General features: G+C 38.3%; 6 protein-coding genes, 1 long non-coding RNA gene and 2 pseudogenes across 8 annotated transcripts; 2 read left to right on the top strand and 7 right to left on the bottom strand.

Annotated features, from left to right (window-relative positions):
- Window positions 1-15,777: 15,777 nt before the first annotated feature.
- On the bottom strand, window positions 15,778-17,405 carry LOC115787122 (uncharacterized; annotated as a pseudogene).
- A 3,964-nt stretch (window positions 17,406-21,369) lies between these two features.
- On the bottom strand, window positions 21,370-23,239 carry LOC115787121 (uncharacterized). Its single transcript, XM_030739696.1, has 6 exons — window positions 23,233-23,239; window positions 22,743-23,075; window positions 22,282-22,638; window positions 22,036-22,167; window positions 21,877-21,917; window positions 21,370-21,780 (listed from the first exon to the last, which is right to left on the bottom strand). The coding sequence occupies exons 1-6, from the start codon at window positions 23,237-23,239 to the stop codon at window positions 21,649-21,651; spliced, it is 1,002 nt and encodes a 333-aa protein (XP_030595556.1). The 3' UTR covers window positions 21,370-21,648.
- An 8,946-nt stretch (window positions 23,240-32,185) lies between these two features.
- Window positions 32,186-33,753, bottom strand: LOC115787120 (signal-regulatory protein beta-2-like; annotated as a pseudogene).
- A 4,018-nt stretch (window positions 33,754-37,771) lies between these two features.
- On the bottom strand, window positions 37,772-40,181 carry LOC115786503 (uncharacterized). The gene is made up of 4 exons (XM_030738672.1): window positions 39,985-40,181; window positions 39,626-39,730; window positions 39,009-39,216; window positions 37,772-38,866 (listed from the first exon to the last, which is right to left on the bottom strand). Exons 1-4 carry the CDS (start codon window positions 40,155-40,157, stop codon window positions 38,402-38,404), a joined length of 951 nt encoding a protein of 316 aa, XP_030594532.1. The 5' UTR covers window positions 40,158-40,181; the 3' UTR covers window positions 37,772-38,401.
- Window positions 40,182-40,506: 325 nt separating this feature from the next.
- Window positions 40,507-41,912, top strand: LOC115786505 (uncharacterized). Its single transcript, XR_004020437.1, has 3 exons — window positions 40,507-40,666; window positions 41,114-41,235; window positions 41,774-41,912. It is a non-coding gene; the product is annotated as an uncharacterized LOC115786505 (long non-coding RNA).
- A 464-nt stretch (window positions 41,913-42,376) lies between these two features.
- Window positions 42,377-43,540, top strand: LOC115787118 (protein FAM133-like). The gene is made up of 3 exons (XM_030739693.1): window positions 42,377-42,407; window positions 42,595-42,741; window positions 42,980-43,540. The coding sequence occupies exons 1-3, from the start codon at window positions 42,377-42,379 to the stop codon at window positions 43,312-43,314; spliced, it is 513 nt and encodes a 170-aa protein (XP_030595553.1). The 3' UTR covers window positions 43,315-43,540.
- A 10,881-nt stretch (window positions 43,541-54,421) lies between these two features.
- Window positions 54,422-56,117, bottom strand: LOC115786502 (signal-regulatory protein beta-2-like). Its single transcript, XM_030738671.1, has 6 exons — window positions 56,075-56,117; window positions 55,603-55,932; window positions 55,167-55,526; window positions 54,847-54,975; window positions 54,711-54,753; window positions 54,422-54,610 (listed from the first exon to the last, which is right to left on the bottom strand). Exons 1-6 carry the CDS (start codon window positions 56,115-56,117, stop codon window positions 54,478-54,480), a joined length of 1,038 nt encoding a protein of 345 aa, XP_030594531.1. The 3' UTR covers window positions 54,422-54,477.
- Window positions 56,118-63,405: 7,288 nt separating this feature from the next.
- LOC115786406 (signal-regulatory protein beta-2-like) lies at window positions 63,406-65,026 on the bottom strand. The gene is made up of 6 exons (XM_030738531.1): window positions 64,966-65,026; window positions 64,510-64,833; window positions 64,077-64,430; window positions 63,776-63,904; window positions 63,643-63,686; window positions 63,406-63,537 (listed from the first exon to the last, which is right to left on the bottom strand). The coding sequence occupies exons 1-6, from the start codon at window positions 65,006-65,008 to the stop codon at window positions 63,406-63,408; spliced, it is 1,026 nt and encodes a 341-aa protein (XP_030594391.1). The 5' UTR covers window positions 65,009-65,026.
- A 3,357-nt stretch (window positions 65,027-68,383) lies between these two features.
- Window positions 68,384-70,505, bottom strand: LOC115786407 (uncharacterized). 2 transcript variants are annotated; one of them, XM_030738532.1, is made up of 7 exons: window positions 70,428-70,505; window positions 69,983-70,312; window positions 69,850-69,873; window positions 69,632-69,709; window positions 69,311-69,445; window positions 69,171-69,217; window positions 68,384-69,093 (listed from the first exon to the last, which is right to left on the bottom strand). In XM_030738532.1, exons 1-7 carry the CDS (start codon window positions 70,468-70,470, stop codon window positions 68,950-68,952), a joined length of 801 nt encoding a protein of 266 aa, XP_030594392.1. In that variant the 5' UTR covers window positions 70,471-70,505; the 3' UTR covers window positions 68,384-68,949. The 2 variants fall into 2 exon arrangements, with proteins under 2 accessions (XP_030594392.1, XP_030594394.1); XM_030738534.1 differs by lacking the exon at window positions 69,632-69,709.
- Between the last annotated feature and the right edge of the window lie 466 nt (window positions 70,506-70,971).

The following is a 70,971-nucleotide window of genomic DNA, read 5'->3' as shown; positions in this document are numbered from 1 at the left end:
GTGCAGTACCTTTAATACCTATAGCAAGCTTTAATCTCTGTAATAAAATGTTATGGTCAACAGTATCAAAAGCTGCACTGAGGTCCAACAGGACAAGAACAGAAATGAGTCCACTGTCAGAGGCTCTAAGAAGATCATTTGTAACCTTCACTAATGCTGTTTCTGTACTGTGATGAACTCTGAAACCTGACTGAAACTCTTCAAATAAACCGTTCCTCTGCAGATGATCAGTTAGCTGTTTTACAACTACTCTTTCAAGAATCTTTGAGAGAAAAGGAAGGTTGGAGATTGGCCTATAATTAGCTAAGACAGCTGGGTCAAGTGATGACTTTTTAAGTAGAGGTTTAATTACAGCCACCTTGAAGGTCTGTGGTACATAGCCAACTAATAAAGACTGATTGATCATTTTTAAGATTGAAGCATCAATAATTGGAAAGACTTCTTTGAACAGTCTAGTAGGAATGGGATCTAACAAACATGTTGCTGGTTTGGAGGAAGTAACTATTGAAGTTAACTCTGAAAGATCAACTGGAGCAAAAGAGTCTAAACAAATACCAGCAGTGCTGAAAGCAGCCGAACATGAAGAATAATCTTTGAGATGGTTATGAATAATTTTTTCTCTAATGTCTAAAATTTTATTTGTAAAGAAATCCATGAAGTCACTACTAGTTAAAGTGAAAGGAATACTCGGCTCTACAGAGCTCTGACTCTTTGTCAGCCTGGCTACAGTGCTGAAAAGAAACCTGGGGTTGTTCTTATTTTCTTCAATTATTGATGAATAGTAAGATGTCCTAGCTTTACGGAGGGCTTTTTTTATAGAGCAACAAACTCTTTTTCCAGGCTAAATGAGCATCTTCTAATTTAGTGAGACGCCATTCCCTCTCCAGCTTTCGGGTTATCTGCTTTAAGCTGTGCGTTTGTGAATTATACCACGGAGTCAGGCACTTCTGATTTGAAGCTTTCCTTTTCAGAGGAGCCACAGTATCCAAAGTTATACGCAGTGAGGATGTAAAACTATTGACGAGATAATCAACCTCACTGGGAGCAGAGTTTAGGTAGCTGCTCTGCACTGTGTTGGCACATGGCACTGAAGAGCATAACAATGAAGGAGATCTCAAATATTTGTGTCAAAAAGTTGTGAAGTACAACTGAAGACTCAGTATTCCAACAAGTGACATTTATTAATTGATATGAATCCAGAATTAAACAAAGTCCAAAAAGCAACAGAGAAAACCAAAAATCAAGGAAAACAAACACAGCTAAAAGTAACAAACAAATCAGACAAACGAGCTGTGAAGCCTTCAACAAGCTTTCACCCCTCAACAAAAAAGGAATGAAATTCAATTATTCAATCACTCAATAAAGTATTTAAGATTTACAGCATGGTAGGATATCACCAAAATGTGCACAGCTTTATATAAAAATGATGGTCTATCACTGATAATATCATAAAGAAAAAAATATAAAACCTCAAAAACAACATGGAAACTGGACTTTTACAGAATATACATGAATGTAAGATTAATATTAAAGAATTGCATAGTAATCAGCATAAAAAAGATTACTACACTCAGAAGGGAAATCAAGCCCAGTGCTGTTCAGTGTCACAGTTTCCTGTTTACCAGATTAGCTAACGAGTATGTATTATTCAGTATGGGAACAGTTAATTTGTTGTTAAGACACTGACATCACTGTAGACTGTTTCTCCCCCTGCTGCTTTTTCACGCCTACGCTCTACTTTGCCATCTTTCCTCCTGAAGGTTGGTACAGTATAAACCATCGAGCAACCAACGGCTGCAGTGAATCATTTCTACATATACTTACTCCCCATTCTGACTATAAGCAGTAAATAAAATCTGATCATCATTTTCTTATTATTCCACATTAACATTAGAGCTCATCATGACATGCCCAACTTTAATGTAGCCCTGCAAAGCGGGAGGGAACAATTTCAGTCAATCTGATTGGCCTTTGCGTTCTCATCTCACTGTCCTACCACAGCGGAAATATCTACTATCTTTCCTACATAAACACATGAAACAACAACTGTCATGTTTAGTGTGAAGTTATTCTTTAGTATTGTGCAATTCACACACATTAAACACAAAACACTCTTTCAATTATATTTTTAGAAGGTCTGAAGTTTTCAGCTGATACCGAAAAGGACAGTCGCACCGGGCCGAAGTCAAACCTACAACGATGTGAAAAGGAAAGCACGCCCTCTTTCAAGTCTAAGGTTTTATATATCAATAAAAAAATCATCTAGTTCTCACCAACATTTGACAACTCATCATATATTATACAATGTCACTACAAAAACTGAGGCAAAATACAGAAACAGAATGGAATTCAACAGCTTAATTCAGTAACTTGTAAAACCACATTTAGCAGCAATCATTTGAAGCAGTGGTTTTCTGTACAACTTTATACATGCCTCACATTATTGTGGACAACATGTTTAAAGTCTAGAACTCTTCTTTACAATGCTACTTCAGTTCATTGAGCTTTACTGTTATTTGACTATGCACAGCTCGCCTAAGTTTCTGCCACTGCACTCGGGTTGTGGTCTGGACTTTGGCTATTGTAACATCTCAGTTCTTTTCTTTTTCAATCATTCTAATGTAGATTCTCTATTGTGCTTGGGATCATTGTCCTGTTGCATGACCAAATTTTGGCCAAGCTTTAGCTGTTGGACAGATGAACTTCAATTTACTCGAGAATACTTTGGTATATAGTTGACTCTTAGTTGACTCAATGACTGCAAGGTCCCAAGGTGCCGTGGCTGCAAAACAAGCCCAAACCATCACCTCTCCATCACTGTGCTTGATAATTGCTAAGTGTTTATGCTGATATGCTGTCATTGGTTTTCACCAAGCATGGCGCTGTGCATTATGGCCAAACATCTTTACCACTGATGGCATAGCGATCTTGAAAAAGTAACCCGATTAAACTGGCAGCCCCACTAAGGGCCCGATTATCTTTTTATTATGTCCTGATCAGACACAGTGCTAGAATTATGATTTTGGGCAGGCCAGAGTAATTTGGGCTGGGCCTTGTAATTAAAAAATATAATGTCTTTAAAACTACTGCTTCTATTTATTACAAGTGGGTAAACGCATATGTATTACTTGATGAAATGATACCCAATCTATCATTATTTTTGGGGTAGATTGTGAGCTATCAGCTAGATTAAAATTCCTCGCAGCATGGGTTTGATCAAGACTGTTGTCTAAGGTACAGGTGTGGCAGTTGATAGGAATAAGCAAGATAAAGATATCAAGGGAGAGCTTTGAAGAATCAGATGTGGAACTATGGAAGTAAACAAAGACCTTTCCTATTAAACTGTTTTGCCATAAACAACAATTAAGATGCATTCACATATGCTGTATGGGCAGTGATGAACTCTCAAAAAAAAAAAATGAATGGATAAATCAGATTTCTGCAAACTGCTTGATGGGATTTTTCATACAAAAACAGAAGCACTCTAGGAGGACACTTCAAAAGAGAACATTATAATGATTATGATGATGATCAGTATAATCAAAACTCCAAATTCAAATTGTGTAAGGTATTATGCCATTGTTACATGATGTAGTGTCCACAGTAATATACGATGCAAATAAAGTGAAGGGAAATATTGTCATCCTCCACTGAGCAACTTCTGAACCATGTTGTGCTTGCTTGGAGTTTAAAGGTATTTTGCAATGTGGAAGAAGGTAGCAGCTAGACGTTATGTTTTTTGTTTGTTTTTTTTATTCCTTTAGACAGAAATACATTTGTGATGCATGGAAACTTTACCATTGCTGTGTGGGCTTTCAAACAAAGGTGTGAATGCTTTTCTTCCTCCCTCTCTCGTATTAGTATCAGGTGACTGTTACCACTTGTATCACAGTTTTATCTATGGAATATCACAATATCATGTTTATCATTGTGTGAGCAGTTAAATGGTATAAAGGTTTGGGGTTAGGGATCAGACTTGTTCCTCCATTATGCACTGACCATTTCCAATCACACTTTCATGTGGTGTTTTTAAGAGACAAGGGAAAGAGACAGACACCTGACACCTAAAATATTCTAAGTGATAGACACCTGTCCTTTAAATAAGCAAATTTTCACTTACCCTAACATAGACTGTTAGAAAGCCCACACTGTTAGTTTGGTTGATATGTAGCATTGTGTTTGGTTTATCGTGAGTTTGGAATTTCCTATGTTATTGAACTCATTGTAGCTTTACATGAGTCCTTTGAATGCACCACAGGTGCGAGGAGCAGACATTTCTGCCATTGTTCTTCTCCCTCAGTGCAGTAACGTGGAGAATGGGTTCACTTGTATTCCTTAGTTTTATCATGTGTAAATGCCAGAAGGTGAGTTTGATAACTTTATTAAGTAGTTTTAGTCCTTCTGAACTTATTTACTTGTATGCATTGATGTTTTCCTTTACTAGAGCGATGTATGATTCAGTGTGCTCATTAGCGCTGATTGAGAGCTGCACATACAAGGTTATGTGACTTTTGGGGATATTCTGTTAACTGAAGACAGTTCTTTATTTGTAGTTGCTGTTGTCATTCAGTTATGGGTTATAATGATTATTGTACTGATGATTATTTGTTTATTATATTTTCAGACCACAATCCACAATCCAAATTCACAATTGACAGTTTATAACAATGCATATGTATTCGAACTGGATGGAAAGGAACTGTGAACCTCAATAAACAATTCAAACTGGAATCTGCATCCGCCGTTCTTTAACTTGAATGCACCCCCCCATATCTTGCCGCTCTAAACCAGAAACATTAGGAGACAACGCAAACCTCTCCTTTTTATGGTCCTTCGAGCCGGATTAGAGCACCATCAGATATGGAACCGACAGATGTCCAGACTGAATCTGCACCCCAGCGTGTTTCGCAGAGAGAGAGACGGCCTCCAGCCTACTTAACCGACTATGTGGTTGCAACTCTCCCTCCAGAGGGACAAACCCGACCCATACCAGAAGCCTCCTCCTCTCGACATTCACGTAGCAGTGGAACACACTCATCCCGGAGAAGCTCCAAATCCAGATCGACATGGATATCACGCTATTCCACCAGCATATTTCCTTCTAAGGTTTTATCAGAACTGGAAACAGCCCAGTTAGAAGAACAGGTAAGGCAGATGGAGCTTGAGGAGCTGCAGCAAAGCATGGAAGAGGAACGACAAGTCGAATTGGAATATCAGCGACTACAAGCTCAAGCCAGAGAGGCCCAACAGCTACAAGATGAAGCCATCAGAACCCAAGAGTTGTTGACAAAACAATTGGAAAGACAGCGGAAGTTGAAAAGGACGACTAATGAGCTGAAAATAGCCAAAATGGTCACTTCTCTTCTCAAAGAGAAAACACCAAAACCTGATAGGTCTAGAACCTCTCTGGGCTCATCAGAGGACAGCAACGTGAGCAACCACACGATATTGCCTCCTGTGATTCCACCTCCAAGACCTCCTTCAGTCCCTCCTTCAGCTATCCCAGCAGTGCCTAGTGCAGGATTCTCTGCAGTTCCACCCCCACCGCCGGCGCTGCTCACAGCTTCACCTCATGTACCTCCTACGGCTTTATCGCTAGAGACAGGGACCCAACAACCAGGTTCTTCTGTGGTTTTACCTTCAGCTCTACATGCAGCTCTGCCTCAAGTGAATCAGGCTCTGCACAAGATGCCACCACGACCTCCATCTCAAGACCCACAATCGGTTCTTACTCCAGCATCTCAGTGTGCTGGTCCAACACACTTTAATGATCCTCCCGCTCCTATAATACATCCCCTTCCATCACAGTCCTATTCATCCAGTGTGGCTTGGACTCAATCAGATCCACCTCAACCGCAGCCAACTGAAGTGTATCCATCCTTTGCAGCATCTTACAGCATTCCTAAACCCCTAATTCCATTCTTCGAGTCAGGCAAAGAAAGTGACTTTGCTTTATTGAAGATGGCCCTGGACAATACGCTGAACAGCCATCCACACCTGAATGAGCAGTATAAATATCAAGTGCTTCTCGGACATCTGAAATTATTCAGTGCGGTCCAGTTAGCTAAAGCCTACATGCACGACCAGAAGCCATACACCATGGCCATGCACGCCCTACAGGACAAATATGGTCAACCCCGACAGCTGGTTCAGAGTGAATTGGGTGCCATACTAAATGCTCCAGCCATCAAGTTTGGAGACGCTGAAGCATTTGATGCATTTGCCTTGTCCATTCAATCCCTAGTAGGCATGCTTCGGACACTGGAAGGACAGAATGGGTTCGAACTACGATGCGGATCGCACGTCGACCGACTACTGAGTAAGATGCCGCCAAGTTACCGCGATGGATTCGTGGAACATTGTTTGAACCAAGGGATTCTTCGTACAGGTACAGACCAGACCTATACCTTACCAGATCTGAGTTCTTGGTTACAGATGAAATCTCAAGCAAAGCGTATAGCTGGTCGAGCTGCCTCACTTTATGGTCAAGAAGCTTCTAAGCCAACAATGAAAGAGCCACGTGCTTCCAACAGACCAAAGGAGAAATCGACAGCGTTTTTCTTTACTGCCAGCAATGATCAGCGTTCCAGAGAGAGCTCAGCCAGACCGAAGTCCTCATTAAAGCCTAGACCATATTGCCCTCATTGCAATAATACAGAGCATTTCCTGAATGCCTGCACAGATCTCAAGAAACTAAGCACGGGACAGATTGTGCAGTGGTTATCTGATGGATAACGGTGCTGGAAATGTGGCAGATCTCACAAGCCAGAGGTTTGTACCCTCAAACGACCCTGTAATACCTGTAAAGAGCAGCATCTGACAGTATTGCATGATGCAGTCCAGCAAATCCAGAAGAGTGTACTTATGGTGGCTGCTCCGAGCACAAAGGTGTATTTGGACAGACCTAACAGATCTCCTAAAGTGATGCTGAAGGTTGTAAAGGTCTTACTTCACAACAAAGACAGAGTACTGGAGACTTATGCAGTGCTAGATGACGGCTCAGAGCGAAGCATCATTTTACCACAAGCCGTGCAACGCCTTCAACTTGCCCTGGAGGATGAGGTGCTCACCCTTCGAACTGTTCACCATGAGGTAGTACAGCTTCACGGTGCTTCAGTTGCCTTGCACGTGTCTTCCCCACACAAGCCTCAGAAGAAGCATTTCATTCAGCAGGCCTTCACTTCAGACAATCTGAGTCTCTCAGAGCATTCATACCCAGTGAAGACTCTTCAACGGAGACACAGACACCTCAGCAACGTACCGTTGACTCCTGTAGACCGCATTCAACCCCTGCTGCTTATAGGATCAGACATGCCTCATCTCTTGGCACCCATAGAGCCAGTTCGTATGGGCCCACCAGGAGGACCCATTGCAGTCCACACTGAGCTTGGCTGGTCGCTTCAAGGTCCTATCAGCACCGACCAAATCCCTCACTCAGAGCAGCAGTGTCTATTCACAGCAACAGTCGCACCGGACTATGAGCTCTTCAGGAATGTGGAGCGACTTTGGCAGATGGATACATTGCCTTATGTGAGTAAGCAGGTAACCAGATCAAAACAAGATCAGCAGGCTTTCAACCTCCTTCAGGCCTCAACCATCAGAGTTACAGTAGACGAGATAAAGCGATATGATACACCGCTGCTTCGCAGAGTCAACTCCACCACTCTTCAGGCTCCGATGGAAGCAGTATTACCTAGCCTTCGCAGCACTGAGAGGAGGCTAGCGAAAGATCCACAACGTGCTGAGGTATACTGTCAGGAAATTAAGAAGCTGGAGGAGATGGGCTATGTATCCGTAGTGGCACCTGAGGAGGCTAAATCAACATCCGAATCCTGGTTCATACCCCATCATATGGTACGGCACAACAACAAAGATAGGATTGTCTTCAACTGTTCTTTCCAGTATGAAGGGAAGTCTCTCAATGATCTTCTCCTCCCTGGACCTGCCCTAGGTCCCTCTTTACTAGGGGTTCTCATTCGGTTCCGGCAGTACCCGGTTGCAGTGAGCGGGGACATCAAGAGTATGTTTCACCAGATACGTCTCTTGCCTGCCGACAAACCAATCCTGCGCTTCATCTGGCGGGACATGAAGAGGAATGAAGAGCCAAAGATCTACGAGTGGCAAGTTCTTCCATTCGGCACTACATGCAGCCCCTGCTGTGCCATCTACGCTTTACAGCGACACATTCAAGACAACAGTGAGTCTAACCAAGACCTTGTAGATTGTGTAGAGCAGTCCTTCTACGTGGATAACTGTCTCCGCAGCACACATTCGAAGGAAGGAGCTAAAGAACTAGTTGATGGTCTACGCCAGCTGCTCCACACTAGAGGTTTCGAGATACGCCAGTGGGCCAGCAACGTTCCAGATGTGAATGAACATCTCCCATCCGATATCTGGTCTGAGAGCAGTGATTTATGGCTTTCTCAACACAGCGCAAGTCTTCAAGAATCAACCCTTGGACTGTCTTGGGATTGTCTACGTGACTCCCTGAAGTACAAACATCGGCCTGTAGAGGAAATTGAACCCACATTGAGGAACGTCTACAAAGTGCTTGCCTGCCAATACGATCCACTCGGATATATTGTGCCCTTCACCACGAGGGCCAAGATTTTGGTACAGGATCTCTGGAAGGAACAGCTCGGGTGGGATGAGCCGATCCAGCCACAGAGCCTTCATGACCGATGGATTGCTTGGAGGCAGGAAATTCCTGATCTTCTTCAGATGGAGATTCCAAGATGTTACGCACCAGAATCAGCTGATTCATCTACCTCAAGTAGAGACATTCACATTTTCTGCGATGCCTCAGAGAGAGCATATGGATCTGTTGCCTATTTGCGAACAGAAGATGCTCAGGGGGAAGTTTATACATCCTTTGTCCTGGCCAGATCACGGGTAGCTCCCAAGAAGCAATTGTCCATGCCACGGCTAGAGTTAAGTGCTGCTCTTACTGGTGCACAATTAGCTAATGTCCTTCAAAGTGAGCTTACCTTACCCATCAGAAGTGTTGTTCTCTGGTCAGACTCCACTACAGTTCTCCATTGGATCAAGTCAGAATCTTGCCACTACAAGGTTTTCGTGGGGACATGAGTGGCAGAGATTCAGAGCCTCACTGATGTGAGCAACTGGAGATATGTGGATAGTGGCAATAACCCCGCTGACGACATAACGAGGGGTAAGACATTGAAAGAGCTGTCTCGACCACATCGTTGGCATCAAGGTCCTGATTTCCTACGACTTAAAGAGGAACATTGGCCTACCAGCCCAACTTCCTGTCCAGAACTTGAGGACGGTGAGTTGAGGAAATCTGCCTTCTGTGGACATGTGACATTAGACTCCCACTCTCAGCTACCAGATGTCAGCATGTTCTTCACGTGGAAGGACCTCATACAGGCAACAACCAGGACCCTTCATGGGGCGGCTGAGCAGGACTCCAGCTCATCCTATGAAGCACCCGACTACATTCAAGCTGAGAACCTCCTCCTAAAGCAGGCACAGTTGGAGTCATTCCCAGAGGTCCGGACCCTCATGTCTGACAGACCTTTACCCACCAGCAGCTGTTTGAGTTCTTTATCCCCTGAATATGATAAAGGAACAGGACTTCTCAGAGTTGGAGGGAGATTAAGGAGAGCAGAGCAGCTAGAGTGGGACACCATTCATCCTATCGTATTGGATCCTAAACACCCCCTGACGAAGCTCCTCATCCAAGACTTTGATGAGACCCTTCTCCATCCTGGACCTGAACGGGTGTTGGCTGAACTGCGACGCCGCTTCTGGATTCTGCGGGGGAGAGAAGCAGTCAAAAGATATCAGAGCCACTGTATGAAGTGTCAAGCATGGCGCGCCAACCCTTCTGTCCTCAAGATGGCGGATTTGCCACCAGCTCGACTGCGCCTGTATAAGCCGCCATTTTATTCAACTGGTGTTGATTGTTTCGGTCCCTTTACCGTGAAGATAGGACGGAGAATGGAGAAACGTTGGGGCATAATCTTCAAATGTATGACCACCCGCTGTATACATTTAGACCTCCTGGAGAATCTTAATGCAGATGCATTCCTGATGGTCCTAAGGCGCTTTGTCGCCAGAAGAGGTAAACCTAAGGAGCTTCTGTGCGACAATGGCACCAACTTTGTTGGAGGAGCTCGAGAGCTGCATGAGGCCTTCGAGACCTTAGCTCCTCAGTTAAAGGAACAGTTGGCAGAACAGCAGATTGCATTCTGTTTCAATCCCCCCAGTGCTCCACATTTCGGCGGAGCATGGGAGAGAGAAGTGAGGTCAGTTAAGACTGCTCTTAAAGTTGTGCTTAAGGAGCAGACTCTCCCAGAAACTGTGTTTCGCACAGTTCTAATAGAAGTGGAGGGCATTTTGAATGCCAAGCCTCTAGGCTATGTATCCACGGACGTAGCAGATCCAGATCCTATTACACCCAGTATCCTGCTGATGGGACGTTATGATGCATCTCTCCCTCAAGTCATGTATGATCAAAGTGACCTGCTCGGCAAGCGACGATGGAGGCATAGCCAAGTTCTTGTCGACCATTTTTGGTCCCGATTCATCAGTCACTATTTGCCCAGCCTGCAGGAGAGACAGAAGTGGCTGAGAGATGGGAAATGCCTCACTCCAAACCAAGTAGTTCTCATTGTCGATCCCCAGCTTCCGAGAGTTTCGTGGCCTGTTGGGAAGGTGATGACTACTTATCCTGGAGCCGATGGACGCATCCGGACTGCTGCCGTTAAGGTCAAGGATCGGACTTATATTAGGCCGGTTGCTCGACTAGTGGCGCTCCCTAAGTTCGAAGATGAAGAGGATGACTTAACGGGCTGAGTGACCTTCCTAACTGGATTCGACTGTCTGTGTCGACAGTCGGGGGCGGCTGTGTTAGAAAGCCCACACTGTTAGTTTGGTTGATATGTAGCATTGTGTTTGGTTTATCGTGAGTTTGGAATTTCCTGTTATTGAACTCATTGTAGCTTTACATGAGTCCTTTGAATGCACCACAGGTGCGAGGAGCAGACATTTCTGCCGTTGTTCTTCTCCCTCGGTGCAGTAACGTGGAGAATGGGTTCACTTGTATTCCTTAGTTTTATCGTGTGTAAATGCCAGAAGGTGAGTTTGATAACTTTATTAAGTAGTTTTAGTCCTTCTGAACTTATTTACTTGTATGCATTGATGTTTTCCTTTACTAGAGCGATGTATGATTCAGTGTGCTCATTAGCGCTGATTGAGAGCTGCACATACAAGGTTATGTGACTTTTGGGGATATTCTGTTAACTGAAGACAGTTCTTTATTTGTAGTTGCTGTTGTCATTCAGTTATGGGTTATAATGATTATTGTACTGATGATTATTTGTTTATTATATTTTCAGACCACAATCCACAATCCAAATTCACAATTGACAGTTTATAACAATGCATATGTATTCGAACTGGATGGAAAGGAACTGTGAACCTCAATAAACAATTCAAACTGGAATCTGCATCCGCCGTTCTTTAACTTGAACGCACCCCCCCATATCTTGCGGCTCTAAACCAGAAACATTAGGAGACAACGCAAACCTCTCCTTTTTATAGACAGTCAGGATAAGCTGCCACACAACGCTGGTTAGCAACTCACCAAGTTAACCCAAGGTTTTCCTGTGCGTTCACATGAACGTGGTGGTGATGACACCCTCTGGCCCAGGGGTGGCAAACTCCAGGCCTCGAGAGCCGGTGTCCTGCAGGTTTTAGATGTGTCCCTGATCCAACACACCTGAATCAAGTGGCTGAATGACCTCCTCAGTATGCAGTCAAGTTCTCCAGAGTCCTGCTAATGACTTCTATATTTGACTCAGGTGTGTTGCATCAGGGACACTTCTAAAAACCTGCAGGACAGGGGCTCTCGAGGCCTGGAGGTTGCCACCCCTGCTCTGACCAATCACAAGCTGATTCTACAGAAAAAGATAAAACTATACTATGGGAAAAATATGAAATGATTAACTACGTAATACAGGCTGAAAGCAACACAGCTGCTCCAGACAGATCAGTGGCATGACTGTGTGTGAGAGGAAAAGCACTGTATTGTAGTTCAGCATTAAAAGCACTTCATGGATGTGTGTATGCTTTGAATGTTTTGTTTGCAGCCAAAAAAATCCCAAAAAACAATCAAGGAATAAAACTGTATCTAAGACTCTATAGGCCTGTAAATTACTGATGCTCATTGGGGAAACACAAAGATTTTAGACGCTATTGAAAAACTTTAGAACCTCCAATCAGGAAACTGATGTCAGAGGCAGCTTAAAGGAATAATGACACTTTTCTGGAGAACTGATTGGTCAATAGGATTGCATTTCTGTTGATCTCAAATCTGGAACATATACTGCTCCAGAACAGGTTCGATTTGCAGCATTTGTTTCCATGGTCAGCCGCAGTAGTATGTAGTATGGAAAACCCAGGGCTAATAAGACGAAATCCTGCATCATAGTATAGACCTCGGGTTAACTTTTAGTACACCTGGTTTGAAATCATGCCTTATGTAGATTTCAGGTCACTCACCATTTTAAATGTTTGTTTATTAAGCACTGTTCATCAGCCAGAAAACAGCTGACTTTTCTTTTTGTTTATTTGAGTCTGCCTTTCTGCAACTTTGCATTTGGTCTGTCTCACATCTACACACTCCATTATGATTACCAAGTCTGGGTTTCGGAGACAGACATCCTCTATAATTTTAAAATATGGCTTAAAACTTTTCTAAAATAATTTTGCATGTAGCACCCTGCCACCCCATACTGTATCTAAAACCTGATGCCCCAGTGTTGACCAAACTAGGTGAGGTGTGAGGTGTGAGGTTCGAGGTAAAGTGGATACCAGGTCCGTGTACTTTTCCATTTTGAAAACCGATACGAGAAACAAAAAAAGGATTGGTTCGTTTTTCGTTTTCAAAATGGAAATTAAAAAACAAAAAACAGGTCATTTTTTAATTTTCATTTTATACTCCTAATCCATACAATGTAAAACAAATTCTATTTCATTTGAAATCAAAACATGAATTTGCAAAGAATAGGAAACGGATAAATGGCCTGTCTTTTTATCTTTCTCAAACTGGAAATTTAACACCGTCATCAAGGAAACGCGTATTTGATGCTTGCTCTTGTTAGTTTATGGTTTTCAGAGCTGTTACAGTAGTTATGATGGCTTTAGAACCACATCCTGAGGTAACTGTAGACATAGCAAGAAGGGGACTATCTTCTAAGGCAATCCCTGCTGTTATTTTGCATTACTATGGAGAAGAAAGGGGGTTCTTCCCGAGGAGCATCTGGAGATTTTGAAGTGGACTCTCTGATGCACATCTGCAGATGGAGGTGCTAAAAGTCTTGGAGTCAAGTGTTTGCTGTTCTGAAAAACAACATACTGCTTGATCTTGCAGTAAATTCACAGTGATCGATGGGAACGTTTCTCTGATGCCATAAAACACGCATTTCCAGTTTAACAAAAATAAAAAGACAGCCATTTATCTGTTTCCTATTCTTTGAAAATTGAAAAACGACCTGTTTTTCATTTTTGTAATATCCATTTTGAAAACGAATATGAAAAATCCAATATGTTTTTTGTTTTTTAGTATCTGTTTTCAAAACAGAAAAATGAAGGACCAAAAAGTACACGGACCTACCACAAAGGCTCTCTTGTTTACAATGATCTAATAGAAAACTAACATTAAGCAGTTTAAAATCACAAACAGTTTCATGGGACTGACTCAGAAAGGTCTTTAACACCAGAACTGAATGTTTACTGAACTTGAGCTCATAATGACATGTATAAAAATCAACCTTTCAAATGAGACTGTGCCACAAATAAACCTCAACAAATCAAATGTACTCTTACAATAAGTAATACCCATTAAAATAATATTACATGAATCAAAATTAGATGTCGACCAGTTCTCCTCCTGCAGTCTTTAGCAGCTCAAAATTCAGTCCACCCAAAGTTCCCAAAAGATGGTGGCAATTGTTTGGATGAGCAATCTGTGTTAGCTAGCCGCTGATGCCAGCTTGACAACGCTGTCCTCCAGGGTGCTGGGGGCCTTCCCATGGTGTACTGAAAACGTCCTGATGTATTTAGATGCCAGTACTGCATATCATTAAATTTGGTCCTCCCCTCTCCTATTTTGAGTTTTCACCTTGTCTTTCTATGCTCTCCTTTTTTTTTTCTCTTTTCTTCCTCCTCAGCCCTGCAGCCAATTACAGCAGATAATTTCCTCACCCTTTGATTGGTTCTGGCACAGGTTTCTTCCTGCTGCTTGCTTATTGGGGAATGTGATTTTCGGGGGGTTCTCTTAATGTTGATTGTTGGGGTTTTCTTGTAATTTTGTAGGACCTTTAACTTAGTATGTAAAACACCTTGAGGCTACTATTGTTGAGAATTGGCACTTTAAAAAATTAATTAAACAGAATTAAAACACGATCTTTAAACTTTCCACTTGTTTTGATCTCAACAATATACCTGACAAGTTTCATGACTATCTTTGACGAACTCTCTCAGAAACACTTATCAACACCTGCCAAAGTCTCAAACCACCTTTGTGGTTGGTCATGCCACAATAGGTGTGTCTAGGACTGCATTCTCCCATGACACAGAGACTCACACCACACAGTCTCACTCCCAGCTGGTAACATACTAACACTTTGTCCTTGTCACACTATTTGAAATCACCATGTATGATTTTTGTGTTATTTTCCACTATCGTGGTTATAACTCAGGAAGGCCATTTTGCCAGATGATGTATAAGAACTAAGACAAGTCTGCCTGAGCAGGTAAGTGATCACATAGTTTCACCCAGGAAACTGATCAGTTTGTTTAACCTCTGGAAAAGATGATGATTTGGTTTTACTTCAATAAACCCTTTTATAAAATTAACCGCAAATTATAACATAAACTTATCAAGTCTGCAACAAGAATGTCTTTGCTTGGTGAAATGTCTGAAATCAGACATGTCACTTTTAACCCACTGTGCCTACAGCATATTTGGGTAGCACATTCTATTACAGCTTAGTAATAATGTGATAAGCTGAAAACAAAAGTAATAAAAATTTACAAAATTACATTTGTGGAAATTTACAAGTTTTTACCATCCAATTACCAAAGTAATAACCAGCTAGTATCCAAGTAATACATGATAGCAACAGTGATTACAATTGAGTAATATTCCACTGTAGTGCATCATCCCTAACAAGCCTTGATAGATATAACACATGAAGTCATTTTTAAGTTAATTTTATTTATAGCACAACTGTTTTTGTAACAGACTTTGAGCCTCCCAAATGTATTGTTTTTAACAAACATTAAAAATCTTCAGTTAGTCTAAACATGAAACAAAGAAAAAACAAATATGGAGTCAAAGAAATGAAGAATGTTGCACATGAAAATTAACTACAAAACCCCCTGGTTTCCTCTGAAAATGGATCATACTCATTGTACATTCTGTATAATGACAATAAAGGCATTCTATCTGATTACATTATCCTTTGACACCATTAAACATGCATATAAGACAAAAGGAAATCAGGCTTAAACATGTTACTCTTTGAAAAAGCATCTCAAAACAGAAAGCAAAAACTTCAAAAACAGTGCAAGAATGAATTAACCGATAAAATAAAAATAACACAGACTATGGCACAATAGTAGCTTTAAAATATGACATAAAATATTACATTACCAGTTTCAGAAGTGAAATAGAAGCACCAGTGATTCTGCAGTGCTACCTTTCCCACAGTTTATGTCAAATATCTCTAAAAGTCCCGACATTAGTCAGTCCACTGCCTTTTTGGTTTACCTTCCATCGACTTTGCCAGCTTTCCATATGGTGAAGGTTGCTACAGAATAAACTACTGAGTGCTGAACACCCTGTGGAAAAATATAAAAAACAATATCAAAGAAATTTATCAGATTCTAGATGTTAATTACAAATGTCATGAGAAAAGTATGAGAACTTTTCCAGTTTTTTTCCTGATACACACTTTACCTGCTGAGTTACCTGTTGATCACCTTCAACTCTTCCAGCATCTGTTTGTCAAATAGAGAGAGATGATCATACAGTAGGCTGATTTAAACAAGACTATACTGTAAGCCTGGGAAAGTAAAACAATTATGATAGAGTGATGTAAAGAAAGTATCATTATTACCATTGCAACAATTACAAGTTTTCTCTGTGATGGTATAAATGAGGGAGGCTATAACCATCAGACTTGTAACCAAAGCAGCAGACAAGAGAGACAGAGCTGTATTAGCCTTCTGCAAATCCCATGTGTTGGGTACTGAAAGATTATTATGATTATGATTGATGATTATGATTATTATGACAATGTTATCAATTAGGATAAATATATTTTGCTGATATTAACATTTTGCACAGTTACCTTTAAAGTCCAGTTTTGTTCCATTTCCAAAAATGATCTGTCCACATGTGGCCACAGCACAGTAGTAAGACCCAACATCAGAGGAGTTGATGCTCTTAGAGAAGCTGTAGACACACTTACGTTGGGAAGGAGACTCAGGACTCCTCTTACATTCCTCCCCACTGTTTCCATGAGCATACATTAAACTCAGAGGAGATTTATCTGATTTGGCTCTGAACCAGTACAAACTGTGATTTCCAGGACAAGTTTTCTTCTCGGAGTTAGAGAGGACCAAACACTGCAGAGTCACTGGGTCTCCTGGGTGGATGGGATCAGATGGAGGTATTTGTATGATCTCAGTGATATCTGGTTCTGTCCCTTTGAGAAAAAAAATAATCATCATCATCAAAAATGTTTTACGTTATTGAGAAGCAATTTAGTTGAAAATATTAAAATACCTGCATAAAGTACAAACTTTGATTTACCTTCGATTCTCAGAAATATTCCCTCCAAAAACATCATATGAAGCTGTCTGACTTTGATACAGTAGTAAAAACCAGAATCACTGAGCTTAGTTTTATTGATATGCAGAATAAAGTTTCCAGGTTCTTGTTTTGCTGTAATATCAGAAGTATTGTTAACACCCGTATAATCAAAGGTGAATGTTCCTCCCAAGAATTCAAGCCAGCTTCCAGAAACAAGTCTGATCCAATATAATGTTTCCTTGTGCAAAGGTGATTGTTGGCGAACGCACGAAAGAGTCACATTGTTTCCAACATCAGCAGTTTTGGTCACAAAATTGTGATCATTTGTGCAACCTGAAAAAACAAACAAAAAATCCACTTATAATATTAATTAACAAACAGTATTATGGACAAGAGCGAAAAAATATATGTGCTAAATTACTGTAAGAACATGAAAATACTTATAATACTTTAAATACGGCTGCAGTGAATCCTTTCTACATATACTTACTCCCCATTCCGACTATCAGCAGTAAATACAATCTGATCATCATTTTCTTATTATTCCACATTAACATTAGAGCTCATCATGACATGCCCAACTTTAATGTAGCCCTGCAAAGTGGGAGGGAACAATTTCAGTCAATCTGATTGGCCTTTGTGTTCTCATTTCACTGTCCTACCACAGCGGAAATAACTACTATCTTTCCTACATAAACACATGAAAGAACAACAGTCATGCTTAGCGTGAAGTTGTGCTTTTAGTATTGTGTAATTCACACACATTAAACACAAAACACTCTTTCAATTATATTTTCAGAAGGTCTGAAGTTTTCAGCTGATACTAAAAAGGTAGTCGCACCGGGCCGAAGTCAAATCTACAACGATGTGAAAAAGTACGCCCTCTTTAATTGTAAGGTTTTACACAATAAAACATTTTTAATCTAGTCTTCACCAGGCTCTAAAATTATTTAAACACCATCCCAGATGAACAAGAACAGATAACATTTAATACAATTTCATCATCTATGTAACAAAAATTAAACCAACTTGTTTTTTCAAACTAAGTACATCCCATGAATCAGTACCTTGCAGAACCATCTATAGCATCAATATTGTGAAGTAATCATTTTCTGTATGACTTTATTAGCCTCCCGCATCATTGTAGAAACATTTTTGCCCAGTTCTTCTGTTCATTGACATTTGCAGGCATTTGTTTTTGCACAGTTGTCTTAAGGTCCCACCACAGCACTTTGGGACATTGAAACATGTCAGTTATTTTCTTTTTGAGCCATTCTGTTTTAAATTTGCTGGTGTGCTGGTGATAATTGTCATGTTCTAGGAGCGTTTAGGCTGTCAGACAGATGGCCTAGACTCTAGAAGCTGTATATAGACTTTAAATATGGGTGTATGCGTATGTGTGTGCAGGTGTAGATATGTGGATATCATTCTTTGATTATTCTTTTCTCACCTTTGTTTTGTTTTTTGTTTTTCTTTCTCACTCCTTTTTGTACCATTTCCTTTCTGCCTGTCACGCCTGGTATAAATAAATAAAATCAAATCAAAATACAAACTAAATACATGCTGACAAGAGTAGCCTACTGTAAAACTTAAAGAGCTATTCTTGGAAAAGCAAATATGTTTGGTACACCAGCGTATTCGGATCATATTCTGAGTGCGAAAACTGCCAGACATGACAGGCTAAAAAAAAAAAAAAAAAAAAAAAATTAAAACACAAAAAGGAGCAAAAGTTCGTTCTCCGTTTAACCAGCTGCTTTTACACAGCTGGGCTTCACACTCACGGTTGCTAGGCGACATGAGCTACGCAGAGGTGAGGGCAGGTGACGCTGATATGAAGGCTAGACCGTCCAATTTCACAGCCGCTCACTTCCGGTCTTTGCGGTCTTCGTGGGCTGCGAAGGACATAGTTTACGTGGGCTGGGTCCTTCGCAGGATGCGGCCCAGGAATTAATTCCTCATTCCCAGCAAGGAATGAGGAATTAATAATTAAAGGAAAAAGAAAACTCATAGTCAGCTAAATCTACAGCTGGAGTTTTGAGACATAAAATGCTAATATATGATGTATCCATATCAAACATGATACTTATGTGGAAGCAGATAAGTGCTACATACACCGATCAAGCATGATATTATGACCGCCTGCCTAATATTGTGTCACTATTTTGCTGCCAAAACATGCCAAACTGAGCCATTGAGGGATGGACTCCACTAGACCCTTGAAGGCGTGCTGATCTTCTAGTTTGAGATCTGGGGGATCTGAAGGCCAAGTCAACACCTCAAACTCACTGTTGTGCTCCTCAAACCATTCATGAACCACTTTGTTTTGAGGCAGCGTGCATTATCCTGCTGAGCGAGGCCACAGCCATCAGGGAATACTGTTTCCATAAAAGGGTGTATGTGGTCTGCAACAGTGCTTAGGTAGGTGGTACCTGTCAAAATAAAAGCCACATGGATGGCAGGGACAAAGGATTCCCAGCATAACACTGCTCAAAGCATCACACCACCTCTATCGGCTTACCTTCTTCCCAAAGTGCATCCTGGTACTGGATGTTCCCCAGGTAAGTGACACACAAGCACCCGGCCATCCACGTGATGTAAAAGAAAATGTGATTCTGATGTTCACATGCTCATCGTTGGCACTTTTGGCAATGGACAGGGGTCAGCATGGTCACCCTGACTGGTTATGGAGCACTACACAAACTGCACTGAGTACTCTGACACCTTTGACACCAGCTGACATCTTTCTATCAGATCCAAGATAAGATATCTTTATTGTCACTGCACAATGCAATTAAATTTTGTTGTAGCTATCCTCCAGTTATTACTTTGGCACTCCAGGTGCCAAAGTAATAACTACAAGATAAGAAATATGAGTAAAATAAATAAAAATCTGGTATTTACAGTGAGCAGAGGTAGTATGATGCAATATTTACAGTGAGTGGCAATATAAATGGCAATAAACTGTTTATTGCCAGCATGAACTTTTTTGGCAATTTGAGCTACGGTATTTCATCTATCAGACCACACAGACCAGCCTTTTCTCCCCAAGTGCATCAGTGAGCCTTGGCTGCCCATGACCCATCACTGGTTCCTCACTGTTCATTGCTTGGAGCACATTCGATAAATACTGAGCTCTGCACATCGTGAACATCACAATTTGGCCCTAAAACTCATAAAATCCTTAGTCTTCCTCTTTTTCCTTCTTCTAACACCTCAACTTTGAGGACAAAATGTTCACTTGCTCCCTGATAACATCTCACCCACTAACAGGTGCCCTTATGAAGAGATAATCAGTATTATCCACTTCACCATTCAGTGTCCATAATGTTATGCTTGATCAGTGTTTATTATTGTGTTTTTTGTAATTTTACTTAGCAAATGTAAAACACAGCTGCAATTCATGTAAACTTGAGCATTGTTGTGGTCAGACTTTCAACCCAGGGTGTGAATAAAAAGGGGCTTTTCTTCCTCCCACTGTCTCTTGCACTCTTCAGCTAGCTGCTACCTCTTATACACTGTTTTATTTAAAAGGTTAAATGGAACAGCACAATATTGTTGCTGTTAGATTATTATATTTTTATTTTAGAAAGTTTGACTTTCTATTGCATGGGACTGAACAGGAGTGGCCCTCCAATCTCATTGTAAGGCCTGTATAATGACGATAAATGTATTCTATTCTATTCTATTCTATTCTGAGTGCAGTTAAATGGTACAAAAGGGTCAGACACATGATCAGACTTTTCCCTCCATTATGCTCTAAGCATTTCAATCACACTATCATGTGGTGTTTTCATTGGCAGTTATAGAGACACAAATGAGGGCAAATCAGTAACTACCCCACCACCACCACCACCACCACCAACATTACTGGTGATTTTAGTAAAAACATGATTTAAAATATTTTGCCAAAATTATCTTGAATGAATCATTAGATTTATATTGAATAAGATGCAAACAGTTAAAAATGCTCCTTACATTTTTAAACACAAGAAAGACAGATACATTTGGCCTTTGAATAAAGAAATTAATAAACAAGTATAATAGTCAGTTCAATTTGTTCATCTGCTGTCAGCCAGCTGAAGCATATCATAGGTATGCTTGCAAATCATGGTGAGATCTCAGAGTGAGGTCTGTACTGAGAAAACAGGGTCAGTGGTTTGTCAAATGGTGGCAAAATGGCCGATCACTGCCTGAAGCTGCAGCTGAAAATTCAGAATCCTGTAACACGCTAGTTATAGTTCACAGTGATCTCAAATATTTGTGTCAAAAAGTTGTGAAGTAGAACTGAAGACTCAGTATTCCAACAAGTGACATTTATTAATTGATATGAATCCAAATTTAAACAAAGTCCAAAAAGCAACAGAGAAAACCAAAAATCAAGGAATACAAGCACAGCTAAAAGTAACTAACAAATCAGACAAACGAGCTGTGAAGCCTTCAACAAGCTTTCACCCCTCAACAAAAAAGGAATGAAATTCAATTATTCAATCACTCAATAAAGTATTTAAGATTTACAGCATGGTAGGATATCACCAAAATGTGCACAGCTTTATATAAAAATGATGGTCTATCACTGATAATATCATAAAGAAAAAAATATAAAACCTCAAAAACAACATGGAAACTGGACTTTTACAGAATATACATGAATGTAAGATTAATATTAAAGAATTGCATAGTAATCAGCATAAAAAAGATTACTACACTCAGAAGGGAAATCGAGCCCAGTGCTGTTCAGTGTCACAGTTTCCTGTTTACCAGAATAGCTAACGAGTATGTATTATTCAGTATGGGAACAGTTAATTTGTTGTTAAGACACTGACATCACTGTAGACTGTTTCTCCCCCTGCTGCTTTTTCACGCCTACGCTCTACTTTGCCATCTTTCCTCCTGAAGGTTGGTACAGTATAAACCATCGAGTCCTCGCATCTCTAAGGGAACACATGAAGTTCATGATGAAATGGGGAATGTTAATTACAAACATATACAGAAACAATTTTAACATTTTCAGTTTTCTTTATCTTTACCTCCTGACTTTGCTGATCACCACTAATGAGTATCCCAGCATCTGTTTGGAAAACAGAAATTGAAGGTGAAAGATGCTGAAGGCTGATTTAAGAAAGGCATCAACATGAAACCCTGTGAGGTTATCGTCTGTTATCTAGACTAAATAAGCCTTATATTACCATTACAACAATTACAAGTTTTCTTCTTGATGGTGTAGATGAGGGAGGCTATAACCACCAGACTTGTAACCAAAGCAGCACACAACAGAAAGAGAGCTGTATTGGCCTTCTGCAAATCCCATGTGTTGGGTGCTGAAAGAATTTGAGCACCCAATAATTATGATTATTTTGGTAACATCTATTAGGATAATTCACTGATATTAAGTTATTAAAAATAATAAATATAAATAAAATTTGCACAGTTACCTTTAATGTCCAGTTTTGTTCCATTTCCAAAAATGATCTGTCCACATGTGGCCACAGCACAGTAGTAAGACCCAACATCAGAGGAGCTGATGTTCTTAGAGAAGCTGTAGACACACTTACGTTGGGAAGGAGCCTCAGGACTCCTCTCACATTCCTCCCCACTGTTTCCATGAGCATACATTAAACTCAGAGGAGATTTATCTGATTTGGCTCTGAACCAGTACACACTGTGATCTCCAGGACAAGTTTTCTTCTCAGAGTTAGAGAGGACCAAACACTGCAGAGTCACTGGGTCTCCTGGATGGATGGGATCAGATGGAGGTATTTGTATGATCTCAGTGATATCTGGTTCTGTCCCTTTGAGAAAAAAATTAATCATCATCAAAAATGTTTTACGTTATTGAGAAGTAATTTAGTTAAAAATATTGAATTACCTGCATAAAGTACAAACTTTGATTTACCTTCGATTCTCAGAAATATTCCCTCCAAAAACATCATATGAAGCTGTCTGACTTTTATACAGTAGTAAAAACCAGAATCACTGAGCTTAGTTTTATTGATATGCAGAACAAAGTTTCCAGGTTCTTGTTTTGCTGTAATATGAGAAGTATTGTTAACACCCGTATAATCAAAGGTGAATGTTCCTCCCAAGAATTCAAGCCAGCTTCCAGAAACAAGTCTGATCCAATATAATGTTTCCTGGTGCAAAGGTGATTGTTGGCGAACGCACGAAAGAGTCACATTGTTTCCAACATCAGCAGTTTTGGTCACAAAATTGTGATCATTTGTGCAACCTGAAAAAACAAACAAAAAATCCATTCATAATATTAATTAACAAACAGTATTATGGACAAGAGAGAAAAAATATATGTGCTAAATTATTGTAAGAACATGAAAATACTCATAATACTTTAAATACGGCTGCAGTGAATCATTTCTACATATACTTACTCCCCATTCCGACTATAAGCAGTAAATAAAATCTGATCATCATTTTCTTATTAATCCACATTAACATTAGAGCTCATCATGACATGCCCAACTTTAATGTAGCCCTGCAAAGTGGGAGGGAACAATTTCAGATCAATCTGATTGGCCTTTGTGTTCTCATTTCACTGTCCTACCACAGCGGAAATATCTACTATCTTTCCTACATAAACACATGAAACAACAACTGTCATGTTTAGTGTGAAGTTATTCTTTAGTATTGTGCAATTCACACACATTAAACACAAAACACTCTTTCAATTATATTTTTAGAAGGTCTGAAGTTTTCAGCTGATACCAAAAAGGACAGTCGCACCGGGCCGAAGTCAAACCTACAACGATGTGAAAAGGAAAGCACGCCCTCTTTCAAGTCTAAGATTTTATATATCAATAAAAAAATCATCTAGTTCTCACCAACATTTGACAACTCATCATATATTATACAATGTCACTACATGTCACAAAAACTGAGGCAAAATACAGAAACAGAATGGAATTCAACAGCTTAATTTAGTAACTTGTAAAACCACATTTAGCACCATTTACCATTACTTGATTCTAAAAGTAACTATGTGAGATTACAAGTTACTTTATTAGTTACATTCAGCAGCTGCCGACAACACCCCCGCCACCTCAACATAAAAATGACAACAGGTTTTGCCAGTACTCACTTTATTGGAATTGTATTTTTAACAGTAAAGTCAGCAATGTTTCTTTAAATTTGACATAGTGATTTTGAAGCTAGATACTTTAGCACTTTGTGAGTGTACAACAAACCTTGATATTATCATCTTTAGCTGACACAAACTCAAAATAGTGCCTGTATTTCCAGCTAGAAAATGCACATCTCTCTCTTCCCTCCATTGTTTACATTTGTGTCGCTGCGTAGTATTACACGTGAGTTGTCACATAGGCCAGACATCACTCCTGAGATGCAAGAAGAAAGCAAAAATATATCTTTTTACTAAGGAAAATGACAAAAATAGGAACACTCAGTGACTTGGATAAGTTAAATTTAATCTGATTATTGGATTGGAAATAATTACTCATTAGATTACTCATTACTGAAAAAAGTGGTCAGATTAGAGTGACATCACTGATCTTACTTTGGTCTCATCTGTCCAGAGCATTGATCAGTTTGTGGTTTGTTCAGATGCAAATTTACAAAGTGTTAACACACCATCTACATGCTCTGGATCAGCAAACTGACAGAACTTTTGCTTTTATAGTGGTCACACTTGCTGATGATAAACTAATTAGGTGGATTTGAACAGGACATGGCAGCTACTAACTAACTCTTAAAATGCTGTAAGGGTGTGCTTAGTTTTTCAAGCACTCCTATATTTTGGCTTAGTCTTTGTTAAATAAATAATGATATGGTGTAATAGCAGTGGTGTTCATCTGAGGATGTATTTACCTAACTGGCAGCCCCACTAAGCGCCACATTATCTTTTTATTATGTCCTGATCAGACACGGTGCTAGAATTATGGTTTTGGGCAGGCCAGAGTAATTTGGGCTGGGCCTTGTAATTAAAAAATATAATGTCTTTAAAACTACTGCTTCTATTTTATTACAAGTGGGTAAACGCATATGTATTACTTGATGAAATGATACCCAATCTATCATTATTCTTGGGGTAGATTGTGAGCTATCAGCTAGATTAAAATTCCTCGCAGCATGAGTTTGATGAAGACTGTTGTCTAAGGTACAGGTGTGGCAGTTGATAGGAATAAGCAAGATAAAGATATCAAGGGAGAGCTTTGAAGAATCAGATGTGGAACTATGGAAGTAAACAAAGACCTTTCCTATTAAACTGTTTTGCCATAAACAACAATTAAGATACATTCACATATGCTGTATGGGCAGTGATGAACTCTCAAAAAAAAAATGGATGGATAAATCAGATTTCTGCAAACTGCTTGATGGGATTTTTCATACAAAAACAGAAGCACTGTAGGAGGACACTTCAAAAGAGAACATTATAATGATTATGATGATGATCAGTATAATCAAAACTCCAAATTCAAATTGTGTAAGGTATCACGCTATTGTTACATGATGTAGTGTCCACAGTAATATACGATGCAAATAAAGTGAAGGGAAATATTGTCATCCTCCACTGAGCAACTTCTGAACCATGTTGTGCTTGCTTGGAGTTTAAAGGTATTTTGCAATGTGGAAGAAGGTAGCAGCTAGACGTTATGTTTTTTGTTTGTTTTTTTTATTCCTTTAGACAGAAATACATTTGTGATGCATGGAAACTTTACCATTGCTGTGTGGGCTTTCAAACAAAAGTGTGAATGCTTTTCTTCCTCCCTTTCTCGCATTAGTATCAGGTGACTGTTACCACTTGTATCACAGTTTTATCTATGGAATATCACAATATCATGTTTATCATTGTGTGAGCAGTTAAATGGTATAAAGGTTTGGGGTTAGGGATCAGACTTGTTCCTCCATTATGCACTGACCATTTCCAATCACACTTTCATGTGGTGTTTTTAAGAGACAAGGGAAAGAGACAGACACCTGACAACTAAAATATTGTAAGTGATAGACACCTGTCCTTTAAATAAGCAAATTTTCATTTACCCTAACATAGACAGTCAGGATAAGCTGCCACACAACGCTGGTTAGCAACTCACCAAGTTAACCCAAGGTTTCCCCTGTGCGTTCACATGAACGTGGTGGTGATGACACCCTCTGACCCAGGGGTAGCAAACTCCAGGCCTCGAGAGCCGGTGTCCTGCAGGTTTTAGATGTGTCCCTGATCCAGCACACCTGAATCAAATGGCTGAATTACATCCTCAGTATGCAGTCAAGTTCTGCAGAGTCCTGCTAATGACTTCTATATTTGACTCAGGTGTGTTGGATCAGGGACACATCTAAAACCTGCAGGACAGGGGCTCTCGAGGCCTGGAGTTTGCCACCCCTGCTCTGACCAATCACAAGCTGATTCTACAGAAAAAGATAAAATTATACTATGGGAAAAATATGAAGAGATTAACTACGTAATACAGGCTGAAAGCAACACAGCTGCTCCAGACAAATCAGTGGCATGACTGTGTGTGAGAGGAAAAGCACTGTATTGTAGTTCAGCATTAAAAGCACTTCATGGATGTGTGTATGCTTTGAATGTTTTGTTTGCAGCCAAAAACATCCCAAAAAACAATCAAGGAATAAAACTGTATCTAAGACTCTATAGGCCTATAAATTACTGATGCTCATTGGGGAAACACAAAGATTTTAGACGATATTGAAAAACTTTAGAACCTCCAATCAGGAAACTGATGTCAGAGGCAGCTTAAAGGAATAATGACACTTTTCTGGAGAACTGATTGGTCAATAGGATTGCATTTCTGTTGATCTCAAATCTGGAACATATCCTGCTCCAGAACAGGTTCGATTTGCAGCATTTGTTTCCATGGTCAGCCGCAGTAGTATGTAGTATGGAAAACCCAGGGCTAATAAGAAGAAATCCTGCATCATAGTATAGACCTCGGGTTAACTTTTAGTACACCTGGTTTGAAATCATGCCTTATGTAGATTTCAGGTCACTCACCATTTTAAATGTGTATTTATTAAGCACTGTTCATCAGCCAGAAAACAGCTGACTTTTCAATTCAATTCAATTCAATTTTATTTATATAGCGCCAAATCACAACAAACTGTCGCCTCAAGGCGCTTTGTATTGTGGGTAAAGACCCTACAATAATACAGAGAAAACCCAACAGTCAAAATGACCCCCTATGAGCAGCACTTGGCGACAGTGGAAAGGAAAAACTCCCTTTTAACAGGAAGAAACCTCCAGCAGAACCAGGCTCAGGGAGGGGCAGTCATCTGCCGCGACCGGTTGGGCTGAGGGGAGAGAAAAGACATGCTGTGGAAGAGAGCCAGAGATTAATATCAATTAATGATTAAATGCAGAGTGGAGTATAAACAAAGTAAATAAGGTGAATGAGAAACAGTGCATTATGTGAACCCCCCAGCAGACTAGGCCTATAGCAGCATAACTAAGGGATAGTTCAGGGTTTTAAGCCTAATCTTAAAAATAGAGAGGGTGTCTGTCTCCCGAATCCAAGCTGGAAGCTGGTTCCACAGAAGAGGGGCCTGAAAGCTGAAGGCTCTGCCTCCCATTCTACTCTTAAGTATCCTAGGAACCACAAGTAAGCCAGCAGTCTGAGAGCGAAGTGCTCTATTGGGGTGATATGGTACAATGAGGTCTTTGAGATAAGATGGTGCCTGATTATTCAAGACCTTGTATGTGAGGAGAAGAATTTTAAATTCTATTCTAGTTTTAACAGGGAGCCAATGAAGAGAAGCCAATATGGGAGAAATATGCTCTCTCTTTCTAGTCCCTGTCAGTACTCTAGCTGCAGCATTTTGGATCAGCTGAAGGCTTTTCAGGGAGCTTTTAGGACAGCCTGATAATAATGAATTACAATAGTCCACCCTAGAAGTAATAAATGCATGAATTAGCTTTTCAGCATCACTCTGAAAAGGATGTTTCTAATTTTAGAAATATTGCACAAATGCAAAAAAGCGGTCCTGCATATTTGTTTAATATGTGCATTGAAGGACATATCCTGGTCAAAAATGACTCCAAGATTTCTCACAGTGTTACTGGAGGCCAAAGTAATGCCATCCAGAGTAAGTATCTGGTTAGACACCATGTTTCTAAGATTTGTGGGGCCAAGAACAAGAATTTCAGTTTTATCTGAATTTAGAAGCAGGAAATTAGAGGTCATCCAGGCCTTAATATCTTTAAGACATTCCTGCAGTTTAACTAATTGATGTGTGTCATCTGGCTTCATTGATAGGTAAAGCTGAGTATCATCTGCATAACAATGAAAATTGATGCAGTGCTTTCTAATAATACTGCCTAAGGGAAGCATGTATAATGTAAATAAAATTGGTCCTAGCACAGAACCCTGTGGAACTCCATAATTAACCTTAGTGTGTGAAGAAGACTCCCCATTTACATGAACAAATTGGAGTCTATGAGATAAATATGATTCAAACCACTGCAGTGCAGTACCTTTAATACCTATAGCAAGCTCTAATCTCTGTAATAAAATGTTATGGTCAACAGTATCAAAAGCTGCACTGAGGTCCAACAGGACAAGAACAGAGATGAGTCCACTGTCAGAGGCTCTAAGAAGATCATTTGTAACCTTCACTAATGCTGTTTCTGTACTGTGATGAATTCTGAAACCTGACTGAAACTCTTCAAATAAAACGTTCCTCTGCAGATGATCAGTTAGCTGTTTTACAACTACTCTTTCAAGAATCTTTGAGAGAAAAGGAAGGTTGGAGATTGGCCTATAATTTGCTAAGACAGCTGGGTCAAGTGATGGCTTTTTAAGCAGAGGTTTAATTACAGCCACCTTGAAGGTCTGTGGTACATAGCCAACTAATAAAGACTGATTGATCATTTTTAAGATTGAAGCATCAATACTTGGAAAGACTTCTTTGAACAGTCTAGTAGGAATGGGATCTAACAAACATGTTGCTGGTTTGGAGGAAGTAACTATTGAAGTTAACTCTGAAAGATCAACTGGAGCAAAAGAGTCTAAACAAATACCAGCAGTGCTGAAAGCAGCCGAACATGAAGAATAATCTTTTAGATGGTTATGAATAATTTTTTCTCTAATGTCTAAAATTTTATTTGTAAAGAAATCCATGAAGTCACTACTAGTTAACATGAAAGGAATACTCGGCTCTACAGAGCTCTGACTTTTTTTTTTGTTTATTTGAGTCTGCCTTTCTGCAACTTTGCATTTGGTCCGTCTCACATCTACACACTCCATTATGATTACCAAGTCTGGGTTTCGGAGACAGACATCCTCTATAATTTTAAAATATGGCTTAAAACTTTTCTAAAATAATTTTGCATGTAGCACCCTGCCACCCCATACTGTATCTAAAACCTGATGCCCCAGTGTTGACCAAACTAGGTGAGGTGTGAGGTGTGAGGTTCGAGGTAAAGTGAATACCGGGTCCGTGTACTTTTCCATTTTGAAAACCGATACGAGAAACAAAAAAAGGATTGGTTCGTTTTTCGTTTTCAAAATGGATATTAAAAACAAAAAACAGGTCATTTTTTAATTTTCATTTTATACTCCTAATCCATACAATGTAAAACTAATTCTATTTCATTTGAAATCAAAACATGAATTTGCAAAGAATAGGAAACGGATAAATGGCCTGTCTTTTTATCTTTCTCAAACCGGAAATTTAACACCGTCATCAAGGAAATGCGTATTTGATGCTTGCTCTTGTTAGTTTATGGTTTTCAGAGCTGTTAGAGTAGTTATGATGGCTTTAGAACCACATCCTGAGGTAACTGTAGACATGGCAAGAAGGGGACTGTCTTCTAAGGCAATCCCTGCTGTTATTTTGCATTACTATGGAGAAGAAAGGGGGTTCTCCCCGAGGAGCATCTGGAGATTTTGAAGTGGACCCTCTGATGCACATCTGCAGATGGAGGTGCTAAAAGTCTAAGAGTCAAGCGTTTGCTGTTCTGAAAAACAACATACTGCTTGATCTTGCAGTAAATTCACAGTGATCGATGGGAACGTTTCTCTGATGCCATAAAACACGCATTTCCAGTTTAACAAAAATAAAAAGACAGCCATTTATCTGTTTCCTATTCTTTGAAAATTGAAAAACGACCTGTTTTTCATTTTTTTAATATCCATTTTGAAAACGAATATGAAAAATCCAATATGTTTTTCGTTTTTTAGTATCTGTTTTCAAAACAGAAAAATGAAGGACCAAAAAGTACACGGACCTACCACAAAGGCTCTCTTGTTTACAATGATCTAATAGAAAACTAACATTAAGCAGTTTAAAATCACAAACAGTTTCATGGGACTGACTCAGAAAGGTCTTTAACACCAGAACTGAATGTTTACTGAACTTGAGCTCATAATGACATGTATAAAAATCAACCTTTCAAATGAGACTGTGCCACAAATAAACCTCAACAAATCAAATGTACTCTTACAATAAGTAATACCCATTAAAATAATATTACATGAATCAAAATTAGATGTCGACCAGTTCTCCTCCTGCAGTCTTTAGCAGCTCAAAATTCAGTCCACCCAAAGTTCCCAAAAGATGGTGGCAATTGTTTGGATGAGCAATCTGTGTTAGCTAGCCACTGATGCCAGCTCGACAACACTGTCCTCCAGGGTGCTGGGGGCCTTCCAATGGTGTACTGAAAACGTCCTGATGTATTTAGATGCCAGTACTGCATATCATTAAATTTGGTCCTCCCTGCTCCTATTTTGAGTTTTCTCCTTTTTTTTTTTCTCTTTTCTTCCTCCTCAGCCCTGCAGCCAATTACAGCAGATAATTTCCTCACCCTTTGATTGGTTCTGGCACAGGTTTCTTCCTGCCGCTTGCTTATAGGGGAATGTGATTGTCGGGGGGGTTCTTTTAATGTTGATTGTTGGGGTTTTCTTGTAATTTTGTAGGACCTTTAACTTAGTATGTAAAACACCTTGAGGCTACTATTGTTGAGAATTGGCACTTAAAAAAATTAATTAAACAGAATTAAAACACCATCTTTAAACTTTCCACTTGTTTTGATCTCAACAATATACCTGACAAGTTTCATGACTATCTTTGACGAACTCTCTCAGAAACACTTATCAACACCTGCCAAAGTCTCAAACCACCTTTGTGGTTGGTCATGCCACAATAGGTGTGTCTAGGACCGCATTCTCCCATGACACAGAGAGACTCACACCACACAGTCTCACTCCCAGCTGGTAACATACTAACACTTTGTCCTTGTCACACTATTTGAAATCACCATGTATGATTTTTGTGTAATTTTCCAGTATCGTGGTTATAGCTCCAGAAGGCCATTTTGCCAGATAATGTATAAGAACTAAGATAAGTCTGCCTGAGCAGGTAAGTGATCACATAGTTTCACCCAGGAAACTGATCAGTTTGTTTAACCTCTGGAAAAGATGATGATTTGGTTTTACTTCAATAAACCCTTTTATAAAATTAACCACAAATTATAACATAAACTTATCAAGTCTGCAACAAGAATGTCTTTGCTTGGTGAAATGTCTGAAATCAGACATGTCACTTTTAACCCACTGTGCCTACAGCATATTTGGGTAGCACATTCTATTACAGCTTAGTAATAATGTGATAAGCTGAAAACAAAAGTAATAAAAATTTACAAAATTACATTTGTGGAAATTTACAAGTTTTTACCATCCAATTACCAAAGTAATAACCAGCTAGTATCCAAGTAATACCATAGTAGCAACAGTGATTACAATTGAGTAATATTCCACTGTAGTGCATCATCCCTAACAAGCCTTGATAGATATAACACGTGAAGTCATTTTTAAGTTAATTTTATTTATAGCACAACTGTTTTTGTAACAGACTTTGAGCCTCCCAAATGTATTGTTTTTAACAAACATTAAAAATATTCAGTTAGTCTAAACATGAAACAAAGAAAAAACAAATATGGAGTCAAAGAAATGAAGAATGTTGCACATGAAAATTAACTACACAAACCCCCTGGTTTCCTCTGAAAATGGATCATACTCATTGTACATTCTGTATAATGACAATCAAGGCATTCTATCTGATTACATTATCCTTTGACACCATTAAACATGCATATAAGACAAAAGGAAATCAGGCTTAAACATGTTACTCTTTGAAAAAGCATCTCAAAACAGAAAGCAAGAACTTCAAAAACAGTGCAAGAATGAATTAACCGATAAAATAAAAATAACACAGACTATGGCACAATAGTAGCTTTAAAATATGACATAAAATATTACATTACCAGTTTCAGAAGTGAAATAGAAGCACCAGTGATTCTGCAGTGCTACCTTTCCCACAGTTTATGTCAAATATCTCTAAAAGTCCCGACATTAGTCAGTCCACTGCCTTTTTGGTGTGCCTTCGCTCGACTTTGCCAGCTTTCCATATGGTGAAGGTTGCTACAGAATAAACTAGTGAGTGCTGAACACCCTGTGGAAAAATATAAAAAACAATATCAAAGAAATTTATCAGATTCTAGATGTTAATTACAAATGTCATGAGAAAAGTACAAGAACTTTTCCAGTTTTTTTCCTGATACACACTTTACCTGCTGAGTTACCTGTTGATCACCTCCAACTCTTCCAGCATCTGTTTGTCAAATAGAGAGAGATGATCATACAGTAGGCTGATTTAAACAAGACTATACTGTAAGCCTGGGAAAGTAAAACAATTATGATAGAGTGATGTAAAGAAAGTATCATTATTACCATTGCAACAATTACAAGTTTTCTTCTTGATGGTGTAGATGAGGGAGGCTATAACCACCAGACTTGTAACCAAAGCAGCACACAACAGAAAGAGAGCTGTATTGGCCTTCTGCAAATCCCATGTGTTGGGTGCTGAAAGAATATGAGCACCCAATAATTATGATTATTTTGGTAACATCTATTAAGATAATTCACTGATATTAAGTTATTAAAAATAATAAATATAATTATACCTTTAATGTCCAGTTTTGTTCCATTTCCAAAAATGATCTGTCCACATGTGGCCACAGCACAGTAGTAAGACCCAACATCAGAGGAGCTGATGTTCTTAGAGAAGCTGTAGACACACTTACGTTGGGAAGGAGACTCAGGACTCGTCTCACATTCCTCCCCACTGTTTCCATGAGCATACATTAAACTCAGAGGAGATTTATCTGATTTGGCTCTGAACCAGTACACACCGTGATCTCCAGGACAAGTTTTCTTCTCAGAGTTAGAGAGGACTGAACACTGCAGAGTCACTGGGTCTCCTGGATGGATGGGATCAGATGGAGGTATTTGTATGATCTCAGTGATATCTGGTTCTGTCCCTTTGAGAAAAAAAATAATCATCATCATCAAAAATGTTTTATGTTATTGAGAAACAATTTAGTTGAAAATATTAAATTACCTGCATAAAGTAAAAACTTTGATTTACCTTCGATTCTCAGAAATATTCCCTCCAATAACATCATATGAAGCTGTCTGACTTTGATACAGTAGTAAAAACCAGAATCACTGAGCTTAGTTTTATTGATATGCAGAACAAAGTTTCCAGGTACTTGTTTTGCTGTAATATGAGAAGTATTGTTAACACCCGTATAATCAAAGGTGAATGTTCCTCCCAAGAATTCAAGCCAGCTTCCAGAAACAAGTCTGATCCAATATAATGTTTCCTTGTGCAAAGGTGATTGTTGGCGAACGCACGAAAAAGTCACATTGTTTCCAACATCAGCAGTTTTTGTCACAAAATTGTGATCATTTGTGCAACCTGAAAAAACAAACAAAAAATCCACTTATAATATTCATTAACAAACAGTATTATGGACAAGAGCGAAAAAATATATGTGCTAAATTACTGTAAGAACATGAAAATACTTATAATACTTTAAATACGGCTGCAGTGAATCCTTTCTACATATACTTACTCCCCATTCTGACTATAAGCAGTAAATAAAATCTGATCATCATTTTCTTATTAATCCACATTAACATTAGAGCTCATCATGACATGCCCAACTTTAATGTAGCCCTGCAAAGTGGGAGGGAACAATTTCAGTCAATCTGATTGGCCTTTGCGTTCTCATTTCACTGTCCTACCACAGCGGAAATATCTACTATCTTTCCTACATAAACACATGAAAGAACAACAGTCATGCTTAGCGTGAAGTTGTTCTTTTAGTATTGTGTAATTCACACACATTAAACACAAAACACTCTTTCAATTATATTTTCAGAAGGTCTGAAGTTTTCAGCTGATACTAAAAAGGTAGTCGCACTGGGGTGAAGTCAAATCTACAACGATGTGAAAAAGTATGCCCTCTTTAATTGTAAGGTTTTACACAATAATACATTTTTAATCTAGTCTTCACCAGGCTCTAAAATTATTTAAACACCATCCCAGATGAACAAGAACAGATAAGATAAGATAAGATAAAACTTTAATGATCCCACGACGGGGAAATTTGTGCATTACAGCAGCTCAATACAGAGAAAAAAAAAATGAAAAGGATGAGTAAGAACAAATAACTAAACTAAAAAACTAAAACTAAAATTCAATAGAATAAAATAAAATAGCAAAAAACTATACACATATACATAAGCACTATATACATAAATATATATATATATATATATATATATATATTTACATATACACACATATACACACACGTCAAACACTATATACAGATATCAAAATATTATATACATTTGTAGCCGGTAAGGTACACAGCATACACGGTATGCATTATATGGGTGAGTGTAATAAATAAAATGTATCTGACTGTATGGATAAAGTGATGGCAGTGTAGGTAAAGTGTCCAAGTGACTCAAGACATTATGATGTGTTATACAGTCTAACTACTGTTGGGATGAATGACCTGCGAAAGCGCTCCTTCCTGCAGCGAGGATGTTTCAGTCTCTGACTGAAGGAGCTGCTCAGCTCACCCACGGTCTCATGAAGAGGGTGATGGGGGTTGTTCATGATGGATGTCAGCTTTGCTAACATCCTCCTCTCACCCACCACCATCACAGACTCCAGAGGACATCCCAACACAGAGCTAGACCTCCGCACCAGTTTGTCGATCCTGCTCCTGTCCCTTTCGGTGCATCCACCCCCCCAGCAGGCCACTGCGTAGAAAAGGGCAGATGCTACCACTGAGTCATAAAAAGTCTTTAACAGAGTCCTGCAGACACCAAAGGACCTCAGTCTCCTCAGCAGGTGGAGTCGACTCTGGCCCTTCTTATACAGGACGTCTGTGTTTGTACTCCAGTCCAGCTTGTTATTGAGATGAACACCCAGGTACTTGTAGGAGACCACTGTCTCAATGTCCTTTCCCTGGATGTTCACCAGTGCTGTAGGGGGTGGCTTCCTCCTGAAGTCTATGATCATCTCCTTCGTCTTGCTGGCGTTGATTTGGAGATAACATTTAATACAATTTTATCATCTATGTAGCAAAAATTAAACCAACTTGTTTTTTCAAACTAAGTACATCCCATGAATCAGTACCTTGCAGAACCATCTATAGCATCAATATTGTGAAGTAATCATTTTCTGTATGACTTTATTAGCCTCCCGCATCATTGTAGAAACATTTTTGGCCCAGTGCTTCTGTTCATTGACATTTGCAGGCATTTGTTTTTGCACAGTTGTCTTAAGGTCCCACCACAGCACTTTGGGACATTGAAACATGTCAGTTATTTTCTTTTTGAGCCATTCTGTTTTAAATTTGCTGGTGTGCTGGTGATAACTGTCATGTTCTAGGAGCGTTTAGGCTGTCAGACAGATGGCCTAGACTCTAGAAGCTGTATATAGACTTAAAATTAAAACACAAAAAGGAGCAAAAGTTCGTTCTCCGTTTAACCAGCTGCTTTTACACAGCTGTGCTTTGCACTGTCACGGTTGCTAGGCGACATGAGCTACGCAGATGTGAGGGCAGGTGACGCTGATATGAAGGCTAGACCGTCCAATTTCACAGCCGCTCACTTCCGGTCTTTGCGGTCTTCGTGGGCTGCGAAGGACATAGTTTACGTGGGCTGGGTCCTTCGCAGGATGTGGCCCAGGAATTAATTCCTCATTCCCAGCAAGGAATGAGGAATTAATAATTAAAGGATAAAGAAAAACTCATAGTCAGCTAAATCTACAGCTGGAGTTTTGAGACATAAAATGCTAATATATGATGTATCCATATCAAACATGATACTTATGTGGAAACAGATAAGTGCTACATACACCGATCAAGCATGATATTATGACCGCCTGCCTAATATTGTGTCACTATTTTGCTGCCAAAACATGCCAAACTGAGTCATTGAGGGATGGACTCCACTAGAGCCTTGAAGGCGTGCTGCTCTTCTGGTTTGAGATCTGGGGATCTGAAGGCCAAGTCAACACCTCAAACTCACTGTTGTGCTCCTCAAACCATTCATGAACCACTTTGTTTTGAGGCAGCGTGCATTATCCTGCTGAGCGAGGCCACAGCCATCAGGGAATACTGTTTCCATAAAAGGGTGTATGTGGTCTGCAACAGTGCTTAGGTAGGTGGTACCTGTCAAAATAAAAGCCACATGGATGGCAGGGACAAAGGATTCCCAGCATAACACTGCTCAAAGCATCACACTGCCTCTGTCGGCTTACCTTCTTCCCAAAGTGCATCCTGGTACTGGATGTTCCCCAGGTAAGTGACACACAAGCACCCGGCCATCCACGTGATGTAAAAGAAAATGTGATTCTGATGTTCACATGCTCATCGTTGGCACTTTTGGCAATGGACAGGGGTCAGCATGGTCACCCTGACTGGTTATGGAGCACTACACAAACTGCACTGAGTACTCTGACACCTTTGACACCAGCTGACACCTTTCTATCAGATCCAAGATAAGATATCTTGGTAGCACTTTCTATTACAGCTCGGTAATAATGTGGTAATAAGGGGGTAATAATGGGGTAACAAGCTGGAAACAAAATGTAATAATGGGGTAATATACAGGACATTATCATCCAATTACCAAGGTAATTACCAGCTAATATCCAAGTAATACCACTAGTAACAACAGCGAAAAAGCTGGAAACAGAAGGTAATAATGAGGAAATTTAACGGTTATTGCCATCCAATTATCAAGGTAATTACCAGCTAATATCAAGTAATACTGCTGGTAACAACAGCGGTTACAATTGAGTAATATTCCACTGAAATTTATGTAAATGGATCGTAAGGCCCCCAAAACTGATGGTAATGCTGTGGAAACAGAGATATGCCCATGAGGCTAAACCCTTTAGTAATAGTAGCTTAAAAATGTGGTAAAAATATTGTATGGAGATAGCAATAAGGAAGTAATGTTTATGCATTTAACTTTTCATAATTTTTAATAAATTGTAATAAACGCAAAATTATGAAGTAATATTGGCTAATGTTTTAACATAATAGGATGGTATTACCATGTTATAAGGCTTGAATTAATTATACCTTAGGTTCTCAGCATTCTGCTTTGCTTAATAGCCTAAATATTATGCTTAATGCTTTGGCTTATTAAATGGAAATATTTATGGTAATTTCTTTGTAATAAGCAGGAATCAGGGCTGCAAAATGCAAAACCGACTGTTTCTATGCAATAACCTATTTAAGTAAACTGCAACAAGTGTGAGCATTATCTGGAAATGCTCATGGTAGTTTCTGTGTATTAAGCAGGAATCAGGGCTGCAAAATGCAAAACCGACTGTTTCTATGCAATAACCTATTTAAGTAAACTACAACAAGTGTGAGCATTATCTGGAAATGCTCATGGTAGTTTCTGTGTAATAAGCAGGAATCAGGGCTGCAAAATGCAAAACCGACTGTTTCTATGCAATAACCTATTAAAGCAAACTACAAGAAGTGTGAGCATTATCTGGAAATAATGGTGGTAGGTTCTGTGTAATAAGCAAGAATCAGGCTTGTAAACTGACTGTATTTATTGCCAAGTTAATCACTGAATAAAACAAAAGTCAAGAGTTCTGATGATGAACTGGAAACACATGGAAAATGCTAAACTACCTGTTTGAAAAACATTAAGTATTAGATTTAAAAAAATAAACATGCATAAAACACTCATTAAAAGCTCGCTGGAAAATAACTGCATTGTATTTGTTTGAGGATCACAATATTAAGCATAGCTAAGAGGTCTATTTAAAATAGTTTTTGAAATTGCATAGGAGTGTAGAAGATCCTCTGTCACAGCACATTTTATATCTGGATGACAATGGAATACATATTTTAAATGTCCAATACACAAAAACAAAATGCCATCCATCTATGCATTTTTTCCAGGGGAGCTGGACCCTGTCTCAGCTGTCATTTGCGGGAGATGGGCTACACATTGGACAGGTCACCAGTCTGTCATCGGGCTAATGCCGAGACGAACTATTCACATTTACAACTAGGGTCAATTTACACAGTCAGACCTAGAGCTAATTTAGAATCACCAATTTATCTAACCCCATGCATGACTGTGGGAGGAAGCCAGAGTAGCCAGAGAGAGCCCACACAGATCTGGAGATAACATACAAACTCCATGCAAAAAGGCTCCAGCCACAGGGGTGATGTTATTGTACTGGATGTATGGCTCTTATATCCTTGAAAAGGCGACCAAGGGGTCCATTTCTGTGTTGTCTACCCAGCCAGTAGTTCCACTCAATAAAATGTAGGATCTCTCTCAGTGACTTCTCAGTCATGTTGCCTCTGAAACGGTACACCTCTTGCTTAAAGGTTCTCCAGGACCTTTCTATATGCTGGGTATGTGCTCCTGTAGCAGGGTGAACAAAAAACCTCTGGTGATTGACTTGGTAGTGTATATACCCATGTTGCCTCAGTCTGCAGTAGGAACGCCAAGAGTCACTCAAAATTGTACTTGCAGGTCTAACATATCGCTGTATAATAGGAAGTAGTCTTTCAGAATTTCGTCTGCGAACAAATTTCAACACAGGCCTCCTTCTCCGTTGATTGACTTCCAACAATCCAAAAACCCAGCCTCTCCTGCGCCAAGTAGCACCAAATCGCCCGCGTGCATACTGAAAAATTAGAAGTTTTTGGAAAGAGGACAGTGTTAAGGCATGATTTATTTGCAGTTGTCTGAACAACAATTTCATAGATACAGATGTACCTATCACCATTATTCACCAATTAATATCTTAAATAAATTCATATCTTTACCTTTCTCTTGTGACAAAACTTGCTCTCATCAATGACAACAAAACCATGTCTTCCACCTATTCTCATTTTCCCCCTCCTCTTCAGGTGCTTAACTGCTTGCACACACACCCTCCTTAGTGTCTTGGACATCTTGGACAAAGTGCGGCTGCTTCCACAGACTCCCTCTTCAATTAAGTCCACTTGCCTCAGTCTTAGCCCTTGTGCAAACCTGCAGCAATGTAGTAAACCTATATGAATAATGTTAATGTGATATTAACACAGTTTATTACTGACTTCTTAATCATGTAAAAGGTGTTACTGTTATGTCACATGTATGAAATTATTATAAAATAATAATGTGGTAGAATAGAAGGGATATTACTAAAGGTGGTTCTACACACTACTTAATCATGGGGTGTACTTAGTTAGTACTTAATTTTCATATACTGCTTCTTCATTTTTGCGTAGCTTTTATTAAATAAATAATGAAATGTTGTTGCTGCTCATTCAAGGTTGCATTTACCTAATTTTACAACAGTTTGTGTTTAATATTATGCTATGAGTCAAAATAGTTTACTACATGCAGTACATATGTACTTACTGTTTATCATGACTATATGTATGTCTGTGTAACAAACCTATGCATGAACATCATCCAAGAAGTCAAGGAGGAGCGAGAGCCTGAGAAAATAGACCCATCTCTTATGGATTTGGACATGAATCTATTATGTCTTCGACACACCCTTTGAACAAAATATGCCATTTGGTAAAACATAATGAATACATGAATTAATACATTAAATATCAATAAACAACAATAATAATATTTTAAATTTTTGTGACTGTGCTGATTAGCTGATGGTATTTTACAAAATGTCTTACTAAAGTACTTTCAAAGTACTCTCCAAATGCAAATAACTAACCTAGAAATGTGTAATTCAGGCATATGGAAGACATAGGTCAAATTTAAGAAATTTATAGGAAATCAAGAACTTACCAGCGATATCCATCTCTTGTGTTGCCACCTTTTCTCATTTTCATTTTTCTTTCACACAGAGAGCATCTCTTCTTTTTTGAGAGTAATTTCAGTTTTTGAAGCCATTTTATAAGTACAAGCTTCTTCTTATTTCCCCTTTGTGTTATGTTTAATAATTTTTCAGCGGTGTTCATGTTGAATAGACTGCAAGTCGAGTATGAATCACATACTGGCGCCAGATAGTAAAGCAGCTGTCTGGTCCGTCAGTTAATGGTCCCCCATTCACTCTGCTTCCACGGCAGTAAGAAAAGTAAATAAAAAATAATAAATAACTTCATTCTTTAAGTGCAAAAAGCAAATTTATTTGGATTTATTGTCAATTTAGATTCAGTTAAGTGGGACAATGTACCCCGTTTTCGTTACAGCCGTAGGAGTGCCTGTGCATCACTTTAAATCTTCCCCCTCCAAACTAAGCTCTGCTGGAAAGAACCGGCTGCCAGTAGGTGGCAGACTGCGGTCTGGTGGGAATATGCACATTTTCTTTTATCTCTGGAGGAGAGAGAAAGAAGAAGTTGGCGCCAACAGCCACACTTTGCCTCCTTTTTTGGCGTACCTCACAGTTCCAAGCTGGCAAAAACCACTGGATTACAAGAGTGTCTTTGGAATAAAATCGCCATACTTTCTACTGTTGTAAGGTTGCAAGGTAAGAACATGAATTCTTAATATTACAGAAAATTATGCACATTTTTGTCTTTTTTTGATAACATGCTGTGATGTTTCAGGGTTGGCACATTTTTATTATATATATATATATATATATATATATATATATACATACAACAAAGGAACTAGTTTGTGTCAGTCTGAATCACTGTGTGGTTTATTTTGATCCTGATATTTGATGTTTTGAGGTTTGTCAAAAAATACTTGATATTGGACCATTGTGTATATGTGTAGACCCAGAGGGTTATTGGTTTATAGTCAGGTGTATTTCCTGTATCCTTATTTAAAAAAAAAAAAAAAAAGTTAAATTCTGCACTTTGTATTTGCTTAACTATATTACTGGCTCATTATTAACGATAGCCATTAAATATTCCAAAGTTACCAGTAAACCATTGAATGTTTCCAATACAATATTCTAACATTTCAGAGCTATGCCTTTAAGAAGAAGGTACAACACAGCCAACCAGGTACATCCATCTGTGAGTGCTGATGGCAGTGCTGGATCTGCACAGGTGGAACAACTTGACAATGTAGAGGGTAAAGGAGAAAGTAAGTATACAATCTTATCCACAAGCATTAATTGACTACACTCATGTAGGCTTTTTCAGTATGACACCTTTAATGCACCAGTATTTATAAATCACTACCCCCTAATTCTATACTCCTCTCAAACTTCCTACAGTTCACTATTAAGTCTTCAAAAATACAGGGGGAAAATACCTATCATTACTCATTTTTGTAAGCGCAAACTGTTATATATGTTAAAAAGCATTCTGTTGTAGAATTTGACTGTATTCACAAGTAAAGTTTGAAGCAAAAGTTAGTATTTATTGGCAGCCATAGACTGAAACGTAACATATATTTTAGAATCTGCTAATAACACAACAGTGAAGACACCGAAATAATTTAATTGTTGTAGAAGAAGAACATTATGGAAAAGAGAAACTCAAATAAAAAACCCAACAATGTTGCCATACATTGTATAATACAATTAAAACATCAAAATTGATTCCTTGGTTTTCATTGTATCTAAACATGTCCTTTTTCTTTTGTTTTGTGATGATATATATTTTTTTTACCATTATAGCGCCAGGAACTCCATCTACGTTGGCTCCAACTGCTACAGCAATAATTCAGCAGCTAAGAGACAAAATTACTGTCCTTGAAGATGAAAGAAATTTCCTCAGAGAACAGCTGAAAAAAGCACTGGATAACATCCCTACTACTTCAGGTGAAACACAGAAATTGTGATCTGCTTTGATTGATTGATAATTTAAAAATGCAATATGGCTTATATATATATATATATATATATATATATATATATATATATATATATATAAAAACAGAGGACACCTACAATCTATAACCTCATCCATTTTTTTAGAGTTTATAATCTAACCTGTTGAAGAACTTCAACTGTCAGTCATCTTCCATCAGTCCGGTCAATGAAAAAAATGGTTTGTTTTTAGAGTCGTGGCCAAAGGCTTCAGCAGTTGCAACACTAAGAAAGCAAAATTTATTTGCCAGTAACAGTTTTTGAAAAATATGAATTGCTTGCGAGTTAGCACTCTGTGTTGACCCTGCGACAGGCTAGCGACCTGTACAGGGTGTACCCTGCCTCTTGCCCTATGTCAGCTGGGAGAGGCTCCAGCCCCCCCGTGACCCTGAAAAGGATAAGCGGAAGAGAATGGATGGATGGATGGACGGACGAATTGTTTGTGATAGATTTTCACTGTGTCATAGACACATTTATAAATAATTTAATATAAACATGTAAAAGTAGATGGATACAAAACTTTGTGCCATTGTCACAACTTTTGATCACAACTGTATACTCCACTTGTCTCTTTTTCACAGTACACTTTATTTTATTTTTTTATTTATTTTTTTTTTTACAATTCTCAGCAAAACGACATCATTTCCCCTCAAGTTCCAGTTCCTCAGATTCATCAGCCTCAGACTCTGAGTCGTCTTCTTCACCGAGTGACGGGAAAAAGAGCAAGAAGGCCAAGAAGAAGAAGAAGAAGAAAGTGTCACAGTTTGGCAAAAGAAGTATGTTATGTAGCAGTTAACATTCTTTTTTTACATTTTTTTTTAGAAAATGTCAGATTTGCTGACACAGTCATATAGCTATGTGTCACAGTGAGTTCTGTCTTGTATGACTGCTCAGTTGTGTGATTTAACATTTTAGGTATTAAGAGTGTAAATATTGGAAACAATTCAACACATATATACTTACTTGTTCATGCCTCTGGATGTGTTGTGATTGTTTTGTTCTTGGCTTTTACAGTGAAACACCCAGAAGATGTCAAACACAGGTATATGTTTGTTCTTAAAACATTCAAGAAAACACACAGCCTGAACCGAAGTTGTGAAAAACTCAACGTGGATCGAAACACTATTGCCTACACAGCCGTCATTGCTGAAGTCCTTTTGGTAGCGGACAGCAAGGAGAAATGTAGGGTTCCACCCTTTACTGGCGGCTCACTCCTTAAGTATGCAAAAGAGGTGAAGGTTTTCCTTGATGATGAGCCAGAGTTAAGAGCAAGAATAGACAAAAAGAAAAAAGAGAGAGTTGTTGCCCATCTCTTACAAAATCAAAGGGAATTAGGAAGTTCTTCTTGATTTTTTCTATTTTTTTGTCACAACCTTTTGAGAAAATGTTTGCAGTTTTAACATGAATAGTTTAGTTAATGAGAAGTCTGTTTTTTCCAGCTATTTCCAGGATTGGATGATGTTTTATTAATTTCTTTGTGATAACTATTCATGTGTGATAAGTTTTTCTTTGAATATTACCCATAAGAAGTGAAACCATAGGGTTGTTTTATTGATTTACTTTGTTTTATTTTTTCGCATGTCTTTGTGTTGTTGATGTTGGTTGTTTGTTTGTATTTTCATTTTGTAAATCCTGATCTCATATCTTAGAATAGAATATTTCTTTATTTACTTATGTTCAGGCATTGATCAAGTTATCATTTTTATAAGGTTGCTTCAAGTTTATCCATGTTGTGTTATACAGACATTGCTTTGTTCTTTAAGGAAAATGACAATAAAACTGCAAGTTCATGAAGGAATTTGGTCAGCATTTTTAGTTTAGTATATGTAAACAAGCAGAAATTTCTTCTTGTAATCTGATGGTTTTTGCAGTTATTGCTATAGAACCTACCACCATTATTTCCAGATCATGCTCACACTTCTTGTAGTTTGCTTTAATAGGTTATTACATAGAAACAGTCGGTTTTGCATTTTGCAGCCCTGATTCCTGCTTATTACACAGAAACTACCACCATTATTTCCAGATAATGCTCACACTTGTTGTAGTTTACTTAAATAGGTTATTGCATAGAAACAGTCGGTTTTGCATTTTGCAGCCCTGATTCCTGCTTATTACACAGAAACTACCATGAGCATTTCCAGATAATGCTCACACTTGTTGCAGTTTACTTAAATAGGTTATTGCATAGAAACAGTCGGTTTTGCATTTTGCAGCCCTGATTCCTGCTTATTACAAAGAAATTACCATAAATATTTCCATTTAATAAGCCAAAGCATTAAGCATAATATTTAGGCTATTAAGCAAAGCAGAATGCTGAGAACCTAAGGTATAATTAATTCAAGCCTTATAACATGGTAATACCATCCTATTATGTTAAAACATTAGCCAATATTACTTCATAATTTTGCGTTTATTACAATTTATTAAAAATTATGAAAAGTTAAATGCATAAACATTACTTCCTTATTGCTATCTCCATACAATATTTTTACCACATTTTTAAGCTACTATTACTAAAGGGTTTAGCCTCATGGGCATATCTCTGTTTCCACAGCATTACCATCAGTTTTGGGGGCCTTACGATCCATTTACATAAATTTCAGTGGAATATTACTCAATTGTAACCGCTGTTGTTACCAGCAGTATTACTTGATATTAGCTGGTAATTACCTTGATAATTGGATGGCAATAACCGTTAAATTTCCTCATTATTACCTTCTGTTTCCAGCTTTTTCGCTGTTGTTACTAGTGGTATTACTTGGATATTAGCTGGTAATTACCTTGGTAATTGGATGATAATGTCCTGTATATTACCCCATTATTACCTTTTGTTTCCAGCTTGTTACCCCATTATTACCCCCTTATTACCACATTATTACCGAGCTGTAATAGAAAGTGCTACCGATATCTTTATTGTCACTGCACAATGCAATTAAATTTTGTTGTAGCTATCCTCCAGGTGCCAAAATAATAACTACAAGATAAGAAATATGAGTAAAATAAATAAAGATCTGGTATTTACAGTAAGCAGAGGTAGTATGATGCAATATTTACAGTGAGTGGCAATATAAATGGCAATAAACTGTTTATTGCCAGCATGATCTTTTTCGGCAATTTGAGCTACGGTATTTCATCTATCAGACCACACAGACCAGCCTTTTCTCCCCAAGTGCATCAATGAGCCTTGTCTGCCCATGACCCATCACTGGTTCCTCACTGTTCATTGCTTGGAGCACATTCGATAAATACTGAGCTCTGCACATCGTGAACATCCAACACGAGCTGCAGTTTTATAGATGTTCTGATTGAGTTGTCTAGCCATCACAATTAGGCCCTAAAACTCATAAAATCCTTAGACTTCCTCTTTTTCCTTCTTCTAACACCTCAACTTTGAGGACAAAATGTTCACTTGCTCCCTGATAACATCTCACCCACTAACAGGTGCCCTTATGAAGAGATAATCAGTATTATCCACTTCACCATTCAGTGTCCATAATGTTATGCTTGATCAGTGTTTATTATTGTGTTTTTTGCTAATTTACTCAGCGAATGAAAAACACAGCTGCAATTCATGTAAACTTGAGCGTTGTTGTGGTCAGACTTTCAACCCAGGGTGTGAATAAAAAGGGGCTTTTCTTCCTCCCACTGTCTTTTGCACTCTTCAGCTAGCTGCTACCTCTTATACACTGTTTTATTTAAAAGGTTAAATGGAACAGCACAATATTGTTGCTGTTACATTATTATATTTTTATTTTAGAAAGTTTGACTTTCTATTGCATGGGACTGAACAGGAGTGGCCCTCCAGTCTCATTGTAAGGCCTGTATAATGACGATAAATGTATTCTATTCTATTCTATTCTATTCTGAGTGCAGTTAAATGGTACAAAAGGGTCAGACACATGATCAGACTTTTCCCTCCATTATGCTCTAAGCATTTCAATCACACTATCATGTGGTGTTTTCATTGGCAGTTATAGAGACACAAATGAGTGCAAATCAGTAACTACCCCACCACCACCAGCACCACCACTGGTGATTTTAGTAAAAACATGATTTAAGATGTTTTGCCAAAATTATGTTGAATGAATCATTAGATTTATATTGAATAAGATGCAAACAGTTAAAAATGCTCCTTACATTTTTAAACACAAGAAAGATGCATACATTTGGCCTTTGAATAAAGACATTAATAAACAAGTATAACAGTCAGGTCAATTTGTTCATCTGCTGTCAGCCAGCTGAAGCATATCACAGGTATGCTTTCAAATCATGGTGAGATCTCAGAGTGAGGTCTGTACTGAGAAAACAGTGGTTTGTCAAATGGTGGCAAAATGGCCGATCACTGCCTGAAGCTGCAGCTGAAAATTCAGAATCCTGTAACACAGTTTCAGTCTTTAAAAATATTAATATTGTATTAATAGTTATAAAGATGAGAACTCTATTATGCTTTGGTGGAGTCCTTGTTTCTTTACAATGTAAGAGTTTGTTGTATTTGTCAGAAAATAATGACAAACAGTAAAGAAAACTCACACAGTTCACATTTTGATGTGTTGTTTTATTCTAAAATGTGCAAAAAAAAAAAGTTCTGTCATATTGATAAATTGTTGTAATCTTTCTCTTTGTCTCTGTCTCAGATAGACTTGTTTGTGCGGTCTCCACACCTCTTGAGTTTATGAGTGGTTTAGGACACGTTTCTTCTCATCGTCACCTGTATCTTTTCTTCATATTCACAAGTGAACTCATACAGTGTAACTCAGTTTGGTTGTGAAGTCCTCATTTCTTGCTCGCAGTTGAGATGATGTAGTTCCATGTATGAAAAATAGATCCAAAGCAGAAACGCCCTAAACCGGCATTCTTTTGACTGATGAGGAGGAGTCAACTCCTACATTTGTCAGTGGGGGAAACTGTTATAGAAAGTAACTTCAGTCATCCTTTATGTAGTCAGATTAAAAACAGTGATAACTTATAACACACTGCTACCAAAAATTACTAACTGATACATATTTTCATCAACTGAAAATAATACAGCATGTTTGCTAAATAGGTAGAGGGTAATTTGTCACATTTCCACCAACGACCTATTTCTGCTTTGGAAACATTCATCACCTAGTGACTGAATGTTCCATCTCAGTAGTGTGAGAGAAGAGGGCTGCGCCACAATGATGATAAAACTGACGGTTCTCATTCTTCTTTGTGCACCAGGTAAGTGCAATTCTTTTTAGTGATAAATAATATGATGGAAAACATCTGTACTGGGCTCTGTGTGAAATCACAATAATCCATCTTAGCCATGAATCTTTCTACAAGTATTTACATTGATATTGTCATACTGTGTTGAAACTGTTATTATTCTTTATTTTGCAGCCCTGATTCAGACTGCAGATGTTCCTCAGCCGATTTCTTGGACTTCTGTTGAACTTGGTGGCAATGTTACTTTTGTTTGTAATGTCTCTAACTCGAATTTTAAATTCCTTTACTGGTATAAACAGTCTCTTGGACATTTGGTCCAAACTGTTGCCAGTGTAATTTATAACCAAATGACTATTTCTAATGAATTTAAAGATTCACGTTTCTCAGTGATAAAAGGGGCGTCTCAGTATTATTTTACTATCAGAAATGTCAGTAAAGAGGATGAAGCAACATATTTCTGTCACACTGGAACAGAGTATACTCCAAAGTTCAGCAGTGGTAAATTCTTGTTTGTGAATGGTAAAATTATTTTATTTTCTCTGCAAGTCTTACTGAACACTTTCAAAATTTAATTAATTACCAATGATTTATGTTATAAATTTGTCTTAATTCACAGGTCACAATCACCAGAAACCTGTTTATGTGAAACAAAGTCCACAGAAGACATCGGTTCCTCTGGGAGACTCAGTGACATTCAACTGTTCACTTCTTTTTAAGAATGAAGAAACCGGAGTCCTGTGTCCAGATGAACACAGAGTGTACTGGTTCAGAGCTGGAGCGGAAAGATTTGATCCAAACATCATTTACGCTCACAGGAACAGCAGAAACAAAGATGCGAAGAGAAGTTGTGTCTACAGTCTGTCCAAAACTATACAAAACTCCACTGATGCTGGGATTTACTACTGCGCTGTGGTCACATGTGGAGAGATCCTGTTTGGTGAAGGAACACAAGTGGAGACAAGTATGAATTTAATGTTTGTATTTAAATCATAAATAATCTCACATTAAAGCATTCTTAATATATATATTATACACTGGCTTATTTGATTATCAACTTTGACCTTTTGTTAAAGTTGACAAAAAAATCAACTCAATAAATTTGATACATATTTATAATATCATGGAATTGCATATGAATAGCACACCATTTGTAACATATTTAGCAATATGTCCTATGAAATGACACCTCAAAAGCAAAAAATGAGCAGTGATAACACACAAGGTGACTTACAGGGTTTTTCTTTTTATATGTCTTTATAGTAGGCTGTCCACAGCCTGATCTTAGAGATATTAGAAATATGATAAAATAAAGGGCCCATTTAACATGAATACTAGTGTTTTTAGAACTGTATGCAAATCCTTTAATTGATAAATTAGTGTTTGTTATAGGCAATAATCTGTAATACACAGATTAACAAAAATGGGTAACACTTTATTTGAAGGGGTGTACATAAGACTGACATAACACTGTTATAAACATGACACAATACCTGTCACGAACAGGAAGGAGTGTCCATGAGTGTTTATGACTGTTGTCATTAAGTGTCATTTGGTAAATTATGACACTTTTAATGCAAAGTTGACTTTTAAACAATGTCAAATTTGCATTAAAAGTGTCAAAAGTGTCATAATTTACCAAATGACACTTAATGACAACAGTCATAAACACTCATGGAGACTCCTTCCTGTTCGTGACAGGTATTGTGTAATGTTTATGACAGTGTCATGTTAGTCTTATGTACACCCCTTCAAATAAAGTGTTACCCAAAAATGGGATCTTGTTAAATAAACATTTCTAACAACCAATCATATAAAGTCTATATTAAAATATATCCTTACTGTCCTTTGGGATGTTTTCATAATTCAGGATCTGAAATGGAACCTGTTGTTCTTGTTCTTGGAGTACTGCTGGCCTGCTGTGTTGCTGTTATTGCCTTTTTTCTGCTTTTCTACATAAGACAAAGGAACACTGCTGAAAATGGCAAAGGTAGGTTCTCTATATGTTTATACACTACTTACAAAAATGAAGGAACACTTTTTTATCAGAGTATAAAATCAAGTCAATTAAATTTCTAGGATATTGATCTGGTCAGTTAAGAAGCAGAGGGACTTGTTAAGTACAGACAATCAAAGAAACACCTAGGCATGCAGACTGTTTCTACAAACATTTATAAAAGAATGGGTAATACATCCTCACTGCGTATAACTTTGGATACTGTGGCTCCTCTGAAAAGGAAAGCTTCAAATCAGAAGTGCCTGACTCCGTGGTATAATTCACAAACGCACAGCTTAAAGCAGATAACCCGAAAGCTGGAGAGGGAATGGCGTCTCACTAAATTAGAAGATGCTCATTTAGCCTGGAAAAAGAGTTTGTTGCTCTATAAAAAAGCCCTCCGTAAAGCTAGGACATCTTACTATTCATCATTAATTGAAGAAAATAAGAACAACCCCAGGTTTCTTTTCAGCACTGTAGCCAGGCTGACAAAGAGTCAGAGCTCTGTAGAGCCGAGTATTCCTTTCACGTTAACTAGTAGTGACTTCATGGATTTCTTTACAAATAAAATTTTAGACATTAGAGAAAAAATTATTCATAACCATCTCAAAGATTATTCTTCATGTTCGGCTGCTTTCAGCACTGCTGGTATTTGTTTAGACTCTTTTGCTCCAGTTGATCTTTCAGAGTTAACTTCAATAGTTACTTCCTCCAAACCAGCAACATGTTTGTTAGATCCCATTCCTACTAGACTGTTCAAAGAAGTCTTTCCAATTATTGATGCTTCAATCTTAAAAATGATCAATCAGTCTTTATTAGTTGGCTATGTACCACAGACCTTCAAGGTGGCTGTAATTAAACCTCTGCTTAAAAAGCCATCACTTGACCCAGCTGTCTTAGCAAATTATAGGCCAATCTCCAACCTTCCTTTTCTCTCAAAGATTCTTGAAAGAGTAGTTGTAAAACAGCTAACTGATCATCTGCAGAGGAACGGTTTATTTGAAGAGTTTCAGTCAGGTTTCAGAATTCATCACAGTACAGAAACAGCATTAGTGAAGGTTACAAATGATCTTCTTACAGCCTCTGACAGTGGACTCATCTCTGTTCTTGTCCTGTTGGACCTCAGTGCAGCTTTTGATACTGTTGACCATAACATTTTATTACAGAGATTAGAGCTTGCTATAGGTATTAAAGGTACTGCACTGCAGTGGTTTGAATCATATTTATCTCATAGACTCCAATTTGTTCATGTAAATGGGGAGTCTTCTTCACACACTAAGGTTAATTATGGAGTTCCACAGGGTTCTGTGCTAGGACCAATTTTATTTACATTATACATGCTTCCCTTAGGCAGTATTATTAGAAAGCACTGCATCAATTTTCATTGTTATGCAGATGATACTCAGCTTTACCTATCAATGAAGCCAGATGACACACATCAATTAGTTAAACTGCAGGAATGTCTTAAAGATATTTAGGCCTGGATGACCTCTAATTTCCTGCTTCTAAATTCAGATAAAACTGAAATTCTTGTTCTCTGCCCCACAAATCTTAGAAACATGGTGTCTAACCAGATACTTACTCTGGATGGCATTACTTTGGCCTCCAGTAACACTGTGAAAAATCTTGGAGTCATTTTTGACCAGGATATGTCCTTCAATGCACATATTAAACAAATATGTAGGACCGCTTTTTTGCATTTGCGCAATATTTCTAAAATTAGAAACATCCTTTCTCAGAGTGATGCTGAAAAGCTCATTCATGCATTTATTACTTCTAGGCTGGATTATTGTAATTCATTATTATCAGGCTGTCCTAAAAGCTTCCTGAAAAGCCTTCAGCTGATCCAAAATGCTGCAGCTAGAGTACTGACAGGGACTAGAAAGAGAGAGCAGATTTCTCCCATATTGGCTTCTCTTCATTGGCTCCCTGTTAAATCTAGAATAGAATTTAAAATCCTTCTCCTCACATACAAGGTCTTGAATAATCAGGCACCATCTTATCTCAAAGACCTCATAGTACCATATCACCCCAACAGAGCACTTCGCTCTCAGACTGCTGGCTTACTTGTGGTTCCTCGGATACTTAAGAGTAGAATGGGAGGCAGAGCCTTCAGCTTTCAGGCGCCTCTTCTGTGGAACCAGCTTCCAGCTTGGATTCGGGAGACAGACACCCTCTCTATTGTTAAGATTAGGCTTAAAACTTTCCTTTATGATAAAGCTTATAGTTAGGGCTGGATCAGGTGACCCTGAACCATCCCTTAGTTATGCTGCTATAGGCCTAGTCTGCTGGGGGGTTCCCATAATGCACTGTTTCTCATTCACCTTATTTACTTTGTTTATACTCCACTCTGCATTTAATCATTAATTGATATTAATCTCTGGCTCTCTTCCACAGCATGTCTTTCTCTCCCCTCAGCCCAACCGGTCACAGCAGATGACTGCCCCTCCCTGAGCCTGGTTCTGCTGGAGGTTTCTTCCTGTTAAAAGGGAGTTTTTCCTTTCCACTGTCGCCAAGTGCTGCTCATAGGGGGTCGTTTTGACTGTTGGGTTTTCTCTGTATTATTGTAGGGTCTTTACCCACAATACAAAGCGCCTTGAGGCGACAGTTTGTTGTGATTTGGCGCTATATAAATTGAATTGAATTGAATTGAATTGATCTGAATTGAATTGAATTGAATTGAATTGAATTGAATTGAATTGAATTGAATTGAATTGAATTGAATTGAATTGGTCACTCTCAGTAGCTCAGTGATTTCCAGCATGATAGGATGCCACCTGTGTGAGAAGTCCAGTCACAAAAGTTCCTCGCTACTAAATATTCCACAGTCAACTGTTAGTGGGATTATAACAACATGGAAGTGATAGGGAATGACATCAACTCAGCCACGTAAAATCACAGTGCAGGGTCAGTGATTTGCATAGTGTGCAGAGTCAACTTCCTGTACAGTAAATCACTACAGACCTCCAAACTTCATGTGGCCTTGAGATTAGCTCAAGAACAGTACAGTATGTAGAGAGCTTCATGGAATGGGTTTCTATGGCTGAGCAGCTGCATACAAGCCTTACATTACAATGCGCAATCCAAAGCATCCGATGCAGTGCTGTAAAGCAATGCCACCACTGGACTCTAGATCAGTGGAGATGTGGTCTCTGGAGTGATGAATCGTGCTTCTCCATCTGGCAGTATTGCCATATGCCCCAAACCAGTCTGCATTGCCAACATGTCTAGGTCCCCATCCTTTACCTGTTACCAAGCCTCATGGATCCAGGCCCCAACCACCAATTGCTTGCCATTGAGCTTTCTCCGAGGTCTGGCCTCAGAAAGGACTCCTGGTTCCTCAAAGCCCCAATAGGGTTAATCTTTCTGTATAATTACAGGAGTGGAGGTACAATGGGTATGAGACTGCAAGGAATGTGTTTGCTAAGGCAAGAATTAATCTGTCTTTCTATAGGTGGCTTTTAGTGAGACAGAGTAATGACAGCTGTAACTATATTCTCATATGTAAACTCAGAAATTCAAAGGTCAGTTTTGTTTGTTTGTTTATTTGTTTTTTATAGGGGAAATGCAAAGCTCCAGTCATGTTGGATATGACATGCCAACTGTGGACCAAGGAAATGTTTTGGTAAATATACATTTGGCTTATAGGTACATGCATTACATCATACTCACAGTATACAAGCCATCTATATATATAATCTATAATCTGACCATTTTATTTTGTTTTTCTATACAATGCACTAATAAATTGGAATGAAGATATGAGGTTTATCAGACTGCTAAAAAATACCCACAAAGTCTTAGAATCAGAACATTTCTTGAAAGAAAAGTAAAGCAGATATTTAACATAATCATATCAGTTAAATTGATTCTGATGCCCCACTAATGAAATCGGAAATATCTGTCATTTCAGTCTCTGACATATTCATCAGTGGATTTCTCTGCAAGGAGTGTAAAAAGAGGGAAGAAGAGGAGAGAGTCGCCACAAGACTGTGTGTACGCTGCTGTTAGCTCTCTCTGTACAGGCCAAGAAGGGCAGGCTTTTTAATGTGTGTTAAGAAAAAAATATTTCAATATTGGGAAGTCATTCCTCTGTGGAAATACTTTTTATTTTCTAAAATCTCTGGGGATCAGCTCATTTTGTAGGAGAGCACTGCTTTTTTTTTTTTTTTTTTTTGATGAATTGCAACAATGTACATGGCAGTATTTTATGAGGGAACAAGCGGTGAATATCCATCTTCTTCCACATACCCAGTTTAGGGTAGAGGGGCTGGAGCTTATGCAGCTGTGATAGGGCAAGAGGCAGGGTACTTCACCAGTCTGTCGCAGGGCTAATACATAGAGACAGATAACCATTCACACCTATGGTCATTTTAGAATCATCAATTAATCGAATTACATTCATATCTTTGGACTGTGGGAGGAAGCCAGAGTACCCAGAGAGAACGCATGCATACATGTGAAGAACATGCAAACTCCACACAGAAAGGAGCTGTTAAACTGTTGAATTCACTCTGGCAAATGTTTAGAAAGCTGAAAAATAAACAACTTCTGTTTTGGATAATAACAGTTTGGCAGTAAAACGTGTTTTATTTACTTACACAGCTGATTTACAAATCATGTTGACACACACTGAAACATTATGAATCTGTCCAATAAAAAATAAACTTACTTTTAACAGCTCACTGTTGCACAGTTCTTTGTCTTGATTCAGATTCTAATGCAAGGTACTCAAAATCACTGCTCTTTCATCCTAATGCTGAAATCTGCAGCAAAATCTCTGATAGGTTGGTTGAAGTTACATGCCGAAAAAATACTGTTGGGATACAAATTAAATTCATTCCCCCAGTATAAGAACCATAACCATAAATGATCACAAATGACCTCATTTGAGAAAAAAAAAGTTTGGCATATTAACTTCTTTACTGGATGGTTGTTGTGGAGCTAAACAATAAATGTGGGAAAAGACAGCAGGGAATAAACTAACTAGTTGGCCATCCAGTCACACCCAGTAATGGTGTGATTTATTGCTTTAAGATGTTTTTTGAAGATTTTGAAGGATTTTTTTTTCTTTGTAACAGACAGAAAAAAAAAACAACATGAAATGAGACAAAGTGAACAAATATTCACAACCAGACTAATCCAGGAATGTTGCACTTCTGAGATGATCCTGACATGGAAATGTGCACAGTGCATGAATAAGATGACTTCAATCCAAACAATAGACAAACATATACAAACTATAATATGAGTACAAGAGTGCTGCAACTAATAAGCATTAATGATAATTATCACATACCAACGGATGTTAAATAAGTAAGCTAATTCACTAATCCAGCCCCAAAGCCTTGCATGCTGTGTAGATCTGCTGCCTCTCCACTGTTGTGCCGTCCTTTAATACACCTCTGTCAGCTTTCATCAGTGTAAATACAGCAGCAGAAAACATCCACGTGTCCTTATTCAGGGAAAATAGATCAATGAAAAACATTAGCAATATTAAACCCAAACACCATTAAGTTTTCATTACTATAGAGAGATTATTCTATCTTTAAGTACTTTACCTGCTGTTTTTTCTGATCATTAAAGTTTTTCTTCACGACAGGAGATGGATTATGGAATATATAGATAAATATTAATACAAATGGAAAACTCTGTATTTAAATTTGTTATCTAGAGGACTTTGATTAAATGTAATTACCTTTGTAATGGTCATTGTTATTTTTCTTGATTGGGCAAATGAGGACCGCTATAACAATCAGACTTACTGCCAAGACCGCACACAGCAGAAAAATAACTGATCTGGGACTCTGTGACCACATGCAGTCTCCTGGAATAATATATATATATATATATATATACAGTAACAGATAAGTAATTTTAAATAATGTTTAACATCACCTCCTGATGAGATTAATATAAATGTGAAATAAAAATTTCAAATTTTACACCCAAATAGTAACTACTAATTATACACTTAAATATTCAAATTTTCAAACTAACAGTCAATGGCACAGGTACCTTGAATATCCAGTTTAGTTCCATTTCCAAATAATATCTCCCCACATGCGGCCACAGCACAGTAATAAGTCCCAGCATCAGAGGAGCTGATGTTCTTAGAGAAGCGATAAACACATCTCTGCTGAGCCTCAGATCTATTCTCACATTCATGATGTTTGTTTCCATCAGTGTAGATGATGCTAGGATGAGGTGTTTGTAATCCTTCCCTGAACAGGAACACACTGTGACCTCCTGGACACGTCTCACTGTTAGAGTCAGAGAGGACTGAACACTGCAGAGTCACTGATTCTCCTGCATGGAGTGGGTCTGATACTGTTGGCCACTGAAGAACAGTATAGGCTGATGTCCTCTGAGTATTTCCTGTGTATTACAAAACATACGTCCCTTAAAGTTCACAGCTGAAACTTTAAAGTTTGTGAAAGTAAGGCAGTCTTACCTTTTACTAACAAATATGTCTCACTCCACTGAATGGGATACATCCACTCAGCTATTCCACAGTGATAGAGTCCCTCGTCCCCTTGGACTGTGTTCATAATGGTCAGGTTGCTAAAGTTCTCATGCTTTTGTGCATCAAATCTTGTTCTAGAAAATTCAGGGCTATACTCTGGTGTTGCGGATTTTGACTGTGTCACTATTAATTTCAGACCATCCCCGACGCTCTGCTTGTACCAGTAAATTATTCTAGTGCCAAACTCTTTTATTGGTAAATCACATGATAATGTCACTGCTTCACCAAGCTGAACTGTTTTCACTGGAACCAGAGAATCTGAATAAAAAGGAAAAAACAGAAAAAATTATGACCAGCAAAAAATCTGCTGGAACATGTTAATTCTATTAGTTATATTTTTTTAGCATGTAAATTATTAACTAAGAAAATTATCAGAGAAGATTTTTTAAAAAGCACTTACATCCTCGATGAAGAAAAATCAGTGTAAGCCACACCACGATCATGTTGACAGTGTCTTTTGTTAGCGGCGATGTTCATATTTCAATGGTTGAAGGAGGTGGGATGGTTATATCTTTAAGATGCATCTGATTGGTTATCAGAAAAGTACATCTCAAAAATATGCTGGCCCTTCCTTGGTTTTGTGAAAGATTGCCTCTCTTTCATCCTTCATTGCAGTTCAAACCAGTATCACGGGAAAGAGTGTGCCATCGGTCTGCTGTGCAGATTTCTCACTTTGCCTGTCGTAGGTGTGAAATGGACATGCATGCTTGAGTTGCAGTAACATGGAGTATCACCAAGATGTGATATTTTACTTCTGGCCAAAAACTTTCTGCCACCTTTGTACTGATTAACTGCCCTTTAAACAATATTACATTTAAGAAAAATAAAAAGACAACATGATGGGTGTACTGAGGGGAAATTTACATATCAGCTATGTAGCTTGTTTGGCTTTAAATAACGTTTTGCACCCTGGCGGTACTGCAGCTTACTGTTATTTTAAGCATGCATGTCCATTTCACACCTAGGACAGGCAAAGTATGAAATCTACACAGTGAACCAACATGTCTGTTACACGCTTTGCCGTGATATTGTATTGTGCAGTTACTTTTTTCAATCGATGGTTGTTTTGAACACTTTTCTGTGTAAGTATTGTTCTGGGTGATTGTTATTCTGGTCTTCAGACTTAAAAGAAAGCTTCCAGTGTTTCTTAAATGTACTGTACTGCAAGAAATGTATTGCATTCTCAGAAAAATGCTTATAATGCATATAGCAGCAAGGAGCCACAATATTTTTGTCCCTCCAAATGAATTAAGACCAAGCAATGTACCCATTTTTGATAAGATGTTTTAGAACCTGCAAAAACTAGGATTGCATTTTAATAATAATAATGATAAAAAAATTCAAGTCAAACCACTTAAAAAAAGAAAAAAAAAATCACATATGCTGAGAAAGTGTTGATGGCTAAAGGAAGAGAGGCTAAACTTAGACTACAGGATTAGAATTCAGATTTGCCTCACTGAGACATAAATGCTCGGGGTGTATACTGTAGGGCAGGCTTTCTTTGTACAAGCTGGGAAAGCATATTTAAAACTGCAAACAGTGATGATGGTATCGAAACTCTACTACACCCTTGACATGATACCCAAGAAGTGTATTTACAACAACACTGTGGATACTTTTTTAAAATTACATTCAAATTGATATGATTGCATAACGTGTTAATTCAGCCGCCAGCTGACCAGTAAATGTTATATCAATTCGGGTTTTATCTTGTGAAATCACAGCAACAGTTTTATGCTGTAGGTTACAGACCCTACAGTAAATCTCAACAATCAAATGACCCACATGAGCAAGTACTCTGCAATTGTGGGAAGGAAAAACTCCCTTTTAACAGGAAGAAACCTCTGACAGAACCAGGAGAGATTTGCTGTGACTGATTGGTGAGGTGAGGAGAAAGAGAAGGAAGAGAAAAGACTAAGGGAGAGAAGACAAGGATTTAATGACATACTGTGGGGGTACAGTATATAAACACCTGAGAAGTGAAAAGAAATGTGTAGAGAAGTGCATCACACTGTAGCACATGAAGTCCCGCAGTAGTCTGAGGCTATGGAACCATAACTGAGGAGTGGTTCAGGGTCATGTGATCCACCTCTCAGTGTAACAGGGAGCCCATGAAGAAAATCCACATGGGAGCATGATCGCGCTTTTTTTAAATCACTGTTAATTCTCTCACTGCAGTGTTCTGGAAGAACTGGAGTATTTTTAGGGAACTTCTATAACAGGCAGATAATAATGAATTTCAATGGTCCAGCCTAGAGATAATAGATACATGAACTAGCAGGAAGTTTCTAAATTTGGTATTTATTTCACAGATGCAGATTAATGTTGAAGGACAGATCCTGATCAAAAAAGTTTCTCACAGTGTTACTGGAGGCCGAGGTAATGCCACTCAAAGTAAGTATCTGGTTAGACATAAGGTTTCTGAGATTTTTAGGGCCACAGATTTTTAGGGAATTTAATAGAAGAAATAAAAGAGAAGAATAGAAGAAAATTACAGAACATCCTGTCATGGTACTGGATCTAGGACCCAGCATTTTGTGTTTTTTGGACTTTTGAGTTTATCTTTATTTATGTTTGGTTCGATTCTTGGTTTGCCTCCCATGTAGTTACTTCCTGTATTATTTTGCTAGTCCACAAGCTGCCTGCCACACAGCCAGCCTTTACACATCCAGATCTTTACATCATTAAGACATGCCTGTAGTTTAAGGACTTGATTTATGAAATCTGGCTTCATAAATAAATAAAGTTGGGTATCATCTGTGTAGTGATGAAAATTTATTCAGTGTTTTATAATAATAAGGGAAGCATGTTTAATGTAAAATGTATTGGTTCCAGCACAGAAACCTGAGGAACTTTTGTGTGTGACGAAGACTAACAATTTATATGCATAAATTGGAATTGATCAGATAAATATCATTGTGACCTCTACAAACTGGTGGGCTGGTCCTCCCTTCATACCCGGCGGCTCCATCACTGGTTTCACTTCATCTATAAGATAATCCTGGGCAAGACACCACCTTATCTGTCATCTCTTCTTCATGTAGCTCACAATAAATATCGAACAAGGTCAAGTGAATACAATAAGCTCACCATTTCCAAAACCTCTACTGTTTTTGGCTGCAGCAAATGACTGGAATACTTTACAAAGCTCCCTCAAAATTCCAACTTTAACATCTCCTACTACTTTCAACCATAAAACTCAACAGATTATAGTTGACCATTGCTCATGCTGACCACCCCAGGTCACACTAATTTACATACCCACATACACTTTCTCCTATCTATACTCATACACACGTACAATCACACAAACATGTTAATGTCAACTCTCTCCCTTTTTGCTAACTCATGTACTCTTCTTCTCATTCCTGTTTTTATCCAGTTGTCATCATTTACATGCATACTCCATGTTAAATCTCTGATTTATTGATTGATTCATTGCTTTTGGTATGTTTGTATGTTTATATGTTTATATTTATGTGTATTTATGTGTAGTGGACCTAATTCGATTGGGGCCTCTTGGCCAGGTCATGTTTGTAAATGAGAACTAGTTCTCAAACATTTTTACCTGGTAAAATAAAGGTTTAAAAAAACAAACAAACAAAAAAAATACAATTTAAATCCCCACTGTGCATTTCCTGTAATACCTACAGCATGATCTAGTCTCTGTAGGAAAATATTGTCGTCAGTGGCATTGAAGGCTGCACTGAGGTCTAACAGGACAAGCACAGAGACGAGTGCCATTAGTAACCTTCACTGATGCTGTTTCTGTGCTGTGATGAATTCTGAAACCAGACTGGAACTATTCAAATAAGCCATTTATCTGCAGATGATCAGTTAGCTGTTTACAACTATTCATTCAAAAATTTAGATTCAGCTAGATTTAGTTGAAAATATAAAATTATGTGCATAGACACACACCTTTTATTTACCTTTGATTCTCAGAAAATGTCCCTCCAAAAATGTCGTAGCATGCTGTCTGACAGTAGTAAAAACCAGTGATAATCAGCGAGCAGCAGTATGGGTTCATGCCAACAAAGAGCACTCCACATGCAGTGTTTGCTTTGAGAGTGTTGTTGGAGAAGTATCGGGAAGGTCAGAGGGAGCTGCACTGTGTCTTTGTGGATCTAGAGAAACGATATGATTGGGTACCAAAAGAGGAGCTATGGTACTGCATCAGGAAGTCAGGAGTTACAGAGAAGTATGTGAGTGTGTTGCAGGAATCTACATCAGGTATCTTTTCTGAGCCCATTCTTCTTTGCAGTGATGATGGACATTTGGACAGATGAGATCGGGCAGGAGTCTCCATGGACTCTGATGCTCGCATGTACGACACTGTGATCTGTACTAAGAGCAGGTAACAGATGAAAGAGAGCATGGACAGGTGGAGGTATATTCTGAATACATTATATTCATTTTTTTGTGTGTTTTATTTTATTTTGTGAAAGATAAACATAATTGTGATACATGTATATGCAAACTTAAGCGCTGCTATGGTTGGGCTTTCAACCAAAGGTGTACAAAGGGGTTTTTCTTCCTCCTACGCTCCCTCTCTCTCTGTCTCTCTTTATTATCAGGTATCTGCTTCCACTTATACCACTGTTTTGTCAAAAAGCAAGTGAAATTGCACAATTCTTTTTTTTTTTTATGATTACAGGAGCAGCAAAATGTTGTGAAAGGGTTACACACATGACCACACCTGCTCCTCCATCATGCTCTGACAGTTTTCAGTCACACTTTCAAGTGGTTTGAACTCTTTGTTGGCAGTTACAGAGAGATAAGGGGAGGCGGAAATCAACTGGCCATTTCAGTAAAAGTATGGTTTAAGAATTCTGATGCACCCTCAGCCTAAAATAATAGTGGATGAACAGATTGCAATAATTACAATAAAAGGAGAATTAATAGACCAATTTCATAGTGTAAAAATGAAGATGCTGTTCAATGAAAAAAGAAAGAAAGAAGCAAATTATTAAGCAACTGCAACTAAAATAATCAGTTCAATTTATTCAGCTAATGTTAGTTTGCGGAAGCATGTGCTGCTGAAAGCTCATACTGAGAGCTGTTCTGAGTAAAAAGCCTCAGAGGGCAACAAAGGAGTCACCATTTGTCAAATGGCCACAAAATGGGCAGAAACCACAGCTTAACACACCTTTTACAGAAGACATTCAGACCACTGAATCAAAGTTTCAGCATTTAAAATTATTAATAGTTCATGAAAACTCTATCAAGCTTTGACGTTTAGGCCCACTGAAGCAGGAAACTTTTGCATGTATCTTTCGAGTATAGGAATCTCACATTTGTTGGAAAATAATGACAAATGGTAGAAAAGACACACATTGTGATGTATTTCTTTATTATAATCAGTGAAGTTTAGGAATTTTCCATATATTTAACAAAGCTGCTAAGAATCCAAAGCTGTCTCTGTGACAAATGACACAATTACGCTGTGCTCTTTCACTTTGTCTCTGTGTCAGATAGACTTCTGTGTGAGGTATCTACACCTCTTGAGTGTATGTGTGGTTTTGGCCACATTTCCTCTCATTGTCCCCTGCAGCTTTCCTTCAAACTCACTGGTGAACACATGCAATGTAGCTCGCATTGTTTGAGAAGGCCTCTTTTAAGTATTGAGAAGTCTGCTTCAAAACATTCTTGAAATCTTTAATGTTTGAAATGAAGTGGTTCTCACAGGGTGTTTGCTTAAAAGTGTGGTGCAAGAATTTAGCACATAGATTGTATATTAAAGCTGTAATCACAGGTGTGAACAGTTAATCTAACTCAGCAGTGCCTTAAACATGCATTCTTTCAAATAGTTGTGAAAAGATGTTCAGCTGAATAAAATGAAAAAAATGACCCTATTGCTTGACCTATGAGCTCAGTAAATACTTTAATGGTTAGTTTATGACTTATTTAATACCTCGTGGTGATTATTAGTAAATTGTGGTCCCATTTATAGTCAAAAAAGAACAATAAGAAAGGGTATGCTTAAGGTTGTGGTTCACCTTTAGTTTCTGTGTCAGATTGATTGCTCATCTGGTCTGGAGAGGGCTAAAATACTCATATTAACTACTAAGACTTCATGAGCCTTTGGGTGACGTATCACCTATATAAATTATATAAATATTTATAGTATAAATTGCTATAGAAACACAAATTTCAATCATGCTTTAAGTGATCAGAGTAAAGACACTGGTACTGCTAACACACTGCTTCCAAAAGCTACTAATAAATATATCTTTCATCAAATAAAAATATGCAACATATTTGCTAAATAGGCAGTGACCTTTTTCTGCTTTGAAACATTCATCACTTTGTGACTAAATGTTCCATTTGTGTATGAAGAGCTCAGTAATGTGAGACACGAGTGTTGGATCTCTGATGCTCGCCAAGTAAGTGTGATTCTTTGCCAGTGAAAAAAAAATATGATGGAAAACTTATATTTGTACCCTAACTGTAAATTTCATGACACAGTATTAGATAAAGGTAACCCAAGTAAATACAAAATGCAGTTTTATCATTTAATTTATTAAGGGGAAAAAAGTGAAAAAAAAATAAATAAAAGCTGACCAAACCCACCTGGTCCCTGAGTGCCCCGAAACCTAATAACTGTATAGAGCTGCTGACTATCCCAGCCTCATCCACGCTATGCATTTTAGGTGATGTGTGTGAATTAGATATAGAAGCACATACATCACACATAATTCTTACTGGTCTGCCCAGGTTGTTGGTGGTGGTGGGGCTCGGGTGGGTGTTGTCTCGTGATCTTGGGGTGTGGGACCTGGGGAGCTTGAAGTGGCTGGTTCTGGCTCTGGGCTGGGTGGCTGGCATCTTCTGCTCCTGTTACTGTTGGGTCCCTTCCTGCCTGGGCATTATCCATGCCCCCTCAGCCAGTTGGCTTTCTCCTTCCAGGGGGTAGGCTTCTACTGTCAGAGGGTGAGTTGATGTGGATTTGTCTTTGTCTTTATATGTGGGTGTGGTGGTTCTGGGTCCCAGCTCTTCAGTTACTTTGATTAATTCCAAGAACATTTATGTCAGTATTTTTTAAGGTGACAAATGATGAATATATCTTATATGTTGTATCTTTGACATGTTTTATCTTCTCATCTTTATGACTGTTTTTTCACTTGTTTTTGGGTTTGGTTTGCATTTTTGCATTTTGCTAGGGTCAGTACTGGTAGCATGAGGCAATTCCTGGACCATACAGAGGTTGCACAGGTAGCTCAGCCCACAGTTTTGCTGTGCTATTTAAAAAAAAAATTTAGCAGTGCATTTAATGATTTTTCTTCCAATGGAAATCCTCTAAAACTGATGCAAAATACTTTATGCTGAACATTCTTTTTAAATAATATTTTGGTACTAAAAGTATTATTTATTTACATAGTTGGAGAGATTTACAAATTATGCTGATGCACAGTAACAATATGAATAAATTCTAGAAACATTTTATTACAAGACTGCAACAGTATGGGAAGCAATAACTGAGGCAAATAAACTTTTAATAGTTCATTGTTTCAGATTTTTTTTTGTCTGGATACAGATTATAATGCAAGGTACTCAGAATCACTGCTCTTTCAGCTGAGATACATATTAAACAAAATTTTTACAGTATAATAATCATAACCACACATGAGAAAATTCTCATGTCAGCAGAGAAATGCAAAATACACGTACCAAAAAGCAAAGATTAACTAGGTTATTGGATACAAAGAGATGCTCAGCAGGCTAGCCAATTCGCTAATCCAGCCCAAAAACTTTGCATGCTGTGTCGATCCGCTGCTTCGCCACTGTTTTTGCATCCTTTAATGCCCCTCTGTCAGCTTTCATCGTGGTAAAGACAACAGCAGAAAACATCCATGTGTCCTTATTCTGGGAAAATATATCAAAGAAAAATACTGGAAATATTAAAAGCCAAACACCATTAAGCTTTTTATTATTATTTTATGAGGATAACCCTAGCTTTAAGTACTTTACCTGTTGTTTTTTCTGATCATTAAAGTTTTTCTGCAGAACAGCAACTTATGGAATATGTAAATAACAATTAATACAAATGCAAAACTTCATATTTTAATTTTTTGTTGAGAGAGCTATGATCAACTTTACTTACCTTCACAATTATCTGTGCTGTTTTGTTTTGACGTGCAAATGAGGATGGCAATAACAATCAGGCAAAGAGCCAAAACAACACACAGCAGAAAAATAACCATCCTGGCACTCTGTGACCACATGCAGTCTCCTGGAACAATATTAAAAGACATAAAATAACAGATAAATAAACAGTGTTTATTATCACCGCCTGATGAAACAACTGTGAATGTGAAATAAAAATTACTTGTTTTATACCAAAATATTAACTAAGAAATTTACACACAAATAATTTTCTAATTATCAATCTATGACACAGGTACCTTGAATATTCAGTGCAGTTCCACTTCCAAATAATATCTCCCCACATGCGGCCACAGCACAGTAGTAAGTCCCAGCATCAGAGGAGCTGACGTTCTTAGAGAAGCGATAAATACATCTCTTCTGAGTCTCAGATCTTGTCTCACATTCATTATGTTTATTTCTATCAGTGTAGATGATGCTTGGATAAGATGACCCGTCTTTGAACCACATGACATTATGCTCGCCTGAACACGTCTTCTTGTCAGAATCAGAGAGGACTGAACACTCAAGCATCACTGAGTCTCCTGGACTGACTGGATCTGATACCACTGGCCACTGAACAACTGTATAGCTTGATGTTCTTTGAGTGTTTCCTGTGTAATACAAAAAATAAATTCTTCAGGACATATACAGAGAATATTTAAAAGTTTGTAAATGTGGATGTGTAATCACCTTTAACGAGCAAATATGTCCAGCTCCAGTTAGTTCTGATCCATTCTGTGAGTGCACAGTGATAGAGTCCCTCATCTTCTTGGACTGTTTTCAAAATGGTCAGATTGCTAAAATTATTATCATTATGTACTTTAAATTTTGATTTTGAAAATTCAGGACCATACTGAGGTGCGGCAGATTTAAACAGTGTCATGATGAGTTTAAGAGTATCCCCGACACTCTGCTTATACCAGTGGACTTCTCCACTCTGGAGCCCCTTGGGTAAAGCACATGTTAAGGTCGCTGATTCACCAAGCTGAACTGTTTCCATTGGAACCAGAGAATCTGAAGTAAAAGTAAATTTAATAAGTAAATAAAGCATTAACTACATAAAAGTGCTAATGTAAAAATGATAATTCTATTAATCATTAGTATAAGTATAAGCAAAGGAAATTATTAAAATTAAAAAGCACTTACATCCTTGATGAAGAAAAATCGCTGTAATCCATACCACGATCATCTTGACAGTGTGTTTTGTTAAGGATGTTCTTCAGTGAGTGAAGGAGGTGGGATGGTCATAGCTTATACTGTTAAAATGCATCTGATTGGTTAATAGATTCAAAAGTACACTTCCTCTCACACTGGTCTCATCCCTGGCTTTGTGAAACATTTCACCTTTCTTTTGTCTTTCATTGCAGTTATCCAGGTGTTTACTTTTTAATTTTTTTTTTTTTTTTGCTCGCTGGTTCTTTTGTGCACAAGCTGTGTTCTGAATTTGTCTTTTAATTTAAAAGAAAGCTACCACTGCTCGTGGTATGTACTCTGCTGCAAGAAATTTATTAAAATATGCATCTCAGAGAAATACTATATAAACAAGCAAGTAAAATATTTATTTTCCCCTCAGAAGAAATGAAGAGCACGCTCAAACAACATCCCCTTTAGAGCTGGTTTAGCACAGATGACAAACAGAATTAAAGTCTATGTTCATAACACATTTCAGTGCAAACCGTCTGAAAAAAGTCACATACTGTACACCAACTCCATGTTGGTGGTAGAAGACAATTCAGAATAATATCAAGCTCAGAAAACAAGATTTTAGCATAAAAATTCCACACTCCACACTTACATTCTCACAGCAGCAAAAACAGCAACTCTTACTGACAGAAAAGTTCAGGACCAGCATTGGCAGGTGATGCAGTTTTATTAAAAAAATTCCACCCTTGGTGTACTGTAAAGTAAGTCTGACATTGGCAGAGTGTGAATGGTAAAGGAAGAAAGCAATGCTGGTTGGTGGGGGCTTAATGGAGTGTAATGTGGGATAGGCAGGCTTTTTTCCAGGAACAGTAGAAAGTTGAAGGGCAACCAGCACACTCTAAACTACAGGAGATAAATCTGACACATGGAAACAAGAATAACATGGAAGCCAAACGTAGCATGAGGGAAACTGTATGACAATTTGAATTTGGCAGTAATGGTTGTAAGGACTAATGATTACTGGGTTTAAATACTGACGGTAGTCTCTGGAACCTGAAGAAGCGACTGGACAAATTTCCTGAAGACGTTTCAGCTCTCATCCAAAACGGCTTCTTCAGTTCTAAAACTAAATGGTGGTTTTGAACCACTGATTGTAACACCCCAGACCTTTTTTTCACACCTTGGCACATATGATTACACACATAGACAATAGTAGGTCAATGAACACCTCCAGGGGACTACGCCCACTGGGGTTTAAATACCACCATTTGGTTTTAGAGCTGAAGATGCTCTAAAACATGAGATGTGAAACATCTTCAAGAAACTTAAAGAAGCCCAGTTGCTTTTTCAAACCCCATAGAGGGGCATTTAAATGTATGCCTACACCTTCATTCTCAAGATATAAAAGTTCATATCTATGTTTTATTATCTGAGAAGGGGTCCCCTTCACCAAAGAAATGAAAACACAAAGGTATCACATCTTATTAAAATGTCTTCCTCCTCACCTCAAGTCTCATCTCCTAAGCTGGTCAGGGCTCTAACAAGCAAAAACATGCCTAAACATGCTTATTTTTTTCCTGATATTGTTGCCATTACTTACTGTCAACAGACTAGTTGCCTTGATTATAGACATTATCAAGTGGTATGTCATGTACACTACATTAAACACATTATTTATTAATGTAGCTTTCCACAGAACAGTACTAGTGCCTTTATTTGTACTAGATGTCCCTCTAAAGTTGAAGCACACCCTCCAGTCTCCCTTCTTGTCACCCCCACTCACAGTCACATCGTCCCTGCTCATCCCCAGATTCTGTTTCCAATACAGAACTCATGACAGTGGAATTGAAGAGCTTGTCAAAGTGTTTCTTCCACTGCTTGGCTCAATTGAGGTCAGCAGCATCCTACTACCATTGTATAGAGTATGAATAGAGCACGCTTCCCCTTCCAGAGCTGTCTGAGAGTTTGCCAGAATCACTCTGAGGCTGACTGAAAGTCTTGTTCCATGGTTTCACCAAACTCCTCTCACACCCAAGTTTTTGTGTCAACCACTACCAGAGCCACACTCTGCTTGGCCTGCCTGAACCTCTCAGCTGCCTCTGGAGTCCCACAAGCTAACCAAGCCAATAAGTCAGCCTCTTCAGCCAGATGGCTCCCTTCACCTCTGTTGTTTACCATGCGATTCTGGGATTACCGCCACAACAGGCAACAACAACAACCTTGTAGCTGTAGCTTTTTGCAGCTGATTCAGCAATGGAAGTGCAGAGTATGGATCACTCTGGCCCAATTTACCCACCAGAATGCAATCGAGGCTGTACTGGAGGTGGGAATTGAAGATTTTACAGACTGAGGCCTCTGCCAGGTGTCCCCAGTACATATTAGGTGTGCCAGGTCTGTCCGGCATCTTCCCCCACCCTTTGATCCAACTCACCACCAGCTGGTGATCAGTTGACAGCTCACTTCATCTGAGTGTCCAAGGAATACAGCAACAGATCTGACTATACAATTAAATCACTGACCTGCAGGCTTGGATGTCCTGGTGCCAAGTGCACTTAATAACACCCTTATGCTCAAACACAACGTTCATTAAGTACAAACTGTGGTTAGCACCGAAGTCCAATAAGACCACCACTCAGGTTCAGATCGGGCAGGCCACTCCTCCCAGTCGCACTCCTTCAGGTCACACTGTTGTTGACCACATGAGCATTGAAGCCCCCCCAGAAGAAGAATGGAGTCCCTAGATGGAATCCTCTCCAGCACCCCACCCAATGACTCCAAGAAGGTTGGATGCCCTGAACTATTTTTGGTGCATAGGCACAAATGACAGTCAGGATCCATTCCCTGATCTGAAGGCAAAAAGAAGCAACCATCTCATCCACCAGGGAAAACCCCAACATACAGGCAGAGAACTGCAGGATTCTAATATACCAACCTGTTCCCATTGCTTCTCACCTAGGACAACTCCAGAGTGGAATAGAGTCCAGCCCTGGCTTTGTAACCCTTTCCAGACTGATAGATTGTATTTACATGGCATGACATGCTTTTTTTTTTTTTTTTTAAGTTCTTTTAACCATCTTCAGTTTCTCAGACAGGTTCTGTTTAAGTGATTTTTTGACTCAACAGGTCTGTTAGTAATGTGGCTGATGAAACTGAACTAAGCTTTATCTTCCTCTGCCAGTCACACACCCAATTTGAGGATATGCTAGTTTAATTGAACATGCTGTGTGAACCAATTGAATCACTGCTTAAATGTTGTGGTGACCACCAGCTTGGCAGACCACAAGTGCTGACTGGTGCAATGGTTGTGAAGTCATGGTGTTGCAGTGGGAGACCAAAGTACTTTCTTGTAGTGAGGCAAAAGTGCTAAAAATCACACTAGAAGCAACATTTTGGTACTAGACAGTGTGTTTTATTTGACATATTATTAAATTGTTCATATATTGGGTTGTTACATTCAATTTTTTTTCCAAAATAATAGACATTTTATTACAGGTTTATAGTCTTTTTTCACAAATACAATTTGTTGATCATTTACTTTTTCAAAGTTTGTAATTTTCTTTGTCGTGCTACTTTTTTGAACACAGAATACTCAATGGTGTAATAATCAATGCTGCAATAATTTTCAATAATTTCAATAATTTTCTCTAAAAATCTGCAAACCTCTCGGAAATGTGTTCCTCCAGTTCATTATGCAAGTGCATCCCTATTTACTGTACATCTTTACTTTTGACTACAGTAGTTTTTCCTTGGATAGTATTGTGTAACTCAGTTTTTGTTTTTGTGAAATAAAGTCTGACTTAATTCGGGAAAGAGAAAAGTAATGTATTTCGCCAAACTGGGGACTGAGAAGGTTCTATGCATGTGTACAGACGTATAAAAAGATACATTCAATTGAAATACTTAAAAAAAATACTCAAAATGATACCTAAAATTATGTGTACTGTACTGTGACAAAATAAGTCATTTAGCGCTAAACAAATAACTAAATTATTCAGTGGAATCCAACCCAAAAGCCTTGACAGCAGTGTAGATTCTCTCCCTCTCAGCTGCTTTTGCATGCTTTGTTGCACCTTTGTCAGTTTCCATCATGGCAAAAATAGCAGTAGAATAAAACAAGACGCCCGCTGCATTCTGGAGGGAAAAGAGGGAAATATCAAAACTACAGCATTTTATTCTGATGAAGTTAACCCAATTTTTAATGAGTTTACCTGTTGATTTTTCTGAATAGCAGAGGGTTTTTGCAGAGGAACAACATCTGGATTATGACAAAAACAAACAAAAAAAACAACTGTGAATGCAGCAATTAAAATGTAATGCTTCCTTGAAAACTTTGAATAGCTGCTATTACCTTTGCAGTAATCCGTGTTGCCTTTCTTCATTGCAACAATAAGGATGGCTATAACAATCAGACTTATAGCCATGACAGCACACAGCAGAAAAATAAGTGTACTGGATCCATATGACCATGTGCTGCTTCCTGGAACTGCATCAAAAGGAGACAAAAAGTTACACAAGTTAAAATAAATAATGTTTAATCTCGAGTCATCTTCACTGTTTGTGAATGTAAATTTTTTTTAAAAATATGATAGATAGTTGTGTGTAATTTATCAATTACAGTATAGTATAGTATATTAAAATGTTTTAATTAATAGTCAATTAATGCTGTCACCATGACTGTCCTGTTTGGTTCCATATGATACTGTCGACCTCGGAACAACAGAAGAGTTTAATGTGCCCTGAATTTTTCCTATTGGATATAAAGTTTTATAAGTCATAAAAGCTTTGTTTTTAGTTGGGAATAGAACTGTTTATATTACAAGCATACAATATTTTAAAAGTAATACTAATAATACTGCCAAAATAATAACAAAGATGGACAATACATACCCAAAGTTAGATCCTGGTGAAAGCCTCCAAAATTACAAACACAAAACAAAACACAGTAAAGGAAAATAAATTACATTTACATACAAATAATTAAAATGAAAAATATTTTGAAATGTACTGATTTTGTGATTACCTTCTATTAGCAAATATGTCCCAGTCCATACAGTATTTGAAAGCCACTCTGAAACTGCGCAGTGATACATCCCCTCATCCTCTTGGATTGTCCTCAGAATGGTCAGGCTGCTAAAACTGCTATTGTTATTAAGCTCCAATCTGGATGTTGGAAAGTCTGGTGCATACTTAGGTGGTTTAGATTTCTGCATCGTCACAATTACTTTCAGTGTGTCCCCGGCAGTCTGTTTGTACCAGTGGACTTGTCGAGGGAGGACCTCTGTTTGAAATAAGCTACAGATGAAAGTTGCAGGTTCACCTAGCTGAACCGTGGTTACTGGAACCAGCATATCTGACATAACAGATTAAAGTACATTGAGTAACAATAGTATATGATGTAATATGACTCAATCGGCATGCAAATTCTTGACCAAGAGCATTTTTAGACTGAATAAAATAGCACTCACATCCTTGATGAAGAAAATGCAGTGTAATCCACAACACAAGCATCCTGACATTGTCTTCTTCTTGGAGACCTGTTGGCAATCCAGTCAGCAAAGGTAGGTCAAACTGCTGAGTGCATTAAATGTGCACTTCCTGTCAAAAAAACTTTGAGTGGCTTTCATTTAGGTGGGTGTTGACACCTTCACTTAACCTAATTCTAGAGCTGTTATTTCCCTTTTTACTGCAATTGTCTTCATGTGAATAACTTTTGGATTTTTTTAGGGCATTTTCTGTCATCTGTTTCTGTGTAATGCACTTACTATTTGTTTGGAGTTTGCAGCAATAGCAATCACTGCTGCAGCAGAAATAGCCATGCAACAAGCATTGCGGCTTGCTACTGACATCACCTCTCTGTGTATTACATTAAAAAAAAAACTATACTAGCACCTTTTTCCGACCAACTGTACAAGAGGAAATAGTTTATGTAAGATGCTGTACTACTGACATGCATGCAACATTGTTATACCTGATTGGATACTTCTAAAATCTGAATGATGACAGTATTTT

Source organism: Archocentrus centrarchus, chromosome 10 (genome assembly GCF_007364275.1).
Source record: "Archocentrus centrarchus isolate MPI-CPG fArcCen1 chromosome 10, fArcCen1, whole genome shotgun sequence".
Lineage (NCBI taxonomy): Eukaryota > Metazoa > Chordata > Actinopteri > Cichliformes > Cichlidae > Archocentrus > Archocentrus centrarchus.
Note: the sequence above shows the minus strand (reverse complement) of the source record. Positions and strands in the feature narration are given on the sequence as shown.

Coding starts and splice junctions, on each gene's coding strand:
- LOC115787121 (XM_030739696.1), bottom strand. Junction 22,168..22,281: donor AACAAAACTGGACATTAAAG/GTAACTGTGCAA, acceptor AAATTCTTTCAG/CACCCAACACATGGGATTTG. Junction 21,918..22,035: donor AACTTGTAATTGTTGTAATG/GTAATATAAGGC, acceptor TTTTCCAAACAG/ATGCTGGGATACTCATTAGT.
- LOC115786503 (XM_030738672.1), bottom strand. CDS start 40,157: ATGAACACCGCTGAAAAATTATTAAACATAACACAAAGGGGAAATAAG. Junction 39,731..39,984: donor ACAAGAGATGGATATCGCTG/GTAAGTTCTTGA, acceptor TTTTGTTCAAAG/GGTGTGTCGAAGACATAATA. Junction 39,217..39,625: donor TGGATGATGTTCATGCATAG/GTTTGTTACACA, acceptor ACATTGCTGCAG/GTTTGCACAAGGGCTAAGAC.
- LOC115787118 (XM_030739693.1), top strand. CDS start 42,377: ATGGATGGATGGATGGACGGACGAATTGTTT. Junction 42,408..42,594: donor GATGGACGGACGAATTGTTT/GTGATAGATTTT, acceptor TACAATTCTCAG/CAAAACGACATCATTTCCCC. Junction 42,742..42,979: donor GTCACAGTTTGGCAAAAGAA/GTATGTTATGTA, acceptor TGGCTTTTACAG/TGAAACACCCAGAAGATGTC.
- LOC115786502 (XM_030738671.1), bottom strand. CDS start 56,117: ATGATCGTGGTGTGGCTTACACTGATTTTTCTTCATCGAGGAT. Junction 54,976..55,166: donor AACTAAACTGGATATTCAAG/GTACCTGTGCCA, acceptor ATATTATTCCAG/GAGACTGCATGTGGTCACAG. Junction 54,754..54,846: donor TAACAATGACCATTACAAAG/GTAATTACATTT, acceptor TCCATAATCCAT/CTCCTGTCGTGAAGAAAAAC.
- LOC115786406 (XM_030738531.1), bottom strand. CDS start 65,008: ATGATCGTGGTATGGATTACAGCGATTTTTCTTCATCAAGGAT. Junction 64,431..64,509: donor GACATATTTGCTCGTTAAAG/GTGATTACACAT, acceptor TGTATTACACAG/GAAACACTCAAAGAACATCA. Junction 63,687..63,775: donor CAGCACAGATAATTGTGAAG/GTAAGTAAAGTT, acceptor ATATTCCATAAG/TTGCTGTTCTGCAGAAAAAC.
- LOC115786407 (XM_030738532.1), bottom strand. CDS start 70,470: ATGCTTGTGTTGTGGATTACACTGCATTTTCTTCATCAAGGAT. Junction 69,710..69,849: donor TCACCAGGATCTAACTTTGG/GTATGTATTGTC, acceptor TATATCCAATAG/GAAAAATTCAGGGCACATTA. Junction 69,094..69,170: donor CTATTCAGAAAAATCAACAG/GTAAACTCATTA, acceptor TTTTCCCTCCAG/AATGCAGCGGGCGTCTTGTT.